This window comes from Nicotiana tabacum, chromosome 18 (genome assembly GCF_000715075.1).
Source record: "Nicotiana tabacum cultivar K326 chromosome 18, ASM71507v2, whole genome shotgun sequence".
NCBI classification, from domain to species: Eukaryota; Viridiplantae; Streptophyta; class Magnoliopsida; order Solanales; family Solanaceae; genus Nicotiana; species Nicotiana tabacum.
Window position 1 is genome coordinate 82,884,340 of NC_134097.1, and position 72,089 is coordinate 82,956,428.

Here is a 72,089-nt window from a genome sequence, read left to right on the forward strand (position 1 = left end):
CATAAATTCTATAACAACTTGGGATGAGTTAGTCAGACAATTCCATAACAAGTTCCACCCACCCAATAAGACTGCTCAACAAATTGATGAAATTTTGAGTTTTAAACAGAGACCAATGGAAACACTACATGAAACATGGGAGCGCTTTAAAGGGATGCTGGTTATATGCCCGCACCATGGTATTCCAGATCTGATGTTGGAGTAGCGGTTTTACATGGGATTATCAGATAGTGTGAAGAACATTGTTGATGCTTCAGCTGGTGGAGCATTTTTGAGCAAAACATGGAGAGAAGTCCAGAGTCTGCTTGACAAGATGACACAAAATTCGGGATGGACAACTAGGAATGAACCTATCACTCTCGTGGTTCACTCAGTGCCCTTAGATCCATCCACTTCTATGGCTGAAAATATGGCCACTTTATTGACACAGATGAGTATACTCAACAAAAAGGTGGAAGAGTCAGGGCAGAAGTAGCAGGTACACATCGTAGATACTACCAATGGGGGCTTGTGCGCATCTTGCATTAGTCAGCCAATCGGTAACTAATGGAATGCAGAATATGATCATCACCACTACTCTGAAGACATGAATTATGTGTCTAATTATGGAGGCCAGAGACAGGGTGGTCAGAATTGGGGCCAGCAAAATCAGCAATACAGGCCAGTCCATCCACAGTTCAACAATGGAAACATAGGAGGTATGAGACCCCCTAACAATATTGTACCTTAACCAAGGCCATAGGGATATAATAATCAGAATCAGCAGCAGGGGTATCACCCTTCTCAACAGCAGCATGGTGGAAAGCAGGAAGATGGGTTTGCTAGACTTGAGGCAATGATACAAGAGGTTATTGGGTCTAATGCAAAGATTAATGAGAGAGTGGATGCACATGATGCAGCAATCAAGAATATTGAAGTGCATGTGGGCCAAATTTCTATGTCTCTGAACAATCGTCCTCATGGGACACTACCCGCAGACACCCAAATAAATTCAAAAGATCAAGGCCCAAAGCAGTTGATGGCGGTAAGTCTACATAATGGCAGAGATCTGGATGTATAGCAAGAGAGGGCACGAGAAACTAGACAACCTGAGACACTTATACCAGTGCCCATTGAGCTGGATGAGTCAACAAAACTGACGGAGGTGCCAGTCCAGCCTGCCCAGGAAGAAAATAGCATTCAGAATGGACCAAGAAAAAAGCTAAGACAGTCCAGGAACCAGTAGTTGGTGTAGCAGCTGATACGGATCAATCCCAGTTGATTGGGAAGAAGAGACCTCCTGTACCTTTCCCTCAGAGGCTGGCTAAGTACCAAAAGGAGGAACAATACAAGAAGTTCTTCGAAATGCTGAAACAAATCCAGGTAAACATACCATTGATAGAAGCTTTGAAGGAGATGCTTGGGTATGCAAAAATGATGAAGGACTTGATGTCCCGAAAGTTTGATTTCCAAGACTTGGCCACAGTTACTCTTACTCAGACCTGTAGTGCAGTGGTGACGAGACCAATTGTAGAAAAGCTGTCTGACCCAGGGAGCTTTATAATTCCATGCACTATTGGTAATTTGCTTTTGCTAAAGCACTGTGTGATCTAGGGGCAATCATCAATCTTATGCCCCTGGTGATTTACAAGAGGATGGCCATTGGAAGAACTAGACCCACCTCTATGTTGTTATAGCTAGCTGACAGGACAGTGAAACGACCCTCTGGTATACTGGATGATGTGCTAATTCAGGTAGGGAAATTTGTGTTCCCTGCAGATTTTGTGATCTTAGACTGCAGAGTGGATGAAGAGATTCCCATAATTTTGGGAAGACCATTCTTGGCCACAGGGAGAGCTTTCATTGATTGAGAAATCGGGGAGCTCAAAATGAGATTGAACGATGAGGAGATAACATTTAATGTGCAGAAATCTATGAGGCGACCAAGTGAATTCGCCAATTGTTCTCTTATTGATACCGTGGATGTAATCGTAGAGACTGATGATGAGGTGCTAACCATTGAGGACCCCCTTGTTGCATGTTTGATGAATTTGGATGAGGTGAATGGAGAGGAATTGGCAGAATAGGTGTTGGCATTAGAGGGTAGAGGGTTCTGAGATAGAACTCTAGAATTTGAGCCATTGCACTTGGAAAATCGAGAGACTCCTCCAGCTAAGTCATCTATTGAAGAACAACCAAAGCTGGAGTTAAAGCCATTGCCCAACCATCTCAGGTATGAATTCCTTGGACCTAACTCCACATTACTTGTTATTATCTCATCTAGTTTGTTAGATGTGCAGGCGCATCAACTCTTGCAGGTACTTAAGGAGTGCAAGACTGTCATTGGGTGGACCATGGAAGACATAAAGGGGATCAACCCTACCTACTGTATGCACAAAATTCTACTGGAAGAGGGACACAAACCTTCCAGGGAACACCATAGAAGACTGAACCCTAACATGAAGGAAGTGGTGAAGAAGGAAGTAATAAAGTGGTTAGATGTGGGAATTATCTTCCCAATCTCTGACAGCAGTTGGGTTAGCCCAGTTTAGTGTGTACCTAAAAAGGGTAGCATGACGATAGTTAAGAATGATAACAATGAATTGATCTCTATAAGAACAGTCATGGGCTGGAGAATTTGCATGGATTATAAAAAGCTAAATCTAGCCACCCGGAAAGACCACTTCCCACTTCCATTCATTGATCAGATGTTAGACAGACTGGCAGGGAGGTCACACTTCTGTTTTGTAGATGGGTACTCAAGATACAACCAGATCTCCATTGCACCGGAGGACACAGAGAAGACCTCTTTCACTTGCCCTTATGGCATTTATGCCTTTCGGAGGATGCCCTTTGGCCTATGCAACACACCCGCCACATTCCAACGGTGCATGATGGCCATCTTCACTGACATGGTAGAGGATATAATGGAGGTATTCATGGATGACTTCTCAGTAGTGGAGAACTCATTTGATGAGTGCCTGATAAATTTGACTCGTGTGCTGAAACTGTGTATCGAGACTAACCTGGCTCTGAACTGGGAGAAGTGCCACTTCATGGTACAAGAAGGCATATTCTTGGGGCACCGGGTCTCAAGCAAAGGAATTGAGGTGGATCGTGCTAAAGTGGATGTAATAGAAAAGCTACCTCCTCCAACTTCATTCAAAGCAATCAGAAGCTTCCTTGGGCATGTCGGTTTCTACCGGAGATTCATAAAAGACTTCTCAAATATTGCCAACCCTCTCTGTAAGTTGTTAGAAAAAGATCACCCTTTCTTGTTTTCTAATGATTGTAGGGTAGCATTTGAGGAGCTGAAAAAGTGACTGGTCACAGCACCTATCATTGTTGCCCCCAACTGGGAGAAACCATTCGAACTCATGTGTGATGCCAATGACTATGCAGTGGGGGCAGTGCTGGGACAGCGGAAGGACAAGCTGATGCATCCAATCTACTATGCTAGTAGAACGCTGAGTTGATCCCAGCTAAACTATACTGTGACTGAGAAGGAGATGTTGGCTGTGGTGTTTGCTTTCGACAAGTTCAGATCATATCTGATTGGTTTTAAGGTAATTGTATACACTGATCATGCAGCTCTCAGGTACTTGATTGAGAAGAAGGAGTCTAAGCCGCGCTTGATTCGTTGGGTGTTGCTGCTGCAAGAATTCGACCTGGAAATTCGTGACCGTAAGGGCACAGAGAACCAAGTCGCTGACCATCTATCATGACTTGAGGGAGCTGAAAATGCAATTGAGGTTGAAGATATTCTGGAAACCTTTCCAGACGAGAAGCTGCTCGCTACTAATCTTGAGGAAGCTCCTTGGTATGCAGACTTTGCAAATTACCTGGCCTGCGGTATAGTTCCCTATGACCTTTCATCTGTACAAAAAAAAAGTTTTATCGTGACTGCCGCATGTATTATTGGGATGAGCCTTACCTGTTTAGAATTTGTGTTGACAATATGATCCGGAGGTGTGTCCCCGAGATAGAACAATCTTCTGTTTTGCATGCTTGTCACGCATCGGCTTATAGAGGACATTTAGGAGGGGTCAGGACAGCTGCGAAAGTGCTTGAGGCCGGATTCTTTTGGCCAACAGTGTTTAAAGATACGCACCAATGGGTGAAGGGCTGCAATGAATGTCAGCAGACCGGGAACATTTTCCGTCGCCATGAGATGCCCATGAACCCAATTCAAGAGGTGGAAGTGTTTGATGTCTGGGGGATTGACTTCATGGGTCCCTTCATCAGTTCCTATGGCAATAAGTACATACTTGTTGCTGTGGATTACGTGTCCAAATAGGTAGAAGCTGTAGCATTGCCCACTAATGATGCAAGAGTGGTGGTGGGGTTTTTGAAGAAGAACATATTCACCAGATTTGGGACACTAAGAGCGATTATCAGTGACGGAAGCACTCGCTTCTGTAATAGAGCTTTCGAGAAGTTGCATGCAAAGTATGATGTACGCTACAAAGTGGCTACACCTTATCACCCTCAAACTAGTGGGCAGGTTGAAGTGTCCAACAAAGAGATAAAGAGTGTGCTAACCAAGACTGTGAACGACACAAGATCTGATTGGGCAAAAAAGTTAGATGATGCACTCTAGGCCTATAGAATTGCTTTTAAAACATCGATTGGTATGTCACCATATAAGTTGGTGTTCGGGAAGGCCTACCATTTGCTAGTGGAACTTGAACATAGAGTGTGGTGGGCACTGAAACAGCTGAATCTAGACATCGAGGCTGCGGGCACAACGAGCATCACAGAATTGCTTGAGCTCGACGAGTTCAGACATCTTGCTTTTGAGAGCACAAGGTTATACAAAGAAAGAATAAAAAGGTTGCACGACAAGAACATTGTGGAGAGAAATTTCAATCCTGGAGATATGGTGTTGCTTTATAACTCACGATTAAGGCTATTTTCGGGTAAACCCAGGTCACGATGGTCTGGACCATTTAGAGTGGTCGAAGTTTTCCCTTCAGATGCTATCGAGATTGCCACAGAGAAAGACTCTAGTACATTTAGATTCAATGGGAAGAGATTGAAACCATATGTGGGCATGAGCGAACCAAAGGAAGTGTCTGAGCTACACCTGACTGAACCACAGAGGTCGAGCGAGCCTTAAATGCGCTCATCTGCGTCGTGTCGTGACGTTAAATCAGGCACTGCATAGGAGGCAACCCAAGAATGTGTTGTAAGTGTAATGCATAACTTCATGAAAAAAAAAGTAGCAGGAATACGCCCAGACCGCGGTCCCAGCGTAACCGCGGTCGGACCGCGGTCAAGGACCTCCTCTGAAAGAAGTCTAACGTGGTCCCAGCGTAACTACGGTAGGACCGCGGTCAAAAACCTCCTCTAAAAGAGGTTTACCGCGGTCACAGCGTAACCGCGGTATGACCGCGGTCAAATACCTCCTATGAAAGAGGTCTACCGCGGTCCCAGCGTAACCGCGGTCGGCCCGCGGCAGACCAGCGCGGGCCAGGTAAGTTGCAGAATTTTTTTCCCCTTTTTTAAACCTAACCCCCCACTATTCCCCCAAACCCTTCTTTTCTTCAAACCACCAGCAGCCCCCATCCCTTCTCTCTTCTCTTCTCTCTTTCACACCATCTCCTATCCCTCAAACCCCCATTGTTGCCCCTCTTTTCTTCTCCATCTCTCTCTCTCTCCACAACCTATCCCGTCCATTCATCCTCAAGGTATACTTCTCTATTCTCTTCTCTTTCTTTTACATAACTTAGTGTAATGAGTTGTCTAAATTAGTTTCAATTAAACCCTAGGTAGTGTTTTAGTGTAATTTTTTTATTTTTTTTCTTTCTTTTTCTCCATTATTTGCTTCTTTTGGCCATGATTGATGCTTAAATGGTTGGGTTTTCATTGTGCTTAACTTGGGGGTGATTTTTAGAATGATTGGAGGCCTAAACAAATTTTTTAGGGTGAAGCTTGGTGGGGGGCCTAAATGGCCGAAAATTGGGGTGTGTTGTAAAATTTTGGAGCACTTTGTGCCCTTCTTAGTTTGTGGTGGTGGTAGAATTTGACATGATTCACTTGTGGGAGATTGTGTGGGGTATTATATGGTAAAATTGTAGAATTAATAGTGGTGTGAGGTCAATAGTGGAGGTTGTCAACTTTGAGCACCTTACTAATTGGGTATACTGGCATTGATTGACATAAGGAAACTATTTGGTGCCATCGGGTGGCAAAGTCTGAGTACCCATTTGACTGGCCCATGTTAGGATGCATCTGATTGTTACCCTGAATTGTCTACAGGTAATATGGCTCGAAAAAGGCGAAAGAGCTCGGCAAGCACTTCCCAAATGCTAATATATGATGCCACCAGGTTCCAGTAACAGGAGGCAGAGGACGCGTTTCATGCTAAGGCCACCAAAAGCTTTGTCCCTGAGATTCCTGTTGACAGGGCTGCCCTACGTATGGAAAAAGAAGACATGTATGAGGAAATCAGATGGAGGGAGATGGAGTTCTTGTTTGATGAACCTGAGACGGCAAAACCAATAATAGTCCAGGAGTTCTACGCGAACTGCCCGAAACATTTGTGCCGGTTTGTGATTGTGCGGGGCAGGGTGGTAGATGCCTCAATTCTGAATATTTGCCAGGTCTTGCAGCTGCCATAGTTCACTGGTGACATTGATCATTACCACGACGCCCAAGGGGTCACTTCAGACAGTATGATTGAGACAATCTGTTCAGGGGGTCGACCAATCTGGCTATAGGAAAACATTACCCTTCACTCCAAGTCGTTCACACATGAGGCTAAGTGCTGGTTCACCATTATTTGCAGCTGGTTATTGCCCACATGCAACATGACAGATGTGAACCACCTACGGGCTCTATTGGTGTGGTGCTTCGTCACCAAGAAAGACTTTGATGTGGCGAGAATTATTGGAGATGAAATGATCCTTCGGTCACCTCTGCTATCTGAGGGGTTTTACTTCCCCTCACTTGTGACGAGGTTGTGTCTGCTGGATGGTGTCCCCACCAATCCTACAAATGGAGCTTTGACCGCTAAAGCGGCATTCAGAACTTCAAAGATCACAGTGGGCAGAGATGCACCCACAACCATTGAGCTTGATGATGAGGATGACGCCCCAGCACCCATGGCACCATCCAGGAGATCCTATGATGGAGCCAGATCCTCTCGGCGACCCCTTACTGGGGCAGGTTCTCTAGATCACAGTCCAGCCGACCCATGTTGCATTCTTTGGAGGAAGAGGTGGCAGATCTTCGCTCCTCGGTGGATGGCCTGTAGGTGCGTATGGATGCCATGTCTCAGCGGCAAGCCAGGTCTGAGAGCCGGATGATGGCTTGGTTCCGTGCTTTGGGGAGGGCTTGTCATGTGGATCCCAGCACAGTCTACGACTCCAAGTGATGCTAAGGGAAGTCTTCTTACCCTTCTGCACTTTATTTGTGTTATGCCATGGGGACATGGCATATTCCTTTTGTGTGGGGTGGGAGACTTGCTTTAGTGGTGTATTGTTAGTGTACATATACATTGAGTATGTTGTAGTTCTGTATCTTTGTTGTTGTGTATAATTGGTTGTACTCTCCTTAGAAGTAACTGACTTGGCCCAACGATAGACACTTGTCGACGGGTCTCTTGAGGGTCAAAGTCAAGTTTAAAATAAATAAATAAATAAATAAATGTAGGAGACTCTTCTTGAGGACGGACCACTTGGACAGTACTATTGATGGAAGTAGTCCATTTAGAATTTTTTAGTTTATTTTTCTTTTTAGGTAGTGTAGTAATTCCTCCTTGGTTTTTCTTTTGACCACGATTGTTTTCCAAGGGCTTTTCTTGAACCGGGTTAGGTAGATTTTTCTTTAATATTTTTAGGACCCTTATGACTCTATTGGACTAAGATGGGTGAGGGCAATAATGCAACCCGTAATGTACACACCTGCAAATAACTAAAACGAACTTGAGGGTGCGACGTCTAGGCTCGTTTGTAGACTCGTAATTTTATGCCTTAATTCTGCACACCTTGTCTTTCTTGAACGCTCACGTGAGTGTGTTGACAAACTAATGCGGAATAAGTTACATGCAAAGTGTGTGTGAGATAATACTTGTATTTTGTGCTTGCATGCGATACTTAGAACTTGCCCTATGTTTGCAAAGCGAAATAGAAGTTGTTTGGTCTTAGAGATGATTGAGGCATTTCCTTGTGTAGCATGTATAATTATGAATTCACCTGTACATATTGCCATAGTTAACCCCTTCGAGCCTGAAGCCTGTTCTTTGATAACCTTACAATAACGTACATCCCTGTGTTTGATTAGTTTGACTGTTTGAACCTGTACCTCCTAGAAGCACTTGAATCGTTAAAGAGCATATAAAAGTCAAAGTGTGGGGTAGTAATGGAGTGGGAAAAGGAAAATCAGGAAAATACTTGAATCGTGCAATGACTGTTAAAAAAAGAAAAAAAAAGGCCAGTTGCACCTAAAGAAAAGTGGGGGTAGCCTATGAAACAAGTGTGGAAGAAAGATTGGGTTGAACATGGAAATTGAAATAAAAGGAACGATTGTATTAAAAGTGCTTAGAGAGGTTAGTCACTATATACAAATATATCCTACCTGTCCCTTAGCATACATTATAACCAAATAAAGACCTCTTGATCATGGACTTAACAACTCGATTAGTAGAGTATTACACTAAGGGCAAGATTATGGTGTATCTGTGTGGCATGTGAATGTTCTTTGCTGAGAGTGAGTGGATTCATTCTATCTATGGTTCCTTGTTGCTTGATTTTATGTGTGTGGAACTTCTCTCAGAAATGTGATGTGAAGGCATGTGACTCAGGAAGAAAAAGCAAGTTTTCACCTCTGTTTAGAGTAACTAGAGTAATCACGAGTGTGGCATGGCATTATAGTCTTCATCTGAGGTGTGGTTGTTGCACTGCTTAGGTTGTTCTTTCATAATGGCGGGTGTGACATAAACTGGGTAATGCATCAAACGATTAGGCCTAGAAGTGTGGTTCAACTTGCTCGAGGACGAGCAAAGATTTAAGTGTGGGGTGTTGATAATAGGTGAATTGGACTATAATTAGGCCCTAAAGAACCACCTTCTTGTATAGTTTTATGGTAAAAAGTGATAACAAAATGCTCTGATTAGTACTTTTCATGCTTTGCAGGCTATATACAATAAAAGAAGTCTATGGAATACTTTTGGGATTAATTACGGAGAAAAAGAGGCCAATATTACAATATCCGCTAAGTGCATCACGCGAAGGTAGAAAAACCAGAACTGGAGATGGACTATCGCGGTCCCGGCGTAACCGCGGTTGGACCGCGGAAGAAGGCAATTGCAGATTCTGAGAGGCTAGTTGGCTACGGTCCTGGCGTAACTACGGTAGGACAGCGATAGGAAGCGAAAAATTGAGGGACTGAAGTGCAAAACACGGGAATTTTAGCCCAAAACCCTATATTAAATAATAGAACACGCCCAAGGGAGGCATGTAATGTTTTAGAGAGTACTTTGGCAAGAAAAATAAGTGTGAGAGATCACCCAAAACATCATATTTTCTTCTTCTCTTTATTTTTCTTGCAATTTTGATCATGAATATTTTCATAGTTTATTTACCCATTGTCATGAGTAGCTAAATCCTTTGTCTAGGGTTTTGATGGAACCTATTGAAGGATGAACTTCTTGATTATGTTAATATAGTTTGCCAGTTTAATCTCTATTTGTTCAACTACGTGTTTGTTGTAGTTAATTGACAGGATCATCAATTAGCTGTGCCTATTTAGTGTGCATAACTCGGGAGAGAGTGCATATTTAGGTGATTGTTGAACAACACCACTCCCAAAGTATAAGAGGGATCTATAACTGCGGGTTTAAAGGTGGGATTAGGGATAACAAAGTCTTGGGCGCAATCTAAAGTGAACTGTAATAAACAAAGCCAGCTAGCATATCTCGGGAGAGTGCGTCTAGTAAATTATCATGATTACTCGGGAGAGATTCATGGTAAAAAGAGTGTTCATGATTGATAGAGATGTGTTGGTAAATCTATATGAAACATAAACAGAAGGGATTCCATCAATAGGGGAAATCACTACCTTAGAACCTTCTCATTATTGTTCACAACTTAAGCATATTTAGTTTACAACTGTTTATTGACTTTCAATCTTAGTTATTTTATATACCATCAACTGTTATTCACAACGTTTGGGGAAGTTGATTCTAAAGAATTTAGTAAGTCCAACGAAAGGAATTGATAGGTTAATTCTCTGTGGATTCGACTCTGTCCATAAATACTCAGGTTATATTTGCAACGTCCGCATTGTCCTTTTATAAGGTATAGTTGGGCGTCATCACCACTTCCCTAAAAAACAAACACTACATGTTCTGTCTTTGTGATATTCATCAAGATATCATGTTCTTTGGATTTTTGAACTTCTTTTGAAAATCTGTGCTTTAGACGTGTTGTTTGATTGTCTATATACATGCGGACGTAAATGTGAGCCTTCTAACTGTTTGTCTCTATATGCTTGTCCTACATATTATTTGCCTGTCGCCTAGATTTTGACCTTTTAAAAGTCATAGGTTGTCTAGAACTGTCCAGACTTAGTGGTTATAAATTTCTCCAGGACCATAAGGAAGGGACGGGTAGCAGCACGCTTAGAGGTCGTTAATTAAACTCGCTTATAACCACTAAGGGGAAGGTAATGGGTAGTAAAAGGATATGATGACTGCGCGCTAATGTCATGTGTAGCCCCTCATTGAGGAGTGATTACCGGGCATTGCATGTGTATGATCCTGTAGGCTAATCAACCTAGGACTTTATTTTCCCCAATTCCTATGTGTTTAAATTTTATAAACTTCCTTTTCTTTATACATGTGCAAGTTGTTCAAACCTCTCCCTTGCTTCCATTACCTGAATCATACATGTATTTAGAAAGTCAAAACATGCTTTTATTTGCAAATACGTGTTAAAACTGTTTACTTGTTAAAATGACTAATTCACATAGTTTAAGTTCGGCCGGGACCCACTGTTATGGACCGCGAGGGGTGCCTAACATTGAACTTTTGTTCTCAAAGATCATTAATGAAGATTCTATCAAGATCCTTCCAAATTCTATGCCTATGTTTTCTGTGATACATCAAGTAAACATGGATCCCACAAACCCAGCATTAGACACATCACAGTGGTGCATAGAGCTGATAATGTCTAGTCTTTTATAAGTTCTATGTTGTCTGCCCCATCTTCTCATGTGGTTCCATTATAATATCAGAGTCACCTCAAATACACCACGGACATCAATAGTTGAGCTAATGTTGGTTAGGCAATCCTACAGGTCTTTCCTTACCGAAGAACAATTAACATAAATAGCTGTAATGTAGTTATACGGACAGAGGTGGATTTGTAGGTACAATTATGAGGCACGTGAACCCATGATTTTTCACAAAATTAAATATTTTATGTATATATTTTCTAAAATTGAAATAATATTAACTGTTAATATCCATGTTCCAAGAAGATTGATGATGCACTTGATTAAAGGTCGGATTATTTACCAAGAGGAATAAGGATCAATTCTCACTTAATATATTTTTCTCTTTTTTTAGTACTGCGCTTATGTACTAGATATCCTAGATCCTCTTCTGAACAGAGATGTCGGAAAAGCTTCTTTATCCACTATGCTTTTCAGATGTAATTCAGCAGAGTCATCTAGTTCTTCATTTCCTTCTTCTCCTTCTTTTATTATATTAGGTGCTGGATCAACAACCTTGTCACTACTTTCTGCTACCTCATCATCTGATGCACATTGAACTTCTACAAAATGAAAGTTTTTGTTGACCTGTCCATTTAAATCCACTACAAGCTTAATTCTCGCTTTCTTTTACACTCACACGTTTATTCGTTATTTTCTTGTCATGCTTATTCTCTTGCGTTTAACTAGCTACTTGTCAGCGGGAGCGACCAAGTGAGTTGCAATTTACACTATGGTCTGTTTGTCATTGCATTTTAATCGACCTAACTTTATGCTCATAAATTTTTTCAAAGATCTTGGAATACTAATGTGGATATGGGAAAACAAAATGAAAGTGTAATAAAATGTCGGACGTAGCATCTCGGTAAGGACTTAGGAGATATTGCTGTGAATTATTAATAGTGACACAAGTGTTGTAACTCTCCTTAATTGAGGTGCTTAATTGGTTAATATTTACGTTAGTCCTGGTTGTAATACTTTTAGATTACCAATCATATTGTGACACGTATGATGTTTTAGTTTAGATATATGCAGTTATTTTACCTACGGATTGGGATTTTTTAGTCAGTTGGAAAGATTATATCTGGTGAATTTTTCCTCTCTAGAATTTTCTGCTCAATTATTTTCTCTAATCATCTTATCAGAGCATGATTCACGAAGATCATTCTCTTTTGCGATTGAGTTCTGCTGTATATTCCTTCAATTCGGTTCGATCTCATTTTTTTTGTATTCTTTACGTATTCGATTCTTCACTTGTGATTTTGGAAATGAAGAATTCATACATTCAAGAAATTGCCATGGACTCTACAAGTTCTTTTGTACCTTCACGCATTTGATCATGCACTGGGAAATGTTTTAGTGAGATCCTAATAAGGAAAAGTGAGATCCTTAGCAACGTTGGATTTGAAAGTACAAGAGGGAGGGGTGAATTGTTGCCAATTAAAATCTTGATTGCCAATTAAAGAAGGCACAAGAATTTTTATATTGGTCAGTACCGATGTGGTACCAATGTTCAGTTCCCTTGGGTCACAAAGGTACTCTTAGATCTTTGATAAAGGATTACAAAAGTGATGGTTTTAGTTCGTTCACCATCAACGATATTCAGAAATAGTGATTTTTGTAATGTTGACATAACTCTCTTTTGTGTTCTAATTCTTCCTATCTTTTTGTGACACTTGTAGACTCAAGAATACAATATTTGTACTAAGAACTAGAAAGGCTTAGAAAACAGTATGTGTAGTTGCATAACTTTTTAAGTTCTTCTACTTCTTACTTTATAGCCTTTTTAAGTCTTCTGCTTCCTTGTCTTCTGGATTGTGTTGCAACAATTCTAGGAGTTCTTTCGTTGTGAGGCATATACACCTAAGAGAATGACCCAAGGGTTGCCTCATGAATCCAGCTTAAAATGGTAGCTAGATTCATCTTTATTCCTTATGAATTGCTTCCTCCAATCTTCCTCGATTTGAAACAATCTTGGCTGATTGCTTTCTTCATTCCAATCTTGGCGGATTGCTTCCTTCTTGAGCTTCTGCAGAATCTTCTAGATTTGATTGTTATTCGTGATTGATAGGATCTTGGTCAATACTGATTGATTCCCTTCTAATTAGGCTTGATTGATGTACTTTCTATGCAAAGAAAGGTTTAAGATATTTAGTCGTTGAGTAGATCATCTTTCCTATTAGCAATGTTGTTGCTTACCAGGATCTGCATACAGGAGTATATCATTAGTGAAAGCTTCTTTAGAATTATTGATCATTAATAAAATTCTAAACTTAAAAATCTCCCTCCTTTTGATGATGTCAAAATCTTAAAAAAAGTTTGACTAATTTATGGATTCTTCCCTTTTTCAAGTGTGCTCCCCCTGTTTTCAAGTTGGTTCTTGTGTGTTGTTCTTGAATACATGTACTTTCAAGCTGGTTCATGTGTGTTGTTCTTGAATACCTGTACTCTTTTTCTTTCTTCTCCTCCTTTGATATCAATAAAAAAGAACGAGAGAAGCAATGTGCAATAATAGTTCTAACTAGGCAAGAAAATATTATTTACAACTAAGCAGTTATAGAGAGCATAGTCTACTATCATGCTCATCCAAGACACAACTAAAAGAGATAGTCTTAAACCACTACATAAAACAAAAAGAGTAAAAAAATTGTCTTAAGCATTCCATTCATTCAATTTCTTCCAAGGAAGTACTTCAGGGTGTTGATCACTTTAGTGTAGAAGCTGTCATAAGAGGCATCAATATCTTTAGTGACTTTGCTCAGCTTCTCAGTGACATCCTAAATGACTTTGATTCCTTGCCTCCTTGTGGATTGGAGAGTGATTCTTAGTTTAGCCACGTCTGCTCCAGTTTCCTTGGTTACTTCCCTGATCTTATCTATCTGCTCTTGCATAGAGGTTACTAATTCCTTGATACCTGCAATATTTTGCTGCATCAGCAGCAACTGGTCTGAGGAGGAGGATATGTTGGCTTTAGATGTGATCCTCCCACTATTCTGAGTAGGTATGAACTCTAGTTCTTTGTCTTTCTTAAGCCAAGTTCCCTTAATCAAGGTATACCCCATCATGGAAAAGGCAGTCTTGTCATAGGTGCTGGAGATAGTCTTAGGAACATAGAAAGACAGATCCACTTTTATGACTGTGATGACCCGGCCAGTCATCTCATGAGTTACCACTCTATTTTCCCCATTTATGTATCTTATTGCTTTGTTCAGTTATATTTCATGTCATCGAGTTGATCGGTTCGAGTTCGGAGAGGTTTTGGCGAGGTTTGAGACACTTATTCTCTTTTGACGAAGCTTAAGTTGGAAACGTCAACCAAATGTTGACTTATGAATTATAGGACTCGTATATGAGCTCTGATGGTTTGGATAGCTTCGAGAGGTGATTTGAGACTTAGGAGCGTGATCGGAATGTGTTTTGCAAGTCTGGAGTAGATTTAGGCTTGAATTGGCAAAATTGGATTTTTGGAGTTTCCGGTTAATAGCTGAGATTTTGATATATGGGTCGGAATGGAATTCTGAGAGTTGCAGTAGTTTCGTTGGGTCATTTGGGATGTGTGCACAAAAATTTAAGGTCATTCGGACGCGTTTTGGTTGGGTTTTTGATCAAAAGCGTAAATTAGACGATTTTGGAAATTTGGGCTTAAATCCGATGTGTTTTGGTAGATTCAATGTTGTTTGAGGTGTTTTGAAGATTGGTATAAGTTTGAATAAGGTTATGGGATATGTTTGTGCTTTTGGTTGAGGTTCTGGGGGCCTCGGGGTGATTTCGGAGGGCTGGCGGAGAGTTTGGGAGTTTGAAGGAGCTGCAGATTTTGTTGTTTCTATTGTTACCGCTCCTGCGGTTTGGGGACTGCTGCTGCGACGCTGCAAATGCGGAAGAGTGGTCGCAGAAGCGGAAGGTCCTAGGAAAGGCAGGAACCGCAGAAGCGGTTGTGGGACCGCACCCGCGATGGCGCAGGTGCGGAATGTTCATCGCAGATGCAGAAGCTACGGATTTAAGTGAAAAGCCACAGAAGCGGCTCATTGACCACAAATGTGGTACCGCAGAAGCGGTATCTGGGCCACAGGTGAAGAATCCTTGGGCCAGAAGGTATATATTGTTTCCTTCGCGAAATTTTGCTAAGTTCTCCATTTTTTAAGACGGGAAGCGAGCTAGGGCAGTGATATCAAGGGAAAATCGAAGGGAATCAGTTGGGTAAGTTCCTAAGCTTCATTATTTGGGTTTATGATCATTTTTCCATAGTTGAATCATGGTAGTAGTGGAAATTAAGGAAGAAAATTGGGAATTAGGGCTTGAGATTAAGAGATCTTAAAATGGGAATTTGATGGGTCATTTGGACTCCGATTTCAGTATTCTTGGTATGTATAAACTCGTGGGACAATAAGGATTCCATTGTTATGATTTTTATTGAGTTTCAAGACGTGGTCCTGGGGGTCGGGTTTGGCCAATTTCGGGATTTTTGGTATAATTTGATTTATTTTGCATGGGCTTCGTCCCTTTGGCCTATTCTAGTGTTATAATTCTGATTTTGGGTAGATTCGGCGTGCGTTGAGGCCGAGGCGAGAGGAAAAGGCATCGCAGAGTAGTATTTTCATCCGGTTTGAGGTAAGTAACCTTTGTAAATCTGGAACTGAGGGTACAAAACTCCGGTATTTGAATTGTTTTGATAAATGCGGTGATGCACATGCTCTCCAAACCCTTCGGGGTAGGGGTAAGGTCTGCGTACATATTACCCTCCCTAGACCCCATTTGTGGGATTATACTGGGTCGTTGTTGTTGTTGTTGTTGTTGCACATGCTAGGTGACCGGCGTCTGGGCATACACCGGTAGGAATTGTGACTTGGTCCGTCCCATAGCGACTATTAAGCCGCATATTTGATTTGAAATCTTATAATATTTTGTATTTTAGACATTTACAATGTATTATGGGCTGTATTCCATGCTTGGGGCCTTGTGACGACCTGTTGAGACCCTTAGGGGCATTTCTACTATTTTCCTCACTCTATTTGTTTGAGAGCATATCCTCAGTCATGTTTTACCTGTTTATTGTTTAAAATTAGTTTTATCGCCCTACTTCTTAAATGTGAGGACTATTTGGACTGAGTTTCCCCTAAATTCTATTGTTATGCCCAAGTGGCTGTGAGGTTAATGACTAAGAGAGGTTGAGGACCTAATGGCGAGGATTATATATATATATATATATATATATATATATATATATATATATATATATATATATATATAGTGATGCACACCGCAACGATACTTATATGGATCGGGCTGCACACCACACCAATATATATTGGATCGGGTTGCGCGCCGCAATGATATGACGCTTGGGTTGTAGGAGCCCATCCAGAGTCTGTACACCCCCAGTGAGCGTAGTCGACTATAAACTATGGATCGAGTTACATGCCACAACGATTACTATGATTTCTATTACTATGAGATATTAGTGAGCCTGAGTGCTGAGAGTGGGTATTGAGTGACGAGAGTTGAGTCACGAGTGACTGAGAGGCTTCCCGAGAGGCCACATTCTGAGTGATACCTTGCCCGAGGGGCCCAGTTATGATATTTTTACTGATTTCACTCTTCTTTGAAAATAATCCTCTGTTGAAAATTGTTAACTAGATGATTTCAATTAATTCCAATTGAAACTGAAGATTTTATGACAAAACTGGTTTTAAACTGTGGAGTTTGTCGGAGATTGCAAGGTAGCTACCTGGCGTCTGCAGCCCTGCTTTCTTCCTCTATCCTTTTTTCCGCATTTTAGTCAGATTTGTATATTTAGAGGCTCTAGACTCGTGACACCAGATGTTTGGGCTGTGTTGGTTTACTGTTTTATTTTTTTCCGCACATTTTGTCTGTTTTATACATTTCTTATGAAAAATTGGGATTTAAATCCGTGTTAGAAGAATGGTTTTATAAAAGAAATTCGATGTGAATAATGGTTTTGGGTTGGCTTGCCAAATAACGTGATAGGCGTCATCATGACCGGGTATTTGGGGTCATGCCAATGACTTTCAAGATGTGAGAGATTAGTAAACCATAGGAAAGACTGCTCGTAGCAGATGAAACATCCCTGATACTTTCAAGCATGTACTGACGTATCCAAGCAAACTAATTGATAGTTTTAGCATTCACCAAACAATACAAAACAAATACATCTCTGAGTGACCAAGTACACAGAGAGCCAGTACGAGGTAGCAGAGTTGTTGCATTAATATGGGCTAAAACACGATGTTCAAAGTTCCAGTTCTTTGGTCCTATATCAGGTGGGTTTTCAGACAGCACACTCTTGGCCTCTTCAAAATATACTTCAAAATTATCTGGCCATGAATGTTGCACAAGGAAATTGTATCCAACAAACTTTGTAGCAATAATTTTCTCAAACTAATAAGAATCAAGGATAATACGAGTTCCAAAGACCGTGGATTCTAGATCGTCTTTATCATTCACAAATAAATTTGCATAAAACATTCGCATATGATCTTCATAGACCGCATCACCAACAGTAGCAAATAGAGAGACAAGTTTCCGAGTTTCAAAAATAGACAGAACATCACAGTGAGAGTTTTACATAGATTTTTAACGTACAGTGCAGCCAAAAGCAAACAATTTCCCTTTGAAGGTAACAAACCTAGCCTTCTCTTCAAGGCCATAGAAATTCATCTTGTCTTAAGGACCAAACTCTACACTTCCAGTTTTTTCCTTTTTCTAAGAGGATTGTTTGGGGATGGACTCCATTGGTCATTTTCCTGCCCTCTTTTGGGAGATGAGGATGTCTTCTTGATAGCCACTCAAATCTTTATATGTCAGTAAGCGATCTGTACTTTTGGAGGATTCGATATCAACAGGGTCATCTTTGGTTTTCTTCAACCGGTGGCTTCTTCTGGGCATGGAAGAGGACGGAGAGAGTTTGGTTTTAGCCATGAGCAGAAGAGGACATATGGATAGGAGTTTGTTTTCTTTGAGAGAATGGAAGATATACTCGAGGTAAGAGGGGTTAAAGAGGATTAAGAGAGGTCGACTCGATTCCCGAGAGATGTATGAAAAGCAACTGAAAATTTGCCTTCTACAAAATCTGTCGTCAGTTCATAATAAATGCATACGAAGACTAATTAAATACTTAGATTTTTTGGGCCAAAACAACGAGATATATGGAAATGAACTAATGCAATTATGGAAAACATTAAACAAAGTTATAAGGGAATTGTACAAATACCAATTTTGTTCTGAAGGAAACAAAATCTTTCTTCAAGTAAAGGCTTTGTAAAAATATCTGCTAACTGGTTTTTAGTATTTATAAATTCTAACACATTATTTCCTTAGCAACATGATCATGTATAAAATGATGCTTAATCTCAATATGCTTTGCCCTAGAATGATGCACATAGTTTTTTGATAAACAAATAGCACAAGTATTGTCACACATAATAGGAACAAAATTAAGGCATAAATCATAATTTAACAGTTGATGCATGATCCATAGTACTTGTGTGCAGCAGTTGCCTACTGCCAAATATTCTGCCTCTGTGGTGGATAGGACCATTCCGCTTTGTTTCTTGCTGTGCCAGGATATAAGGGATTTTCTAAGTAATTGGCACATTCCACTTGTGCTTTTTCTATCAAGTTTATCTCCTGGAAAATCTGCATCTGAAAAAGCCTTTGAGGTCAAAGCATTCTAAACTTTTATACCACAAACAATAGTCGGGTTGTCCCTATCAAATATCTGATCATACATTTAACAACAGTCAAGTGAGATTCTTTAGGATCCGACTGATATCTAGCACATCTGCAAACGCTAAACATAATATCTGGTCGACTAGCTGTGACATAGAGTAATGACCCAATCATTCCTCGATATATTGTTTCATCAACACTCTTACCGTTTATGTTTTCATCCAAAGTGGTTGATAGACTCATAGGTGTTCCTATGGCTTTTGCATTAGACATACCAAATTTTTTGATGAGTTCTTTCGTTTACTTTGTTTGACTAATAAAGATCCCTTTCTGTACTTTCTTGGTTTGAAGTCCAAGGAAGAAAGTTAGTTCTCCCATCATACTCATTTCAAATTCTCCTTTTATGATGTTTGAAAAATCCTTGCATAAAACTAGGTTAGTACTGCAAAAAATAATATCATCTACATAAATTTTTACGATTAAATTACCTAGAGAAGATCATTTGATAAAGAAAGTGGTATCAATATTACCTCTGTCGAACCCATGTTCAACCAAAAATGAACTTAACCTTTCATACCAAGCTCTGGGAGATTGCTTTTGGCCGTACAATGCTTTGGACAATTTGTAGACATGATGTGGAAAGGATTCATTTATAAATCTTGGAGGTTGCTTAACAAAGACTTCCTCAGAGATGAATCCATTTAAGAAGGCACTTTTCACATCCATCTGAAAAAGTCTGAAACATTTATGAGCAGCATAGGCTAATAGATAGCAAATTGATTCTAACCTGGCAACATGGTTGAAGGTCTCCTCATAATCAATTCCCTTCTATTGTGAATAATCTTGTGCGACTAGTATGGCTTTATTTCGTACTACTTGTCTAGATTCATTCAACTTATTTTTGAATACCCATTTTGTTCCAACAATTGATGCATTTGGTGGCTTAGGAATGAGTTCCCATACTTGGTTTTTCTCAAATTGATCAAGCTCTTCCTTTATTGCAGTTATCCATCTTTTGTCCCCAAGTGCCTCGTCCACCTTTTTTGGTTCAAACTGGGATATGGAACAATATTCGATGTCTTCTTGAGTGATATTCTAGTTTTCAGTCCTTCCTGTGGATCTCCAATGATATACTTATATGGATATCCAGGATCACTCTTCCATTCATTTGGGACAACTAATGCTAGCTCTTTTTTGATAGAATTAGTTGGATCGGTTGTAGTAGACTCCTGATTTTCTAAAAAATTCGTAGTTGACTGATCCTGCTGATCAGTCATTTCTTCATGAGTGATTTCACCTGTATTGATAAACTTTGGCATTATGTAAATTTCCTCATCTTCAAGAAGGTTTTCATTCCTTGAGTGAAGGTTAGTATCCACATAGACAACATGAATTGATTCTTCAATGCATAAGGCCTGTATTGATAAACTTTGGCATTATGTAAATTTCCTCATCTTCAAGAAGGTTTTCATTCCTTGAGTGAAGGTTAGTATCCACAAAGACAACATGAATTGATTCTTCAATGCATAAGGTTCTTTTATTTTAAACTCTATATGCTCTACTTGAGGGAGAATATCAAAGAAAAATACATCCGTCGCTCTTTAGATCAAACTTACCCAGATTGTCCGTTCCATTATTGTGAATGAAGCATTTGCATCCAAATGGGTGGAAATATTAATGTTGGGTTTCTTACCATTCCATAGCTCATATGGAGTCTTTTTAAGAATGGGCCGAATTAGACATCTGTTAATAATATGACATGATGTACTCACAACTTCTACCCAGAAGTGGTGGAGTAGAGAGTTTTCTACAATCATAGTTCTTGCAATGTTTTATTTTTACGTTCTGCCACTCCGTTCTATTGAGGTAATCTTGGTGAAGAGAAGTTCTGAGAGATTCCTTGATCATTGCAGAAGTTTATAAATGTCTTGCTTTCAAATTCTCCTCCATGGTCACTTCTGATAGTGGAAATTTAGTAACCTTTCTCACGTTGAACCTTCTTACAGAAAACTTCAAAATTCCATGGAGCTTTATCTTTATGACTTAGAAAAATAACCCAACTGAAATAAGAGAAATCATCTACAATAACAAAATCATATTTTCTACCACCAATGCTAGCAGTTCTAGTTGGACCAAACAAGTCCATATGCAAGAATTGAAGAGGTTTAGTATTAGAGACAATATTTTTTACTTTGAAAAAAGAACGAGTTTGTTTACCTAATTGACATGCATCACAAATATGATCTTTAGAAAAATATAGTTTTGGAAGACCAATGAAAGGTCATATTTGGAGAGTTTTTGAATAATATGCATGCTAGCATAGACAAGCTTTCTATGCCATACCATGGGATCACCAATCATAGATGCTAGACAAATTTGATTATCAAGATTATCTATATTACTGATAGTATAGACATTTCTGTCTCTATTACCAAAGAGAATAACTTTACCCGATTCGCCTTCTATAAACCAACTATGTTTCTTAAAACGAACCTCATAGTCATTGTCACATAGTTGACTGATACTGAAAAGATTGTAACCAAGTTCATCAACCATGTATACTTCATCAAAATCACATGTTGAGCTGAGGGGAACCTTTCCAACTCTAATTACGTTTCCCTTTGATTTATCTCCAAAGGTAATTGTTCCTCCATCTAGCTTGGTGACCATTTTTAATAACTGTTTATCACCAATCACATGTCTGGAACACGCGCTGTCAAGATACCATTTTCCTTTGGGATTCTTCTTGCGGTGTTCCTCACTAGTTCCTTCATCTGCCATAAGACCAAGTTCACCTGAGTCTTCTTCCTTATACGTTCATTTGTCTGCCATGAGCCCAAGTTCATCTGAGTCTTCATTGTTGTCTTCTTTTATGGCCATGAAACATATATTTGTAATGTCTTCATGGTCAGATTCATCTTCATCAATTCAGGCTCCAAAAGTTCCTGCTGAGTTTCTTCTTTAGTTTGAGGCATTCGGCTTGAATGTGTCCATGTTTCCCACATTCATAGCACCTTCCATCATTTTTATCATTATCATTATTCAACCTTTCTTTTCTAAAGTTTGTTTTACCTCTCTTGTTATTTCTGTTTTTCCTCATCATGCTTGTTAAAACTTGAGAAAGCATGGCTATGTTTTCATCATTTTCTCCTCCTTCTTCTTCCTCGTTATTTTTTGGTTCAGCCATAGTCTCTTTTAATACAACTGTTATCTTCTTTTCTTGTTGAATCTGCTTGTCCAAGTGAGTTTTCTCGAAGGTAATTAAATCACCTCTAAGTTCATCATAGGACATCTTGTCAAGATCTTGACATTCTAATGTGATGACCCGATAGGTCATCTTATATTTTTGAACCTAATTCTGCATTTCGAAGTTTTAAATATCTCATTTTATCCTTCCTCGATTTGTATGCGCAGTCAAAGCGTGTTTCCAGAAAGCTTTTATGTTAAAACTAATAATAATATGAAATTTTAGCTTTGAAATCTATTTGAGTTGACTTCGGTCAACGTTTTGAGAAAACGGATACGGAATCATATTTTGATGTCTCGGTGGGTTCATATCGTTATTTGAGAATTGGGCATGTGTCCGGAATAGAATTCGAAAGTCCCTAACCCGAGTTATCGGACTTTGTTGAAATTTGAAAGTTAAAGGCTTAGTGAATTTGAAATGTTTACCAATAGTTGAATTTTTTAGATATCGGGGTCCGTATTTTTGTTTCGAAACCCAGTATAGTTCCAATACCATATTTATGACTTGTTTATGAAATTTGGTGAGAAACGAAGTTTGTTTGGCGTGATTTGGATGTCTAGTTGTGAAAAAAAAGTTTCAAAGTTTTCTTGAAAATTTCAATTGATTTGGTACTCAATTTGTAGTTCTTGGTGTTATTTTTGTGATTGGATCGTGCGAGCAAGTTCGTATGATATTTTTTAGACTTGTGTGCATGGTTGGTTTAGAGCCCCGAGGGCTTGGGTGAGTTTCAAATACACTACAGAGTGTAATTGGACATAGAAATGTTGTTGGTATTTTTAGTTCTGGTGCAGGCCTCTGATCTCGCATTTGCGAGATCAGGTATCGCATTTGCAACCTCTGATGGGTTAGCATTTGCGAGCTACTCATCGCATTTGCGAAGAGTAGCTGGGCCACATGATGTTCACATTTGCGAAAAATTCTTTGCATTTGCAAAATGGGATAGGTGGAGGCAGTGATCGCAAATGCGATCAAATGGTCGCATTTGCGTAGGATCAGTGTTCGCGATCATTTCATCGCAAATGCGATGAATGCAGAGATGTGAGTGTCTTCACAATTGCGTTGGATTCTTCGCATTTGCGACGCTTTCATTTGCAAACTCCAGGTGACAAATGCGACATCTGCAACTGATCAAAACTTGACTTAGACGGAATTTTGCTCATTCTTCAAAATTTTCAAAACAAGAAACCCTAGAGGCGATTTTTCAAAGAACCTTTCTTCCCCAAATCATTGGTAAATGATTCTAAACTAGTTTCTTTCAATCTTTCACTATATTTCCTAAGATTTCAACCTAAAATCTCGTATTTTCATAGTGGAAATTGGGTTTTTTTTTTGGGTAGAATTAGGGATTTTTATAAAATGGTGATTTAGACCTCAAACTGAGGTCAGATTCCAAAACAAATTACGTAAGCAGGCTCGGGGTGAATGGATAATCAAATTTTGGTCCGAATTTCGGTTTGGACCAAGCGAGCCCGGGTGTTGATTTTTGTTGATTTTTTCAATAATGACCTAAATTGAATTCCTTGTAATCGTGGTTAGTTCCTAAGGCCTAATTTGAATCATTTGGTTGGTAATTTGCTAGATTCTATTAGTTCTGAGGCTTGTTTGAAAGGCAAAGTCGTGGTTGAGTATTGAATTGGCCCTTTGGAGCGAGGTAAGTGTCGTGATTAACCTTGACTTGAGGGATTAGGATTTGTTTGTTTATTTGTTACATGTTTAGATATTGGGTACAACGTATATGTGAGATGACGAGTACATATGCGTGATTGTCGGGTTTAAGCTTGCGGTTGGGACTTGATTTCTTATAATTATTGATGTATTTGATCATGTTATCCTCGTTTAGACTAGTTATTGTTAAATTGATCATTCTTATCGTGTTTACGAATTTTTGGTTATAATTGAGTATTGATTTCAAAGTTGAGGTTGGTATTATGGAATCAAATGTAGAAGTAAGGCTTGTTCTTGTTATTTTATCTCCATGTTGTTAATTGTTCATTACTTTATAGGAAGGGAGAGTGTTAATACACGAAGGGTGATGTCGTGCCATATTGTGAGTGTTAATGCACAAAGGGTGATGTCGTGTCATGTTATGAGAGATAATGCACGAAGGGTGATGCCGTGCCATATCTATTGATTTATAGTGTGAGGTTAAGAGTAAAAGCACGAATGGTGATGTTGTGTAGTTTCATTGTTTCACCGTGAGTTTGAGAGTAAAAGCATGAAGGGTGATGTCGTTCACTTTTCATTACTGTTTTTAATTATTTTCACTGGTCAAAGGCATATTGATTGTTCTGGTTATCATTTCTCTTGAAATTCTCATATCTTGTATCCCCCCTTTAGCATGTCCCCCTCCCGATATTACTTGTCTAGCTCTTACCTGTTGTTATTTTATACATATACTATTAATTGCACAGGTTTATTATGTAGGTGTCTTGTCATAGCCTCATCACTACTTCGTCGAGGTTAAGATCGACACTTACGAGTACATGGGGTCGTTCATACTCATACTACACTATGCATTTCTAGTGCAGATTTTGGTACCAGCCCTAGTTGATCGTTAGGTTAGCAGCTGAACTTGCTTGTCGAAGACCCAAGGTAGATCTGCTGGCCTCAGCAGACCTTGGAGTCCGTTCCTAGTTTCTTTATTATACTGTTTTCTTTCTTTCAGAATAGTTGTATTTTCTTTTAGACTTTATTTGTAGAAACTTTTAGAAGCTCATGAATCGTGACACCATATCCGAATTGTATCAGTGATTATGGGTTTTATGTTATTCCGCAAACTCAGTTTTAGCTTTTGTTTAGCTTAACTATTTCTGTTGTTAAAATTGATTTAAGTTGACTCAAGAATCCTCTAACGTTGACTTGCCTAGCAAATGAAATGTTAGGCGCCATCACGGTCCCGATGGTAAGAATTCCGGGTCGTGACATCTAAAGCAATAACTTTGGGTTGCCAAATCGTGGGAAGACTTTTTAGGATTTTTCTTACGCTTTTTATTGGTCTACCAAATGACTTTAAGTCTCCAAGGATTTTGCTGAACCTTGTAAATATTTCCTCTACTGATTCTACATACTTCATTTGAAATAATTCATAGTCCCGAACAAGGAGATTGATCCTTGTTTCTTTCACTTTGTTGATTCTTTCACATGTGACCTCTAATTTATCCCACATTTCCTTGGTAGTTTCACGGCTTGATATCTTTTCATTTTCTTCTCCACTGATAGAATTGTATAGCTGATTTTTTGCTTTGGCATTCACTATTATGATGGTTGATTGCTCATCATTGTAGTCATCTAAGTCAAGTGGACCAGTTGATACTATGACTTGACCATTTTCATCTTTCTTTGGCGTAATTGGAAGATTTTCCTTTTTTGATCGCGCGCCAAACTTTAATAGCATATGGCATAGTGTATGTTTCCATACGTACTTTCTAGTGAGAAAAATGTTTCCCGCTAAAATATGGAGGTCGTACCTGAGAGGTTCCTTCTTGAAATAGTACTCCAACAACTGTGTTTGATCCCATGATCTTTTCCTCACTAGTTGTTAAGCAAATTTTGTGAGCCTTGCTTTGATACCAATTGAAAGTACAAGGGAGGGGAAGAGTGAATCGTAGCCAATTAAAATCTTGGTTGACTACGTGTGAGTTTAGTCGACTAGGTTTTGTATATTGAACAAATTCAGTAGGAATGAAATAAACTAATACAAAGGTAAAAAAAGGCACACCAATTTTTATACCGGTTTAGTACCGGTGTGGTACCTACGTCCAGTTCTCTTGGGTCACAAGGGTTATCTTAGATCTTTAATAAAGGATTACAAAAGTGATGGTTTTAGTTCGTTCACCATCAACGATATTCAGCAACAGTGATTTTTGTAATGTTGACACAACTCTCTTCTGTGTTCTGATTTTTGTAATTATAACCATTAAATCTGTAATGACAGTAATCCCGACGCCTCTTATCCACCCACCTCGCCTCCGTTACGTTTATCAGTTTCAAAAGGTTACAAAACCCATTGCACTCTCTAATACAAGCAGCCGACTATCTCTCTAAAATTATGGCATTCTCTATTGTTGGGAATCGATTTCATCACATTCGAACTACAGCAAGCATCGGCATTGTGAAGATTTTGTTCATATAAACTTCATTTTTTTCAGTTTTGAATTCAAAGCAGTGGCATAATAATAACAATTATTAATGAATAATTATAAAAGTAAATTTCATTTAGCCTTTGACAACCATTAAAAAAACTTTGAAGCTTTAAATTTGAAAAATAATTTTTGTAAAATTATTATTTGTTTTGATTTAAGTGTTATTGCAAATGATTGAGAATATCCTTTGTAGTTTACATCTCAAATTTGATGGTGTTCGGTGAAGATTAGAGTTGGTTTTGGCTGAAATATCATATTGAAACTCAAAGAGGAAGAAGAACGCAAAATATACAAAATATACACAAACAACATAAAAGTACATATAACGATATAATTTGTATGCAAATTGTATGAAAGTTGTATGACGCATATTGTAACTGGCGATGAACCTACGTTGAAAGACGTATCACAATTATAGTGGCGGACACAGAATTTTGTGCAAGCGGGTTCAATCTTAGAAGTACATAACCTTAGTCGTAAAATATAGTTGTCAAGTGGGTTAAATAAAATTTTTATGTAAAATTTACACAACTTTAATCGTAATTTATACATATACACAGTATTATTTTTTGATGAATCGGGTTCAGTTGAACTCGCTTTCCACTAGGGGCATCCGCCTCTGCACAAGTGTATGACAATTTATATAAAAGTTGTATAATTGTAATGACACAAAAGGTCATCACATGATTTACAAGTCAATTCTGTATTTTGAGACCCTAAAAACCTCTTTTTATCTCATCTTGATTTGCGTGTATGGTCCGAGTGTATATCTGGAACGCTTTTATGTGAAAATTTGATAAAAATGCTAATTTTGCCTTTAAAATTAAATTTAGGTTGACTTCGGTCAATATTTTAGGTAAACGGACCCGGACACATGATTTGACGGTTCCGAAGGGTTCGCAGGAAAATATGGGGCTTAGGTGTATGCCCGGAATCGAATTCCGAGGTCCCAAGCCCGAGAAATGAATTTTTGAAGGAAATTGTTTAACTGAAATTATAAGAGTTTTTGGAAATTTAAATGTGTTTGAATTTGATGGTATCGGGCCCATACTTTGGTTCCGGTGCCCGGCACAGGTCTTATATAGTATTTAAGTTATGCCTGTAAAATTTGGTAAGAAATGAAATTCATGTGACGTGAATCGGGCCCTCGGTTGTGAAATTTTAAACTTAAGAGCTCTTGAAATTTTTCTTTGATTTTGATGCTAAACTTGAAGTTCTAGGTGTTATTTTAGCAATTTGATCGCACGAGTAAGTCCATATGATATTTTTAGGTTAGTGTGCATGTTTAGTTTGGAGCCCCGAGGGCTCAGGTGCATTTCGGGTAGGGTTCGGGATGTTTTGGACTTAGAATTTCTGTTGTCATAGCTGTAGCAGGTGCACAGTGATTTTTTCTTCGCGTTCGCGTGGCTTCACTTGCGAACGCATAAGGCAAATTTCCTCAGGGGTAACTTTGTTCTTCGCGAATGCGGAGCTCAGGACGGGAACGCGAAGCTTTGGTGGGTTACCCTTCGCGAACACGTTTTGGCCCACGCAAATGCATAGAGTTAGTGAGCCTGGGGGAGGGAGCTAGACTTGTTCTATGTGAACGCGGCCCTTTGACCGCGAACGCGAAGACCTGAGGAGCTAAAGTTCCGCGAACGCGGTCCATCCAACGCAAACGTGAAGGCCATTTGGGCCTGACCTATAGCGGCACGCCTATCGCGAACACGATGAAGGCATGTCTAGTCTTTTTAAAACACATTTAAAAACGGGCAGAACCCATTTTCTTCATATTTTCGAACTACCAAGACCTAGAGGCGATTTTCTTCACACAAATTCATAACCGATGTGTCGGTAATCAATTCTAAACTCTACTCTTTCAATTACCCAACATGTTTCATCACTTTTAAACCAAAAATCAAGAATATTCATGATAGAAATTGGGAATGTGGGTAGAGTTAGGGCTTTTTAAATAATTGGAATTTAGACCTTGTTTTGACGTCGGATTTCAAAACTAATTGCATATTTGGGATCGTGGGTGAATGGGTGATCGGGTTTTGGTCCGAACCTCGAGTTTTGACCAAGCGGGCCCAGGGTCGATTTTTGACTTTTTTGAAAAAATGATAGAAAACCAATAATTTAGCATTGGGGTTGAATTCTTTATCATTTATTGATATTGTTAAATTGATTTGGGTTAGATACAAGTAAATTGGAGGCAAAATCTAAAGGGAAAGTGGTGCTTGAGACTTGAGTTTGGCCATGGAAGTTGAGGTAAGTGTTTGGCCTAACCTTAGCTTGAGGGAATAGGTGTTATACCTTAATTGTTCTGTGTTAGTGTCGAGTACGACGTATAGGTGAGGTGACGAGTATTTATACATTGGTGTCAAGCATGCTCATGAGTCTTATATTCGGACTTGTTGTGGTTTTACTATGTATTGATCATGCTTAACTTGATGGTTAGCAATTGTGGTACAAGATTTATGATGAATTCTTAGTAATTGGCCATTGAAAAGTATAGGCTCAGGTTGAGGCCTATTTTGTGAATTAACTGTGGAAACTAGATTGGTTGTAGTTGATTCCCTTGCCGGGATATTTTTTTTGTTATGCTATTGTTTCTCTTGCCGGTATGTTATTACTTGTGATATTATTTCCCTTGCCGGGATATTGTTGTTATATCATTGTTCCCTTGGCGGGATTCTTTTGTGGTTGGTGTTGATTTGTATATTGGGATCGGATTGCACGCCGCAACAATATTATATGGGATCGGGTTGCACGCCTCAACAAGGAGTAATAAGGGAGGACGGGTGAGGTCAGGTTGCACGCCGCAACACTATTATATGATTTGGATTAGGTTACATGCTGCAATGGTATTATATGATTTGGATCGGGTTGCACGCCGCAATAGTATTATATGATTTGGATCGGGTTGCACGCCGCAATAATAAAGAATAAAAGTGGATATTGATTCGTTACTGTTTTCCTTATTCTTACTTATACGAAATTTAAGATGTTCTTTATGCTTTTCTACTGAAATTCTGTTGGTATTTGATATTCCCCGTAGCATGTTCCCACTTTCCATCTTTAACTGCTAGTTTCCGTTATTATTATTTGCTGTATATTCTTTAATTGCACAGGTTTATTTGGTAGTCTTGCCCTAGCCTCATCACTACTTCGCCGAGTTTAGGCTCGACACTTACCAGCACATGGGATCGATTGTGCTGATACTACACTCTGCACTGTGTGCAGATCTCGGTACAGGAGCTTTTGTTCCATAGAGAGATTGTTGCCTTCAGTCCAACGGAGACCCGAAGTAGTCCTGCTGACGTCCGCAGGACTTGGCGTCCCCTTCTATCCTTTCCATTCTGTTTTTATTTATTTCAGAGACAGACTTGTATTTTCTATTCAGACCACTGTTTGTAGTATTCATAGATGGTCCGTGACATTGTGACACCAGTTCTGGGTAGAGTTGTATCTTGGATTTTCGTACTAGTATTTAGTTAAATTATCAGATTTCGTCTTCCGCATTTCTTTTACTATTATTATTATTATTATTATTCCGCTGTTGATCACATGTTAATTTGAAATTGTTTAAAGGTTAAGGAAAAAGGGTAATAAAAATCTATATCACTCGGCTTGCCTAGATTTCACGAGTAGGCTCCTTTACGACTCCCGAGGGTGGGAAATCTGGGTCGTGACAAGTTGGTATCAGAGATCTAGGTTACTTAGGTCTCACAATTCATGGACAAGCTTGGTAGAGTTTGAGGGATCGGTACGGAGACGTTTGTGCTTATCCCTAGAGGCTATAGAGTTAGGAAAAGTTTCACTTCTATTCATCTTTGTGGTGCGGTTGGGTTTCTCAATTCTAATTGAACTTCTACTCTCTTCTTTCACAGATGGCGAGAACACGTGCTTCGTCATCCGCTGAAGACGAAGTAGAGGTCGTGCTAGGGGCCGAGGCAGGGGAAAGAGCTCAGCCCAGAGCAGCAGCACTAGTGGCGGAGCCTCAGGTAGAGTTTGATGATGAGGTTCCGACCCAGATAGTTCCGGTAGGCCCAGCTCAGGTCTCAGAGGGGTTCATTGCTACCCCAATACTCCAGGATGCTCTAGTCCATCTAGTGGGCCTTATGGAGAGTGTAACCTAGGAAGGCTTACTTCTTGTAGCACCAGCCATCTCTAAGGCTGGGGGAGGAGCACAGACTCCCACTACCCGCACTGCAGAACAGATGGCTCCCCAGTTTCAGACTCTAGCAACTTAGCCAGTTGGAGCAATTCAGCCGGGTGTAGTAGCTTAGACCGGTGATAAAGCAGTTATGTCTGCCGATGCTTTGTGAAGATTGGACAGGTTCACCAAGCTGTTCACTACTACTTATGGTGGTACATCTTCGGAGGATACCCAGGATTATTTAGACAGTTGTCATGAGGTTCTTCAGCACATGGGGATATTGGAGACCAATGGGGTCGACTTTGCTGCTTTTCACCTATCAGGTTCCGCCAAGACTTGGTGGAGGGATTGTTGTTTGCCTAGGCCAGTTGGGTCGCCTACCTTGACTTGGGATTAGTTCTCTCAGCTATTTCTGGAGAAGTTTCTTCCTATCACTCAGAGGGAGGACTATCAGAGGCAGTTTGAGCATCTCCAGCAGGGTTCTATCACCGTCACTAGACCAAATTCATTGCTTTGGGCCGTCATGCTCTTATTATACTTGCCACCGAGAGAGAGACAGAGAAGGTGAGGAGGTTCATTTAGGGACTCACTCAGCCGATTCGATTGCAGATGGCTAATGAGACTGGGAGCGAGATTTCTTTCCAGGATGCGGCCAATGTGTCCATGAGAGTTGAGATGGTTCTATCGTAGGGGAGTGGTTAGGGGTCTGACAAGAGGCCCCATAATTCAGGTAGGTTCAACGGTGCCTCATATGGAGGCAAGGATTCTTTTGGTAGGGGCCATCCTTCCAGGCTATTTCATTCAACACTTTAGACTTCTCATGGTGCTCCAGGTGGTTGTGGCTCTTATGTGTAGTATTCTGATTAGCAATCCTACAGTGCACCATCAGCTCCTATCAGAGCACCTCCTCTTCAGAGCTATTCTCATGGTCAGCAAGCACGCAAGGGTCAATCTTAGTTTCCTCAACCACAGCACTCAGGTGAATACTTTGAGTGCGGTAAGTATGGTCATATCTGAAGGGCTTGTCCGAGATTAGTGGGTGTTCAGTCGTAGCAGCAGGGTTCTCGCGCCATAGTTAAGGCACCGGGTGTTCCACCGCCCGCTCAGCCAGCTAGAGGTGGGGGTAGAGGTTCTAGAGGTGGAGGTAGAGGTATTAGAGGTGAAGTTCAGTCCCTAGAGGTGGAGGCCAGCTAGCAGGAGGCTGTCCCAGGGACGTAGCTCAGATTGGTGGGGCCCAGCCCTGATGTTATGCTCTTCCAGCCAGGCCCGAGGCTGAGGCCTCCGATGCAGTTATCACAAGTATTATTCTGGTCTGTAGTAGAGATGCTTCAGTTCTATTTGATCCAGGGTATACATACTCCTATGTGTCATCTTATTTTGCCCCATATTTGGTCATGCCTAGTGATTCTTTGAGTGCTCTTGCATATGTGTCTACACCGGTGGGTGATTCTATTGTGGTGGTTCATGTCCATCGTTCATGTATACTTATGATTGGGGGTTTTGAGACCCGAGTAGATCTGTTACTTTTGGATATTGTTGATTTTAATGTCATATTAGAGGTTATCACCTTACCACGCTATCTTGGACTGTCATGCCAAGGCTGTGACCATAGCCTTACCGGGTTTACCTCGTTTAGAGTAGAGGGGGACTCCTGGTTATTCCACCCGTAAGGTTATCTCATATATATGAAGGCTCGACGTATGGTTGAGAAGGGATATTTAGCCTATGTGGCGTATGTTCGTAATTCTAGTGTCGAGGTTCCTTCTATGGATTATGTACCTGTTATTCGTAAGTTTCTAGAGGTATTTCCTGCAGACCTATTGGCCGACAAAGATATTAACTTTTGTATTGATTTGGAACCGAGTACTCAGCCCATTTCTATTCCACTGTATCGTATGGCCCCGCCAGAGTTGAAAGAATTGAAAGAACAGTTGCAAGACTTGCTTGATAAGGGCTTCATTAAACCTAGTGTCTCGCCTTGGGGTGCGCCGATATTGTTTGTTAAGAAGAAGGACGGATCGGTGAGGATGTGTATAGATTATCGGAAGTTGAACAAAGTCACCATCAAGAACAAGTATCCATTGTCGAGGATTGATAATTTTTTTGATCAGCTTCGGGGTGCCAAGGTATTTTCAAAGATTGATTTGAGATCGGACTACCATCAGTTAAGGATTAGGGCATTCGATGTCCCTAAGACAGCTTTTCGCACTTTGTACGGGTATTATGAGTTATTAGTAATGTCATTCGGGTTGACAAATGCCCCATCAGCTTTCATGGATTTGATGAACCGAGTGTTCAAGCCTTATTTGGATTCCTTTGTGATTGTCTTCATTGATGATATTTTTATCTATTCCCGCAGCCGGGAGGAGCATGAGCAGCATCTTCGAGTCGTTCTTTAGACTCTGAGGGATAGTCAGTTGTATGCTAAGTTTTCAAAGTGTGAGTTTTGGTTGAGTTTGGTTGCATTCTAGGGTCATGTTGTATCAGCATAGGGTATTCAGGTGGATCCTAAGAAGATTGCGGTAGTCAAGGACTAGCCTAGACCCACATCAGCTATAGAGATCCGGAGTTTCTTGGGTTTGGCGGGTTATTAATGTCGGTTTGTGTAGGGGTTTTCATCTATTGCAGCCCCGATGACCAGGTTGACCCAGAAGGCTGCCTAGTTCAGGTGGTCTGACGAGTGTGAGGCGAGCTTTCAGAAGCTCAAGACAGCTTTGACTACAGCGCCAGTGTTGGTTTTGCCCACAAGTTCAGGGCTATATACAGTATATTGTGATACATCTCGTATTAGACTTGGTGCGATGTTGATGCAGAATGGAAAGGTTATTGCATATGCTTCATGTCAGTTGAAGATCAACGAGAAGAATTATCCAATTCATGATTTGGAGTTAGTAGCCATTGTTCACGCACTGAAGATTTGGAGGCATTATTTTTATGGCATGTTGTGTGAGGTGTTCACGGATCACAAGAGTTTACCATACATGTAAGGAGATAAATTTGAGGCAGAGGAGGTGGTTGGAGCTATTGAAGGACTATGATATCACCATCGTGTATCATCCGGGGAAAGCCTATGTAGTGGTCGATGCTTTGAGTAGGAAGTCAACCAGTATGGGCAGCCTTGCATATATTCCGATCGGGGAGAGACCGCTTGCTTTAGATGTTCAGGCTTTAGCCAATCAGTTCGTGAGGTTGGATGTTTCTGAGCCCAGCCGTGTTCTAGCTTGCACGGTCGCTCGTTCTTTATTATTTGAGCGTATCCAAGATCGATACTATGATGATCCTCATTTGCTTGTCCTTAGAGACATGGTGTGGCACGGGGGTGCCAAGCAGGTTACAGTTGGAGATGATGGAGTTTTGAAGATGAAAGGTTGTATTTGTGTGCCTAATGTGGATGGACTGCGTGAGTTAATTCTAGAGGAGGCCCATAATTCCCGGTATTCTATCCATCCGGGCGCCGCTAAGATGTATCAGGACTTGCGGCAGCATTATTGGTGGAGGAGAATGAAGAAGGACATTTTTGCCTATATAGCTCAGTGTTTGAATTGTCAACAGGTAAAGTACGAGCATCAGAGACCTGGTGGTTTGTTTCAGAAGATTGAGATTCCTGAGTGGAAGTGGGAGCGTATCACTATGGACTTCGTTGTTGGACTCCCCCGGACTCAGAGGAAGTTCGATGTAGTGTGGGTTATTGTGGATAGGCTGACCAAGTCAGCGCATTTCATTCATGTGGCGGTGTCCTATTCCTCGGAGCGGTTTGCCGAGATCTATATCCGGGAGATTGTTCATCTTCATGGTGTGCCTGTGTCTATCATTTCTAACCAGGGTACGTAGTTTACTTTGGACTTCTGGAGAGCAGTACAACGTGAGTTAGGTACACGGGTCGAGTTGAGCACAACATTTCATCCTCAGACGAACGGACAATCCTAGCGTACTATTCAGATTTTGGAGGATATGCTTTGAGCATGTGTTATTGACTTTGGAGGTTCTTGGAATCAGTTCTTGCCATTAGCATAGTTTGCCTAAAACAACAACTACCAGTCGAGCATTCAGATGGCTCCTTATGGGGCATTATATGGTAGGTGGTGTCGGTTGCCAGTTGGGTGGTTTGAGGCGGGAGAGGCTCGGTTGTTGGTTACAGATTTAGTTCAGGATGCCTTGGATAAGGTTAAGATCATTCAATATAGGCTTCGTATAGCTCAGTCCAGGCAGAAGAGTTATGCCGACCGTAAGATTCGTGATGTGGCATTCATGGTCAGAGAGAGGGTGTTGCTCCGGGTGTCTCCCATGAAGGATGTGATGAGATTTGGGAAGAAGGGCAAGCTAAGCCCTAGGTTCATTAGTCCTTTTGAGATTCTGGATCGAGTGAGAGAGGTGGCTTACAGACTTACATTGCCACCAAGTTTATCAGCTGTGTACCCAGTGTTTCATGTGTCCATGCTTCGGAAGTATCACGGCGATCCATCCCACGTGTTAGACTTTAGTACTGTCTAATTGGACAAGGATTTGGCCTATGAGGTGGAGTTGGTGGCCATTCAAGACTAACAGGTTAGTTAGTTGAGATCGAAGAGTTACCTTCTGTTCGTGTTCAGTGGAGAGGTTAGCCTGCCGAGGCAGCTACCTAGGAGTCCGAGTCCGATATGCGGAGCTGATATCCCCATCTTTTCCCCGACTTAGGTGCTTCTTTTCTATGTCCATTCGAGGACGAACAATTGTTTTAAAGGTGGAGGATGTGATGACCCAAAAGATTATCAATTGATTTAAAAGTCAATTCGGTGTTCCGAGGCCCTAAAAATCTCCTTTTATCTTACCTTGATTTTCATGTGCGGTCCGGGCGTATATCCGGAACTCTTTTATGTGAAAATTTGATAAAATGCTAATTTTGCCTTTAAAATTGAATTTAAGTTGACTTCGGTCAATATTTTGGGTAAACGGACCCGGACCCGTGATTTCACGGTCCCGGAGGGTCCGTAGGAAAATATGGGACTTGGACGTAAGCCCGGAATCGAATTCCGATGTCCCAAGCCAGAGAAATGAATTTTTGAACGAAATTGTTTAACTAAAATTGTAAGAGATTTTGGAAATTTAAATGTGTTTGAATTTGATGGTATCGGGCCCGTATTTTGGTTCCAGAGCTCGGCACAGATCTTATATGGTATTTACGTTGTGTCTATAAAATTTGGTAAGAAACGGAATTCATATGACGTGAATCGGACCCTCGGTTGTGAAATTTGAAATTTTTCTTTAATTTTGATGCTAAACTTGAAGTTCTAGGTGTTATTTTGGTAATTTGATAGCACGAGTAAGTCCGTATGATATTTTTAGGTTAGTGTGCATGTTTGGTTTGGAGTACCGAGGGCTCAGGTGAGTTTCGAGTGGGGTTCGGGATGTTTTGGACTTAGAATTTCTGTTGTCATAGCTGTTGCAGGTGCACAATGATTTTGTTCTTCGCGTTCGCGTGACTTCACTGCGAACACGTAAGGCAAATTTCCTCAAGGGTTACTTTGTTCTTCGCGAAGGCGGAGCTCAGGACGCGAACGCGAAACTTTGGTGGGTTACCCTTCGGGAACGCGTTCTGGCCCACGCAAATGCATAGAGTTAGTGGTCCTGGGGGAGGGAGCTCGATTTTCTATGCGAACGCGGCCCTTTGACTACGAACGCGAAGGCTTGAGGAGTTAAAGATCAGTGAACGTAGGCCATCCAATGCGAACGCGAAGGTCATTTGGGCCTGACCCATCACGAACACGGCAGGCCCATCGCGAACGCGATGAAGGCCTGCCCAGTCTTTAAACATATTTAAAAGCGGGCAGAACACATTTTCTTCAAATTTTCGAACTACCAAGACCTAGAGGTGATTTTCTTTACCTAAATTCATCCTCAAAGTGTCGGTAATCAATTCTAAACTCTACTTTTTCAATTACCTAACGTTTTTCATCACTTTTAAACCAAAAATCAAGAATTTTCATGATAGAAATTGAAAATTTGGGTAGATTTAGGGATTTTTGAATAATTGAAATTTAGACCTCATTTTGGAGTCGGATTTCGAAACTAATTGTATATTCGGGCTCGTGACTGAATGGTGATCAGGCTTTGGTCCGAACCTCGAGTTTTGACCCAGCAGACCCGGGGTCGATTTTTGACTTTTTGGGAAAAACGATAGTAAACCTATAATTTAGCATTTATTGATGTTGTTAAATTAATTTGGGTTATATACAAGTAAATTGGAGGCAAAATCTAAAGGAAAAGCGATGCTTGAGGTTTGAGTTTGGCCGTGGAAGTTGATCTAAGTGTTTGGCGTAAGCTTAGCTTGAGGGAATAGGTGTTGTGTCTTAATTGTTGTGTGTTAGTGTCGAGTACGACGTATAGGTGAGGTGACGAGTCTCTATACGTTGGTGTCAAGCATGCCCGTGAGTTTTATATTCGGACTTGTTGTGATTTTACTATGTATTGATCATGCTTAACTTGATGGTTAGCAATTGTGGTACAAGATTTATGATGAATTCTTAGTAATTGGCCATTGTAAAGTATTGGCTCATGTTGAGGCCTATTTTGTGAATTAACTGTGAAAACTGGATTGGTTGTAGTTGATTCCCTTGCCAGTATATTTTTTTTGTTAGCATATTGTTTCCCTTGCCGGGATGTTATTGCTTGTGATATTATTTTCCTTGCCGGGATATTGTTGTTATATACTCCCTCCGTTTCATATTGTTTGAGGTAGTTTGACTCGGCACGGAGTTTAAGAAAAAAGAAGAAGTCTTTTAAAACTTGTGGTCTTAAAAGATTAAGGGGTAAAAGGTTTGTGAGGTCATACCATTTGTGTGACTATAAAAGCTTCTCACTAAGGGCAAAAAGGGTAAAATGAAGAGTTTAAAGTTGAATTATTTCCAAATTAGAAATGTGTGATTTATTTTGGAACAGACTAAAAAGGAAAGTATCTCAAACAATATGAAACAGAGGGAGTAATTGTTCCCTTACCGGGATTCTTTTGTGATTGGTGTTGATTTGTATATTGGGATCGGGTTGCGCGTCTCAACAATATTATATGGGATCGGGTTGCATGCTGCAACAAGGAGTAATAAGGAAGGACAGGTGGAGTCGGGTTGCACGCCGCAACAATATTATATGATTTGGATTGGGTTGCACGCCACAACAATATTATATAATTTGGATCGGATTGCGCACCACAACAATAAAGAATAAAAGTGGATATTGATTCGTTACTGTTTTTCTTATTCTTGTTGATACGAAATTTAATATGTTTTTTATGCTTTTCTACTGAAATTCTGTTGGTACTTGATATTCCCCCAGCATGTTCCCCCTTCCCATCTTTAATTGCTAGTTTCCGTTATTATTATTTGTCGTATATGTTTAAATTGCACAGGTTTATTTGGTAGTCTTGTCCTAGCCTCGTCACTACTTCGCCGAGGATAGGCTCAATACTTATCAGCACATGGGATCGATTGTGCTGATACTATACTCTGCACTGTTTGCAGATCTTGGTACTGGAACTTTTGGACCATAGCGAGGTTGCTGCCTTCATTCCAGCGGAGACCCGAGGTAATCTTGCAGATGTCCACAGATCTTGGCGTCCCCTTCTATCCTTTCTATTCTATTTTTATTTATTTGAGAGGCAGACTTGTATTTTCTATTCAGACCACTATTTGTAGTATTCGTAGATGGTCTGTAACATTGTGACACCAGTGCTGGATAGAGTTGCATCTTGGATTTTCGTACTAGTATTTAGTTAAATTATCAAATTTCGTCTTCCGCATTTCTTTTATTATTATTCCGTTGTTGATCACATATTAATTTGAAATTGTTAAAAGGTTAAGGAAAAAGGGTAATAAAAATTCATATCACTCGGCTTGCCTAGCTTTCACAAGTAGGCGCCATCACGACTCCCGATTGTGGAAAATCCGGGTCGTGACAATAATGAATTGTATGAAAGTATGTATCATGATTTATATGAAAGTTATACGATATTGTATCAAAATTTTATGAACTTGTAATGAACACATGTTGCATCTGTTTCTATATTGTATAAAATTACTTTTTTCAGCTCGATTGAATTTGTCTACTGCTTTTGAATTTATTTATGTTGCAATATTTTAAAACTATATCAGGTTTTTTTTTTTTTTACGATGCTCGCATCAAATTGATTATTATTTTTGGATATAGTTTCGTTCCAGCTTAAAAGCATTGAGATGAACTTCAATGGTCGTTAGTGACAAAATATATATAGCTTAGCTTGTGAGAGAGAATTATAACAATTTATAGCTTAGCTTGTTAATCGTGAATATTAATGCAAAATACAGTTTGCTTTTATGATTAGCAAGTTATAACTGAATTTGTGGATTTTTGATAATATACAGTTATCATCAATGGTAGATTTCTGAAAAATTGTGAGTTAAAAGGGGACCCTTGTCATTTTGTAACGTAGATGAATATTCAATACATTACAACATTCTCTGCTTTTCTTGTCCAAAGGTATTCAATAATTACTCTACAGATCTATTGCTTGTTCATTGATTGTTCACTTATTGTTATTCATTTATTGCCCATTATTAACCGCAAAAGGCTATCTTCGAGGCCTTTGATATCATTATTTCTTCATCAATCGTTCATTGCTAACTGCCCTAACTGGACCTCGAGGCCCTCTGTTCCAGCCAGCTCGAGGCCCAGTCTTGCGACAACATTGGTTTAATTTGCATATCTTATTCTCTTTATTTATACTTAGCATCTATTGCCTAACAACTAGTATTGAAATAAATCACATATTTTTAGAACCACAAAATCAAATATAATTGTTAATACCATTTTCAAAGTAAACACCAATTTGATTGAGTTAGCCATTAAGTTGGGTTCAATCAAATGAGCTCATCCATATGGTCCAAGCCTAAGGGTCAGTTAGCCTTATTAGAAGATTACCCTAAGGGTCAGTTAGCCTTATTAGAAGATTACCCCAAACTCTAGTTCGTACCTATATAAAAGATCACATTCACTTTGATAGCAACATGTACAAGTCATAACTAGAAGAAGTAAAAAACTTCAAGAATTCTCTACGGGCTAAAGGTGTTCAAGCATTCAAGATTAAAAAGCAAGATTATCAAGGTTTGTTGTGGAAGATAACTGCTCCTTTAATTTCCTCCTTAATCAAAGGTCTTGATTTGTGAGTCTTGAGTATAGACTTGCTTTTAATAGGAATTTTCCCCCTCCCCCTCCCCCTCCCTCCACCACTACCTCACCACCACCAAAAGCGGTGCTTTTCAAAAAAATTAAACGACATAGAGTGAAAAACTATTTAAAAAGTTTAAAAAAATCAAATCAAATATCAAGCCCTTGAAGCAATTGTTGAATTAATAGAAGAATCAAAGGTTATTTCCTCTAAGCTACGAGAAATTACAGATTGTACTACAAATTATACTTAAAATTTACATTTCTACAATTTCTTCTTGTCTTTGATTGCGGAGACACGAAAATTTTTGTTATACAATTTGCTTCGTGAAACGTACACTTAATCAGTTCACCTGCAATACACGTACGTCAACATAGAACTCAAAGTAGCTGTAGCAAAAATTATTCGTAGTTTAACATAGATTCTACATGATAAAACCATGTGAAGATGATGAGTCAATTGGACGCTGTAGCCTTTACATTCAGCAAACCCACTCCACCTTTAATAAGACGAATTACGCTATCATAATCCTCTAATGATGAAGATGAAGATGAAGATGAAGATGAGTCTGCAACTATGAGTTTATCTCCTAAAGCATGAGAAAACTTCAAAGTTCCAATACTTTTGCTCTGATCTAAATCATTTCCGAGCACTGGAAAAGTACATATTCCTTTATAACGAGGAGCTAGAGAAAGGTCCAGCTCACCAACATACTTATCATGTGAGAAAGTCCTTTTGCAGAAAAGCTCAATTTTGCAATACATATGCCCTTGTATGATGTCTTTCTCAGGCACAATGAAGCAAAGCGTCGTATTCCACTTAGGATTTGTGTCGTTCATAGTATCTACTTCGGTGCACTTGGTCGTTCCTGCTACTGAAACCTTTGCATAAACTTTCATTCTACCAAATTCACGAACATCTGGGAGGTCACTAGCAGAATGGACTGTAAAATTAAAATATCTGGCCTCCATATGACTGCTTCTTTTTAATGATCTTAATGTTGCATGAAAAATTAACTGACCTTAATAATTTAGGGCGCTTATGTTAAACTCCACGCCCACAAGATCTGGATTCTAGAGAAATGATAATATGTTGAATAGTCAATGTGGAAAATTAATGTATGTGGATGAAGGAGCGGAGCCAGCCAATCGGGTACGGGTTCGGCTGAACTAGTCGCTTTGGTCCAATCTATGTATTGTTTTAATAAAATTTATTGAATATGTAAAAATTATTAATTTAGAATTCAGTAAATTAAATTAACTAGAACCTCCAACCCATAAGTGTTAGATTAAACCGAGGGGAGAGAACAACGAATTGTGTACCTTATTGATGCACGGGAAACCGTTGAACTCACCACCAAAAGAATTGCCCCAAATTGTATTCTAAATTTCCAGAAAATAGAGTTTTTGTTCACAAACTAAATGCCTAAAATTCACTATGTTCTTCCTTTTCAATTTTTTTTTGCCTTTTAGAATCTCTGTATTGAAGAGAAGTATATAGAGATGGGGAGATGGGGAGAACTACCGATGATGTAACGACCCGACCGACCGTTTTGAGCTTTTGCACTTTGCTCGCCAGTCCTCAGGCATGACTTGCCACATGTGATGTATTATGACTTATGTAAATCGTTGGTCTTGGTTTCAGGGTAATCGAAATGAATTTGGAAGAACAGTTCTCAGTTTGAAGCTTGAAATTTGAAATGTTTGACCAAGATTTGACTTGTTTGTATATGATCTCGGATCGGAATTTTTATGATTTGGTTAGCTCCGCTAGGTGATTTGGGACTCAGGAGCATGATTGAAATGCATTTTGGAGGTCCGTGGAAGGTTTAGGCTTGAATTGGCGAAATCGAGATTTTGGTGTTTTTCGGTTGATAGGTGAGATTTTGATATAGGGGTTGGAATGGAATTTTGGAAGTTGCAGTAGCTCCGTTGTGTTATTTGTGACGTGTGTGCAAAATTTCAGGTCATTCGGACGAGGTTTGGTAGACTTTTCGATCGAAAGCAGAATTTGAAAGTTCTTGAAATTCTTAGGCTTGAATCCGATGAGATTCGATGTTTTAATGTTGTTTTGAGCGTTCTGAAGGTTGGAACAAGTTTGAATGGTGTTATGGGATATGTTGGCATGCTTTGTTGAGGTGCCAAGGGCCTCGGGTGAGTTTCGGGTGGTCAATTGGACCATTTCATGTTGTGAAAAAATGTAGAATTTCAGCTGTTGGTGTTGCACGTTTTTGACCTTCGCATTCGCGATGCATGTTCCGCGATCGCGAAAGTGTGAGGTCGATGGTCTTCGCGTTTGTGTTTTCTCTGTCGCGTTCGCAATGTTGTGATGTTTTGATTCTCCGCATTCGCGAGGGCTAGGTCGCGTTCGCATAGAGGAAGAGGATTAGCTGGGTCCCCCAATGCATTTGTTCTACGCATTCGCGTAGTAGAGGTCACGATCGCGAAGTGTTGAGTGTGTTGTGCATCGCGTACGCAAGAGGGGTCTCGCGTTCACGTAGAAGGAATTCCGGTCCGTGAAGCAGTGTGCTTCGTGAACACGAGGGATGTGTCATGTTCGCGATGAAGGAAAATCTGGGCAAACAATTTATATTTTTAAATCGAGGGTTTAAGTCCAATTTTATAAAAATCATTGGAGAGCACGGGAGAAGGTGCAATTTGAGGAGATTTTCAGTGGAGCTATTGGGGTAAGTATTCTTCACTCATATTTGGTTTAATTCTATGATTTGGTCTTGAATTTCATCATTTAATTTGAGAAATTAGAGTGAAAATTGGGGGAAAATGGAAGAAAAGTTTGAGATTTCTTTTGGGGATTTGTATGAGCAATTAAGGTAGGATTTTGATGAAACTAATATGGGTAGACTCGTGAGTGGATGAGGATTCTATTGATGTGATTTTTATTGGATTCCGAGACGTGGGCCCGGGGGCCGAGTTTGAGCAACTTCGGGATTTTTGATGTAAATTGGATATTTTCGAGTGGGTTTCGTTCCCTTAGCATATTTTAATGACTATGGACTAATTTTGGCTATTTGGAGCATCCGGAGGTCGATTCGTGCGGGCAAAGGCATCGCGGGCTAGACTTTGGACTGAATCGAGGTGAGTAATGATTGTAAATGTTGTCCCGAGGGTATGAAACCCCGGATTGCACATCGTTGTGCTATATTGAGGTGACGCACACGCTAGCTGACGAGCGTGGGGTCGTGCACTGTTGGGGATTGTGACTTAGTCCATCCCGAATGACTATTTTACTGCGTATTTGGTTGAAAACTATTTGCTATCATCATGTTTTGGGTTGAATGCCATATTTGGGCCTCGTGCCAACTATTTGAATCCTTCGGGGATTTTTATTGATATTTCCTCACTGTTTTGACTTCAAACTTGTACTCAGTCATGCTATATTCTACTATTTTCAAAACTCATCCATGTTTACTCTACTTTAGCACTTGAAATGATATTCTAAATAATATTTTGGGCTGAGCATCCTGTTTTACTGTTTCCCGAATGACTTATGTAATTTTTGACTGAGTAAGGCCGAGGGCCCGTGTTGTGAGGATACTTTTGGGTCGGGTTGCACGCCGCAGCGGTGATACACTAATTTTGATTATGAGGCCGAGGACCTGAGATATGTAGGCCACGAGGTGGCTTGTTGATAAGAGGTCGAGGGCCTAGAGATGATGCCACGAGATGACTTGATATTGCGTTTGGGTCGTAAGGGGCCCCTCCAGGAGTCTGCACACCCCCAGTGAGCGCGGGTACCCATTGTGATGTGAGATATAGCCCGAGAGGCTGGTATTGTTCTGAAATATTGCCCGAGGGGCGGATTTGTTGACATTGTGCCCGAGAGGCGAACCTTTATGTGTTGATCTTTCTTATTGGCCTATCATTTACCTGTTTAATTGTGTATTTGTGTCGAGGGGCAGATTTTCTATGCTTATCTGTTCTAATTGCTTTACATTCAATTGCTTAACTGTTAAAAAGTCATTTTTAAAGGAGTTTAAACTGAGCTAAGGTGCTTTAAGAGATTTCACAGCTTCATTGCTTTCTCACTAGTTTTGTACTACTCGATACGACATGTTGATATACTTTACGTGTTTTCTTACTGCTCAACTTTCATTTACCTTTATTACTCACTGAGTTGGAGTACTCACTTTACTCCTTGCACCTTGTGTGCAAATTCAGGTATTTCTACACCCAGTAGCAGGTATTGGTTGAGTAGAGACATAGTCATTGGTGTTTAGCGAGGTAGCTGCCCGACGTCCGCAACACTACTTTACTCCCTTTTGATTTCATTAGACTATATTTAGTATATTTCCAGAATTCCGTTGTATTTTAGACCTTAGTAGATGCTCGTGACTTGTGACACCCTGATGTCAGGCTATATCTATTACGGTACTGTTCTTTTAAATTTACATCATGCAATATTTTATTAATTAAAAAGGCTTAAATTGATCTATTAAAATTATTGATATGGATTTGGGGATTGTGTCGACTGGCCTTGTCTTCACGAGAGGCGCCATCACGACCGGGTCTGGTTTGGGGTCGTGACAAGATTGTATCAGATCCTAGGTTATATAGGTCTCACGAGTCATGAGCAGGTTTAGTAGAGTCTCGTGGATCGGTACGGAGATGTTTGTATTTATCCTCGGGAGGCTGCAAAACCTTTAGGAAAAACTTCACATTCTTGAATTCTTATCGTGCGTCCTTGATTCAGCTTGAAAAGTAACTCTTTGAATTCCTTCCACACGTTCGTATGTGTGCATGAGCGCTCGATATCAGATGTGCATCGATGGCTTGTGGTTCCCTGATCGAGGGGCGAGATGTGATCTCTGTATGTTGATGTTGGGCCAGTCTGGAGGACTCGAGGCCGGATCTTTACCTATAGCTTGAGCACTGAGGTGCTGATTGTGTGAGCACGTGCTTTTGAACTTATATGTTCGGTAGTGTCCCTATTAGTGGAAGTGATGGCTGGGTAGCAACGTGATGAGTATGTTATGTCTGCGAGGTGTATTCATATGATTTGGAAACGGTGAGAAGGGTCTGCTGGAGGATAGAAGACTATTAGGTATTTGATTTTCATCTTGATTCGAGGTATAGCCTTGAGTTATGGGTGTGTGAAGAATCTTTTCATGTCTCCTAGTTGGGAGTGAAGTAAATTTCACGTTGCGGTATGAGTTCAGACTTAGGAAGACTAAGTGACTGCGTAATGTTTATGGCGGTGGAAGGTATGCAGAAATGTTTGTTGGAGGCAAAACAGGTGGGTTATCTCCTGCGGACTGTTCTAAGGTTATGTGATCCTTATGTTGTCGGTTAGAAGATCTCATTTACAAGTGAAATATATGTGTTGAAATTTAAATTTGGGTCGCTTAAGAGAGTGGGATTGACTGTGGTGAGGATTAATACGGGATTTGTAGAAGATTTAAAGTACTAGATGATCTGTGTTTCACAAGCTTACGAAGGATTGAGTTTAATCTCACTATGGTATTATGGTAGTAATAGATTATACGCATTATGAGTTATTGTGTCATTTGATCTATGGCTTTGGGCCAAGTGGGGGAGTCTGCTATTGATTAGTTGATTGCACATTTATGTGCTATGTTGGTTCTAGTTTGAGGCGAATGGGTGAATCAGTTATGGCTTACGGAGATTGAGACCGAGGATGGCTCGAGTAGAGGAAAATTTTAGGCGAAGGTTATGTCATGCTTCATAAGTGTATGAGAATCGCGGAATGTCTTGAGAATCGCGGAATGTCTTGGTAAGGGTATGCGGTGCATAGAATAGATAGTTGAGTGTTGAGTGTGTTGTGCATCGCGTTCGCGAGAGGGGTCTCGCGTTTGCGTAGAAGGAATTCCGGTCTATGAAGCAGTGTGCTTTGCGAACGCGAGGGATGTGCCGCGTTCGCGATGAAGGAAAATCTGGGCAGACAGTTTATATTTTTAAATCGAGGGTTTAAGTCCAATTTCATAAAAACCATTGGAGAGATCGGGAGAAGGTGGAATTTGAGGAGATTTTCAGTGGAGCTATTGGGGTAAGTATTCTTCACTCATATTTAGTTTAATTCCATGATTTGGTCTTGAATTGCATCATTTAATTTGAGAAATTAGAGTAAAAATTGGGGGGAAATGGAAGAAAAGTTTGAGATTTCGTTTGGGGATTTGAATGGGCAATTGAGGTTTGATTTTTATGAAATTGATATGGGTAGACTCGTGAGTGGATGAGACTTCTATTGATATGATTTTTATCAGATTTTGAGACGTGGGCCCGGGGGCCGAATTTGAGCAATTTCAGGACTTTTGATGTAAATTGGATATTTTTGAGTGAGCTTCGTTCCCTTAGCATATTTTAATGACTATGGACTGATTATGGCTAGGATTGGAGCATCCGGAGATCGATTCGTGCGGGCAAAGGCATCGCGGGCTAGAGTTTGGACCGAATCGAGGTGAGTAATGATTGTAAATGTTGTCCTAAGGGGATGAAACCCCGGATTGCACATCGTTGTGCTATATTGAGGTGATGCACACGCTAGATGATGAGCGTGGGGTCGTGCACTGTTGGGGATTGTGACTTAGTCCATCCCAAATGACTATTTTACTGCGTATTTGGTTGAAAACTATTTGTTGTCATCATGTTTTAAGCTGAATGCCATATTTGGGTCTCGTGTCAACTATTTGAATCCTTCGGGGATTTTTATTGATATTTCCTCATTGTTTTGACTTTAAACTTGTACTCAGTCATGGTTTATTCTATTATTTTCAAAACTCAGCCATGTTTACTCTGCTTTAACACTTGAAATGATATTCTAAATAATATTTTGGGCTGAGCATCCTGTTTTACTGTTTCCCGAGTGGCTTATGTGATTTTTGACTGAGTAAGGCCGAGAGTCTGTGTTGTGAGGATACTTTTGGATCGGGATGCACGCCGCAGCGGTGATACACTGATTTTTAGTATGAGACCGAGGGCCTGAGATATGTACGCCACGATGTTGCTTGTTGATATGAGGTCGAGGGCCTAGAGATGATGCCACGAGATGGCTTTATATTGTGCTTGGGCCGAAAGCGGCCCCTCCAAGAGTCCGCACACCCCTAGTGAGCTCGGGTACCCATTGTGATGTGAGATATAGCCCAGGGGGCTGGTATTATTCTGAGATATTGCCCGAGGGGCGGATTTGTTGACATTGTTCCCGAGGGGCTAACCTTTATGTGTTGACCTTTCTTATTGGCCTGTCATTTACCTTTTTAATTGTGTATTTGTGTCGAGGGGTAGATTTTCTGTGCTTATCTGTTCTAATTTCTTTGCATTCAATTGCTTAACTGTTAAAAAGTCATTCTTAAAGGAGTTTAAACTGAGCTAAGGTGCTTTAAGAGATTTCACAGCTTCATTGCTTTCTTACTGGTTTTGTACTACTCGATACGGCATGTTGATGTACTTTACGTGTTTTCTTACTACTAAGCTTTCATTTACCTTTATTACTCACTGAGTTAGAGTAATCACTTTACTCCCTGCACCTTGTGTGCAGATTTAGGTATTTCTACACCCGGTAGCGGGTATTGGTTGAGCAGAGACAGAGTCATTGGAGTTTAGCAAGGTAGCTACCCAACGTCCGCAGCACTGCTTTACACCCTCTTGATTTCATTAGACTATATTTAGTGTATTTCTAGAATTCCGTTGTATTTTAGACCTTAGTAGATTCTCATGACTTGTGACACCCCTATGTCGGGCTGTATCTATTACGGCACTGCTCTTTTAAATTTACATCATGCAATATCTGACTAATTAAAAAGGCTTAAATTGATCTATTAAAATTATTGATATGGATTTGGGTTTTGTGTCGGCTGGCCTTGTCTTTACGAGATGCGCCATCACGACCGGGTCCGGTTTGGGGTCGTGACAGATGAAAACCATCACTCCACATTCTTACGTCTCTCAAAAGAAAACGTACAGTAGTTTTAGGAGTAATAAACCTACGTGTAACCTCCTTAGGTTTTATCTCTTTTTAAAATGGGTTGGGTCAGTCCATATGGGTGACCCACGACCCAAACCTTATATCCAACATCACCCACTTCGCACAAGTGGACTAGTTCCAAACTAGTAACTACCGTGAAAGCAACACACATAATTCATACCGACAAATAGTTCGTGCGACCTGCGAGCATTAAGAGCCATAATATTCTTAATCCCTTTAAGGTTGTTTAACAGCTCTATGTAGAAATCCAATCACATGCGGAAGGGATTTATTACTAACATGAGGATCTTGTTACTCGCAATACCCTAAACATCACCCGCTACTCCAGTAGCTAGTTATTTAATCCCTCATCCTCGAAAGAGGTGAACTCGAGTTCATGTTTAACTTTATATTCATAATTACATTTGATACCCTCATGGTAAGTGTAATGGTCGACCTATGAATACAAGTTAAATTTGCAAAAAAATATATATTTATTTGTCTTCCCTTTCTACTCGAATCTTTCCATTCCAAATCAACTGCTTTCCTAGACATGCATTGCATTTCCGAATCACTCATGGCTATTAGTAACATGCTAAAGTAGCAACAATGATTGGCACTTCAAGAAACAGTAAAAGGTCAAAGGGTATTCCAATAAGAGTTAATGTAACTTCTTTGGGATCTCACACAATGAAGAAGCATGGATTCAATATTTCACTATCCCATTGGTCGATAGCACACGTGGTATGAAACACATGTTACGATGTTCTCACCTTATATTGGCGCGTGTGTCTTATTCTTTTAATCATTCAACACCATACAGATCTTGGTCTAGACACCTCCAAATGTCTAACCCGAGCTTCTCACGTCAATAATCCTCAAACCATCTTCTTAGAGAAATTTGCATCTGGCTTACAAAACAAGTCATAATCGAATATTAAAATTCATAAGTCTTATTAGTTATCAAGATCGACCTTTACAAGCAAATATAACCTCACATTATCCAAGGTTCTATAAGGTCTTATCTCTTCACGATTCTTAACGTAAGAGGTGATTGCTCGTGTGAGAGAGCCAATCTCGCGACTTGGTCGACACACTTTATCAATAAAATATTCATCACACGCATACGAGATATAAGCACGAATTCAAGAGTCAAATATTGATGAGCATATTATAATACTAAAGTCATTTTACAATACATAAAAATGTTCATGTCCTTCGCAAACCTAGAGCCATAACATGTTTCTCAAACAGGTCTCTAGATATCGCCTTTGTAAAAGGATCAGCTATCATGCTTCGCGTAGGAATGTACTGTAAATTTATCTCTCCACTTGCTACCATGTCTCTTACAAAGTTATACTTGATGTCAATATGTTTGGTCTTGCTCTGATACCTTGGATCTTTTGTATATGCAATAGTCGCTTGACTATCACAATATAGAGTCATGGCACCCTAAGAGTTCTTTGCAATATCCAAATGCTCAAAGAACCTCTTTAACCAAATAGCTTCTTGTACTGCAGACGCATAAGCTACGAACTCAGCTTCCATCGTTGAAAGGGCTGTACATGTTTGTTTCTTACTTTTCCATGATATAGCACCATCATTAAGTAAGAAGGCATAACCAGATGTTGATTTTCTATCATTCTGATCACCATCCCAATCAGCATATGTGTATCCTCTCAACTACAAATCATTTCCACTATAACATAGTGAATAATTTGCAGTTCTCTTCAGGTATCTGAAAATTCTCTTCACAGCTTTCCAATGATCTCTTCTAGGATTGGATTCATACCTGCTAACCAGACCTACGGCAAAACAAATGTCTGGGTGAGTACATATCATAGCGTACATCAAGCTCCCGACAACACTTGAATATGGAACTCGAGACATGTCTTCCTTTTCATTTTCAGTCCTGGGACACATTTCAAGGCTTAAAGTTTCACCTGGGCACTCTCCTTAGGCATCAAGGCTCCTAATTTCAGTCATATATCATATTGAAGCTCCACTATACGTTCACTGCAAGGATTAAGGCCTGGATGATCCGTAAAAATACCACTAGAAGGCCTTCCCTTTCCGCCGGAGCTTCATGGGCGTTGCCCCGTTCCCCAATCAGATGTTTGGATGTGAGATATACTCCGCGAGGAGCCAAACGGCGTCCGGAGTCTCTTAAGAAAGGACAAAGACTAATTAATATCATGTTTACACCTATCGGATTTAAAAAAGTCCTTCATAAGATTGAAAGATCCAAACCTTCTTATTCGGAGCGGAAAGGGACGTGGCCAAAACATATAAGTTTCTTGATATAGACTCAATAACTTTTTGGGATGATCTCTTTGGATCTTAACTCCAAGGATATAGTCTACCTCGGCTATATGTTTCATGTCAAATGATTTTGAAAGCCATGACTTGATAGTTTTTAAATACTCTAAATTATTTCCGGCCAATAAAATATCATCCACATAAAGAGAAAGAATTACAAACATCCCATTAGACTTCTTCACATAAATGCAATAGTTTTCATTGATCATGGTGAAATCATATGAGATCATTTCCTTGTGAAATCTCAAATACCATTGCCTTGAAGATTTCTTCAGACCATAAATAGATCTTTTTAATTTACAGACCTTCTTTTCTTGTCCTTTAACAATGAAGCCTACAGGTTGTTCCATGTAGATTTCTTCATTTAGTTCTCCATTGAAAAAATCTATGTCCATTTGATGTAATTCCAAATCCAAACGTGCAACAATAGCTAAAAGTAAGCGAATTGAGGTAAACTTCACAACTGGTGAAAATGTTTCCTCATAATCTATTACAGCTTCTTGAGTAAAGCCTTTTGCCACCAATCGTGCCTTGTATCTTTCTATTGATCCATCCGCTTTGTGTTTAACTTTGAGAACCCATTTGTTTCCAATGGCTCTATGCCCAGGCGGAAGATCAACTAGATCCCAGACTTTGTTGGTTTTCATGGACTCTAATTCTTCTTTCATTGCTTTCATCCACTCATCTTTTCCAGGGCTCGATAAAGCCTAAGTCACAGACTTTGGCTCATCCATTTCTGTGGGAGATACCAAGAAAATATAATCTTCAATTTCATAAGTACATTTGGGTATATTTTTCCTGGCACTCTTTCATAGTTGAAATTCGGGTTCGTCAGAAGGATTTCGGGATTGAAAGTTCCCACTCCCACTTCCACTCGGATCAAGAATAAGATCTTGATCAATTTGATTATCAACTGTGTCAGAAGACACTTGCTGACTGTCTGAGTTCAACATTTCATAAAGAGGCTCTCCATTCTTTACCTAGCCCTTCTTTGGAAAATCATTTTCCAAAAAAGTGACATCTCGCGATTCAATCTCACTAACACTTCCATCCTCTAATTCACCAATGAATACATACCTTTTGGAGTGTTCTGAATATCTTATAAAGATACATTTCTTGCCTTTTGGACCTAATTTACCAAACTTGCTAAAAGAATCTTTTATATATGCAGCACAACCCCAAGGTCATAAATCCTTTAAGTTTGGTTTATGACCAATCCATAGCTCATAAGGAGTGGAAGAAACTGATTTAGAAGGCATTTTGTTCAATATATAAGTTGTAGTCAATAACGCATCTCCCCAAAAGGAGATAGGTAAATTTGCATGCGCCATCATGGACCTTATCATGTCCAGTAGTATTTTATTCCTCCTTTTTGCTACACCATTTTGTTGAGGTATGTATGGAATAGTTAACTGTCATGTGATTCCTTTTTCATTGCACAATCCTTCAAATTCTTTTGAAAGATATTCACGCCCTCTATAGGTTCTTAAGGTCTTAATCCTTTTGTCTAATTGATTCTCAACTTCATTAATATATTTCTTAAAGCATTCAAGTGCTTCAGATTTATGAGAGATCAGATAGACATAACCAAAGTGTGTGAAATCATCAATGAACGTAATGAAATATAAAGCACCAAACCTAGCCCTCACATTCATTGTACCACAGATATTAGAATGGATTAATTGCAATGGAAAATGAGCTCTCTTAGCCTTTCCAAATGGTTTACGTGTAATCTTTCCGGCAAGACAATTTTCACAAATTGGCATTTCAATTTTAGAGAAAGAACCTAGATGTCCTTCCTTAGCCAATCTATTCATTCGATCCTGCCCTATGTGACCTAATCTTGCATGCCATGTAATAACTTCAACATCATTGTTACTAGAATAACATGCCATAACACAACGGTCAACATGATAGCTATACGTAGAAGGATTACAATATAACACAATAAAACCATCATAACGATGTCCAAAACCATAAAAAACATTGTCTTGAGTAATTCTAAGACCACTACGACTAAAGTTCAAATTGAAATCTAAATCTAGAAGAACAGACACAGATACTAAGTTTCGTCGAATCTCTGGAACATATAGGATGTCATGCAACATCAAAGATTGGCCACCACGCATGTCCATTCTGCAAGTGCCTATCCCTTTGACTTCAAGCTTAGCACTATTTCCCACATATACATGCTTTGATCCAGGTGGAACTCGATGAAACTCTATAAACGCTTATCTATCATAGCTCACATGGTCGGTGGCCCCTGAGTCTACAATCCACACACGATAAGATTCAGGTAGCAAAACAGTGGTAGAAACATATATAGCACTCAGAGATGCGCTTTGAAATTCTACCTTTTTCGGCTTAGTGCACTCACGAGCAAAATGCCCTGGGACTTGGCAATTTTAACACTTCATCTTGCTCTTGTCTTTTTTCTTGTAGAACCGTTTTCCTTTCTTGGAATTTGGCTTGTTTCTTTTATTGGAGGGTCCTTCTCCGGTCTCCTTACTCTTTCCGTCATTTTTTCAGTTTCTCTTGCGCTTGAAGCTTGATCTCTTTGTGCCACTTGATTTTGCCACAAAGGCATTAGGTATAGCTTTAGCAGCACCAAGTCGCTCGTCTTCAAGATCCACGTGACGGGCAACATTAGGAAAAGTTTTGATGCTATCATTGTGGTCAAGTTAACCTTCAAATGTTCCCAATTATTAGGAAGAGACCGAATCACAGTCTGAACCTGCTGCTCATCAGAGAGAACATGGCCAACACTTTTAAGTTGAGAAATCATATTTGACATCACCCTTAGATGTTGATTGACACCGTTATCATAACGCTTTTTGTACGTGTCAAACTTGATTGTCAGTTGTCGAAGGTGAGTCACAGTCATACCCCCATGTGCCTCTCTTAAATGTGCCCACATGGCTTGAGCGGTAGGATATTGGTCACATTCGTGGATGAGATCATCAGCAACTGAACTTACAATAATTCCACGTGCAGTGGAATCTTTCTTTTTCCAAACATTGTAAGTTTCCAGATCCCTCCTATGTTGGGCAGTGTTACCCTCCTCTGGGTGACTCATAACATGGTTAATACTTTCAAGAGCATCTTGCTCTTCGAGTACATACCACATCTTACGACTCCAAATATCGTAATTTTTACCATTTAGTTTGTCACCCTTGTTCAAGTCAGCAATGATACTTTTTGATGTCATGTCTGTAATTAGAGACAATATTACAAGTTTAACTCATCAATATATAGTTCAGTTAATTTATACATGTGATTACACACTCAAGAAAATTAATTATACTATTAATTCTACATTTAGTATAGAATCGAACGGTCACTACGTTTCCATTCATCATCTATATCTAAATATTTTTAATTAATATTAAGATCACTTCTTAGTGTGTACATATTTTAAGTCTCAATCCATTACAAAAGGATATAATAAACAATGTATGTAACTAGTGAGACAAAAAATATAAATAAATTTCATTAAAATAAAACACATAATAACAATTTACATGTTTGCTAGGACATTCATATACCAATCGAACACTAACTCTTGCTCATATACGCTAAAAGGTGCACTAGGCCAGACATCATGATAAATCTCAGTTAAAATTTCACCCCAAGGCTCTCGAAGAGAGTCCACTAAAACAGCTAATGCTTTCCAATCAGTAATTTCTACGTAATTAGCCAATTCAACTCTTTTTATCTTAAAGAGGTGTACATGTTTAGGAACGAAAACATCAGGGCCCATTTTAAATTCCTTAAACTCCCTAAATTTCTTTTCTCTTTCCTTTCGTTCAGCCCTTCGATCCCTTAACTTATTTTGTCTCGCCCTTGGGACATTCCTGATGACTTCAGGCTCTGAGTCTAAATCATTATAGAAATAAGTCCTGCGGCGACGTACCCTTCTACGTTGTGCTCTTCCTTGACTTCGAGAACTCCCACTTGGAGTAATTCGAACTTGTCCTTCTTCAGCCATATCTGAAATAGGACCAAGGAAACACTTAGAACGGCTACAACCATTCAATGTGACAACACATATCACAATTACTAGTAGAAGGATATTAATTTAAGGGATTAAGACTAACCGAAATTTTCTATTTAATAAAACAAGAGTTATCTACTGTCAACAAATGTATATTAATTATAAAACAAATCTAGAAATAACCTTATTTTGATTCTGTGTTTTCCAACGTTGAACAAGATTTTTTGAGAAATTACAATATCCAATATACAGAAAGTATATCTAGTCAAGATTGTACAAGTGTTTAAGATTGTACCAGTGACCTACGCTCACAGTCCTTAAACATATTTAAATGGAATGGTTTGTCTGGATTCAATCTCTTCAGTTTTAGGAATGTATATGCTAATCTTAGTTGGTCACGTGAAGTAAATCGGTCAACTTCATTGAACCAGAGGCAAGAAAATAAATTTGACATTGGTGTATGTGCTCTGACAATAAAAGAACCTTCAGGCACATAGCTCTTGGAGAGAATAACCAATCTTTATGCATTCTTATTTCTTGAATAAATTTCTTTCTTATAATGCCAAAAGAATAAATATAGGCACAACTACTGTTCTTCTAAAAAATATATCAACTCAATTTTACAAAGGATTCAAATACTCATTACGTGGGATTGTAATTTTTTTTTTTTTTTTTTGAGTACGTGAAGCAATGAGACAACAGAAAAACATAATTCTTGTTTCTCCGCAAGCACTGATTTAAAAGATCTTGTGCATTGCAATTGAATCCTATATGCCTGTCCTTTGTCAAAAAGTTGGCCAAATCTGAAGCATCTAAAGAGAAATTTGCAAACACTTTGAAGCTGTAGTGTTAGAAATTTAAAAAAAAGTATCACTCGGTCAAATAAAACACCAACAAACTACAAAACATTATTACTGGACAACAAATCCATTAAAGTTTATAGAGGAAGGATATAAACATATCATCTTTCACATATGTTGCTGCAAATAGTACTTTAGCAGAGCAACAACGGTGGCTCTGATGCCATTGTTAGATTAAACCGAGGGGAGAGAACAACGAATTGTGTACCTTATTGATGCAACGGATACCGTTGAACTCGCCACCAAAAGAATTGCTCCAAATCGTATTCTGAATTTCCAAGAAACAGAGTTTTTGTTCACAAACTAAATGCCTAAAGTTTACTGTGTTCTTCCTTTTCAATTTTTTTTGTCTTTTAGAATCTCTGTATTGAAGAGAAGTATATAGAGAAGAGAAGATGGGGAGAACTATCGATGAAAACCACCACTTCATGTTCTCACGTCTCTCAAAAGAAAACGTGCGGTAGTTTTAGGAGTAATAAAACCTATGTGTAACCTCTTTAGGTTTTATCCCTTTTTAAAACGGGTCAGGTCAGTCCACATGGGCTACCCACGACCCAAACCTTATATTCAACAATAAGTTTTAAATCCTGGCTCCGCCTCTGTGATGATGCTAGTTGACGAATCAACGTTATAAATCTTGGCAGTAGTTGTACAATACCTAATATATGGCCGAAAAATAGTAGTTGTAAATTTGTATACTCCATTTTTTGTTTTTTTCCCTTTTCATCCAGTCGTACTATCGTCCTCCTCTTCATGTGATGTAGGGTCTACATGAATTGAGTCTTGGCTCAAGTACAGGACCAGAAGACTCATAAACCTTACGAAGTCGTCATATGCTCCAAAAGAATAAATGTCTCTTTGAACTATTTTTAGTATTGTTAAAGAATAAATGAGAAGGTTCTAAGGTAGTGATTTCCCCTATTGATAGAATCTCTTCTGCTTATGTTTCATATAGATTTACCAACACATCTCTATCAATCATGAACACTCTTTTTACCGTGAATCTCTCACAAGTAATCACGATAATTTACTAGACGGACTCTCCCGAGATATGCTAGCTGGCTTTGTTTATTACTGTTCACTTTAGATTGCGCCCAAGACTTCATTATCCCTAATCCCACCTTTAAACCCGCAGTTATAGATCCCTCTTATACTTTGGGAGTGGTGTTGTTCAGCAATCACCTAAATATGCACTCTCTCCCGAGTTATGCATACTAAATAGGCACAGCTAATTGAGGATCCTGTCAATTAACTACAACAAACACGTAGTTGAATAAATAGAGATTAAACTGGCAAACTATATTAACATAATCAAGAAGTTCATCATTCAATAGGTTCCATCAAAACCCTAGACAAAGGATTTAGCTACTCATGACAATGGGTAAATAAACTATGAAAATATTCATGATCAAAATTGCAAGAAAAATAAAGAGAAGAAGAAAATATGATGTTTTGGGTGATCTCTCACACTTGTTTTTCTTGCCAAAGTACTCTCTAAAACATTACATGCCTCCCTTGGGCGAGTTCTATTGTTTAATATAGGGTTTTGGGCTAAAAATCCCGTGTTTTGCACTTCAGTCCCTCAATTTTCCGCGTCTTATCGCGGTCCTACCGTGGTTACGCCAGGACCGCGGCCAACTAGCCTCTCAGAATCCGCAACAGCCTTCTGTCGCGGTCCGACCGCGTTTACGCCGGGACCGTGGCAGTCCATCTCCAATTCTGGTTTTTCTACCTTTGCGTGGTGCACTTAGCGGATATTGTAAGATTGGCCTCTTTTTCTCCGTAATTGATCCCAAAAGTACTCCATAGACTTCTTTTATTGTATATAGCCTGGAAAGCATGAAAAAAACTAATAAGAGCATTTTGTTATCACTTTTTACCATAAAAACTATACAAGAAGGTGGTTCTTTATGGCCTAATTATTGTCCTAAGATCCTAGCCAGCTTGCCTCCTAATTGTTGGACTTTAAGCCATTGAGCTTTAAAGTAGAAGAAGTGTGAATTGGAAATGGAGGAAAATAAAATGGAGGGAAAATGAAAATTTGAAGAAATGAACTTTTGTCTTGCACTTTGTCCCTCATTGGTGAGGGACAATCACATTTGTGTGCTTATATATAGATTCACTTCTTAAAGCTCTTAAAAGGAGTTGAAGAGAATGAACCCTCGCGCCGTCGTCGTCGCTCGGCTCGGCTTCGGCTTCGGCTTCGGCTTCGGCTTCGGCTTCGGCTTCGGCTTCGGCTTCGGATTTGTCAAATGATCGATAAGATTATTTTTTGGACAAAATTTATTTAATTATTTAATAATTAATTAAATGCCAAATCACTGCTGAAAGTTCAGAGGGCCTCGCTGGCCGCAGTTCTGCCGTGACCGCGGTAGAATCGCGGCAGTCAGATTCAGAGAGCCTCTCTGGCCGCGGTTCTGCCGCGATCACGGTAGAACCGCGGCAGGCCGCGTATTTTCTGAAAAGGAACATTTCCAGACACCTCTTCTGATATTTGCTTATAAATTCTGAGGCAAGGCTGCATCTTCTACATATGAAAAAAATACTCCAGAACTTCTTTCTTTCTTAATATACTGCATCCTAATTCGCAGTCTCTCTCTCTCTCTCAAATTCGTAAGTGTGATTTTGCTCCGTTCTTTGAGTTCGTTGGTATCCTGCAGTTTGTATTGTCACTGTTGCAGGAAGGTTTATTCCTCTTTATCCTGGGAGGATTTAATCCATTACCTTGGCAATGTGTGAGGAGGTTAAAATTCCTTAAGGACACAAAAGAAAATTGTGGACTCGGAAGAATTCTGATTCTTTATTATTATTTTTTCTAGATTTCTTTATTCTTCTAACAGTTTTGTTTTCTGATTTTTGTTTTAACACAGTAACGCTCACAAGCTTAAGGAATTTTATTACTAACATTTCTGTGTTGATTATTAAACTGTTTTCTATATACTTTGTTGGAGACTAAAGCCTTGTTGCTTTCTACTCCTATAATTGTTTCTGTCCTGTTTAAAGTACATAAAAACTTTGCCGGAATAATAAACGTACGGGTTTGAAGTATATAAAAACTTCACCATTGTTACGTGTTGTATGGTTGGTTTGGTATTCAGTTTGAAGAAATCAAAAACTTCACTGATTTAACAAGTTCTGTATTGTTTTCAACTTTACAGAAATATGACGAATGAAAACCAAACTAATGGAAGTGTTGTGGGAACGGTTGCTACTGTTACGAGTGTTGCTGCCTCGTCAAGCCGTTCAATCCTGCTCATGCTATGGCACCGGTTGAAAAACCCGGAAAGTTTTCTGGTATTGACTTCAAATGCTGGGAAATGAAGATGCTCTTCTATCTTACTGCGTTGAGTTTGCAACGTTTCATCAAGGAGGATCCTCCGGTCATGGCTGAAAATACTCCGGATGATGAACGACTTGTTGTAATTGAAGCATGGAAATATTCTGATTTCTTGTGCAAAAACTACATATTGAGTTGTTTGGAAGATGGCTTGTACAATGTCTATAGTGTCATGGAAACTTCAAAAGCATTATGGAATGCGCTTGAGAAAAAGTACAAGACTGAGGATGTCGGACTTAAGAAGTTCGTGGCTGCAAGGTTTTTGGATTTCAAGATGATTGACACTAGGTCAGTCATAACTCAAGTCCAAGAATTACAAGTCATTGTGCATGAGCTCCTTGCTGAAGGTATGACCTGAATCAATAATTTTATTAATAAGATTTATCTTATTATTAATTATGAATTTGTTATTGAATGTATGTTCATAAATGAGGCCTTTCAAGTCGCTGCTTTCATTGAAAAGTTACCTCCGTTGTGGAAGGATTTTAAGAACTATCTTAAACACAAGCGGAAGGAGATGACACTAGAAGACTTGATTGTTCGTTTGAGGATAGAAGAAAACAACAAAAATGCTGAAAAGAAGTCACGTGGAAACTCGACAATAATAGGGGCAAACGTTGTTGAGAGGAGCCACAAAATAAGAAGAGGAAAAAGGCTTCCGGACCAAAGAATTACCCAAGAAAAAAAAAGTTCAAGGATAATCGCCACAACTGTGGAAGATCTGGGCATAAGGCCGTGGATTGTCGTGCGCTCAAGAATGATAAGAAGAAAAAGAATCAAGCTAACATGGTTGAAGATGAAATGGAGGACCTATGTGCCATGTTGTCTGAATGCAATTTGGTAGGAAATCCAAAAGAATGGTGGATAGATTCTGGAGCCACCCGCCATGTTTGTGCTAACAAGGAGTTATATTCTTCTTATGCCCCCGCAGGACCCAACGAGACAATCTTCATGGGAAATTCATCTATGGCCAAAATTGAAGGAGTTGTCAAGATTGCGTTGAAGATGACGTCGGGAAAAATAGTGACTCTACCAAGTGGGGTCCTAATTTCATGGCACGACCCTAGTTCGCCCTCCGTGAACTATCGTGATGGCACCTAGTCTCTACGACTAGGTAAGCCTAACAAATGCGGAACATAACGAAAATTGCGGAAGAAATAATCAAAAACCAAAATAACTAAATGGAAACAATAGTTATAATGCCGCTCGGCATATACAACACAACATTCTCAAAACCAAGTACACTATCCCAAAACCCGAAAACTCACGGAGCCACAAGCCTTTGGAATATCTAACAGTCTAACTCCAGAATATCTAACAAGAAAGAAAATACAGAAGGGCAATGTTTAACAGCTAGAATAGAAAGGGACTTCTCGGTCTACGGACGCGGTCCTCCATGTTCCAGAAATTCGCAAGAATCTTGTGTCTACCTCACTTCTTGTCAAGAATGGATTCAAATGCATTTTTGTTTCTAATAGTGTTGTACTTAGTAAGAACGATGTATATGTAGGAAAATGTTACCTAAATGAGGTTTTTAAGCTAAATGTAATAGCAGTTCCTATCAATAAAATGAATGTTTCTTCTTACTTACTTGAGTCAAACACTTTATGGCATTCGCGTTTAGGTCACGTAAACTTCAAAACATTGCGGAAGATGATAAATCTAGAAGTATTGCCAAAATTTGATTGCATTAATTCCAAATGTCAAATATGTGTGGAATCAAAGTATGTTAAGCATCCTTATAAGTTCGTTGAAAGGAATTCAAGTCCTTTAGACTTAATTCACACAGATATTTGCGACATGAAGTCAACACCATCTCGCGGTGGGAAAAAGTATTTTATTACTTTTATTGACAATAGCATGAGATACTGCTATGTTTATTTACTTAATAGTAAAGATGAGGTAATTGATGCTTTCAAGAAATACAAGAGTGAAGTTGAAACGCAACTAAACAAAAAGATCAAAATGATAAGAAGTGATAGGGGTGGCGAATATGAATCTCCTTTTGAAAATTTTTTTTTGGAAAATGGCATTATTCACCAAACAACTGCCCCTTACTCTCCACAATCTAATGGAATTGCGAAGAGGAAGAATCGAACGTTGAAGGAGATGATGAATGCATTGCTAATAAGTTCTGGCTTACCACAGAACTTGTGGGGGGAAGCTATACTTACAGCTAACCGGATAATCAACCGTGTACCTCATAGTAAAACACAGTCCATTCCTTATGAAAAGTGGAAAGGAAGGAAGCCTAGCTTGAAATACTTCAAAGTGTGGGGTTTTTTAGCTAAGGTACAAGTTCCTAAACCTAAAAGGCATAAGATAGGTCCAAAACGGTTGATTGTGTGTTTATTGGATATGTAACCAATAGCAAGGCATATCGTTTTCTTGTTCTTAAATCAGAAAATCCTGAGATTCACATTAATACGATAATAGAATCAGATAATGCTGAGTTCTTTGAAACTATTTATCCGTATAAAAAGGAAAGTAAAGTGACCTGCCAAAAGTCAAAACGACCTCGGGAGGAAATAACAGATGGTATGCCTAATGAAGAAAATCCAAGAAGAAGTAAACGTCAAAGGATATCTACTTCATTCGGTCCAGATTTTCTGACTTTTCTGTTAGAAAATGAGCCTCGTACCTTCAAGGAAGCAATGTCTTCCTCAGAAGCACAATATTGGAAAGAAGCTGTCAATAGTGAAATAGAATCCATATTGAGCAACCATACCTGGGAATTGGTTGATCTTACTCTAGGTAACAAAACGTTGGGTTCTAAATGGATTTTCAAGAAGAAAATGAAGGAAGATGGTACTATTGACAAATACAAGGCAAGACTTGTTGTCAAAGGATTTAGACAACGAGAAGGTCTTGACTATTTTGACACATACTCGCCGGTAACAAGAATTACATCCATTCGGATGCTAATAGCGTTAGCCGCCTTGTATGGTCTTCAAATCCATCAAATGGATGTAAAAACAGCATTCTTAAATGGTGATCTTGAGGAAGAAATTTACATGAACCAACCTGAAGGGTTTGTGGTTCCGGGAAAATAAAAGAAGGTGTGTAGACTTGTCAAGTCCCTTTATGGATTAAACAAGCACCCAAGCAATGGCATGCGAAATTTGACCAAACAATGTTGTCAAATGGTTTTAAGATTAATGAATGTGATAAATGTGTTTACATTAAGAACGTTCCAAATCATATAGTCATTGTTTGCTTATATGTTGATGATATGCTAATAATGAGAAAAGACATTGCCGACATTCAAGCTACAAAACGTATGCTTGCTAGTAAGTTTGATATGAAAGACTTAGGAGTTGCCGATGTAATTCTAGGAATTAAAATCCAGAGGACTCCTCAAGGTCTAGCTTTGTCTCAGTCACATTACGTGAAAATGGTACTGGAAAAATTCAAACACATGGAATTTAGAAGTGCAAGAACTCCAATTGACTTAAACCATCATCTTATAAAGAATAAAGGTGAAAGTACGTCTCAATTGGAGTATGCTCGTGTGTTGGGAAGCTTAATGTACATCATGAACTGTACACGACTTGATATAGCTTGTGCAATAAGTAAACTTAGTCGATTCACAAGTAATCCCAACAAACATCACTGGGTGGCAATGAAACGAGTTATGGGATACTTGGAGTATACCCAAGACTACGCTTTGCATTACAATAAATATCCTGCGGTTATTGAAGGATATAGTAATGCTAATTGGATAACCGGCTCATCAGAAACAATGTCCACAAGTGGATATGTGTTTACTGTTGGTGGAGGAGCAGTATCTTGGAAGTCTTCCAAACAGACATGTATCGCTCGCTCTACAATGGAATCAGAGTTTATAGCATTGGATAAAGTCGATGAAGAAGCTGAATGGCTTCGGAATTTTTTAGAAGACATTCCGTTCTGGCCAAAACCTTTGGCTCCTATTTGCATACATTGTGATAGTGAGGCTGCCATAGGACGGGCAGGGAGCGTTATGTACAACGGAAAGTCTCGTCATATACGACAAAGACATAACACCGTTAGACAACTACTTTCTAGTGGAATTATCACCATTGATTATGTAAGATCAAAGGATAATGTGGCGGATCCGCTTACAAATGGCTTATCTAGAGAGGGAGTTGAGAAATCATCTAAGGGAATGGGACTATGGCCGAGGACAAGTCAACATGGCGGTAACTCTACCTAGAATTTTGGATATTCCGAGATCTAGGTTCAAGGAGCTCAAACAAAGTTGTGATTGACCGGTTCAACATTGTCAAAATAAAATCTCTGGTCCATTCTCGTGATGAAGACAATGTTCAGTAACAAGGATAGAACTTTACACGTTCTTTAATGATTACCAAAGTTTGATGAGGTATCTATCAAATAGTGTCAATCTAAAGGATTACACGTTTAGGAATCACCTATGTAAGTGTGAAGTGGAAGCCGCTTCAATGAGAATTCTGTAAGGCCAATTCTCTACGCACTTATGAAACCAGGCGGTGTTCATGGCTAAAACGAACACAACAATGAGAACCAAAAGACGGTTCAGGGTTGGTTGTGTGTCATATGGTTATCTACGTATACACTAAAGTTCGATGGTTCAAAGATATCAAATCTACCGATTGACCAAGTATATCCGACATATGTTCACTACGGAAAGTTCAAAGGGAAACCTACTTATCCAGATGCAATTAATCCTTACTTGCAAAATCACATAGCTTTCATCTATGAACTTTCTTGATACAGCCATTCCCATTCATGTGGGGGATTGTTGGACTTTAAGCCATTGGGCTTTAAAGTAGAAGAAGTGCGAATTGGAAATGGAGGGAAATAAAATGGAGGGAAAATGAAAATTTGAAGAAGTAAACTTTTGTATTGAACTTTGTCCCTCATTGGTGAGGGACAATCACATTTGAGTGCTTATATATAGATTCACTTCTTAAAGCTCTTAAAAGGAGTTGAAGAGAATGAACCCTCGCGACGTCGTCGTCGCTCGGCTTCGGATTCGGCTTCGGATTCGGATTTGTCAAATGATCGATAAGATTATTTTTTGGACAAAATTTATTTAATTATTTAATAATTAATTAAATGTCAAATCACTGCTGAAAATACGCCAGAACACTTCTGAAAGTTCAGAGGGCCTCGCTGGTCGCGGTTCTGCCGCGACCGCGGTAGAATCGCGGCAGTCAGATAGAGCCTCTCTGGCCGCGGTTCTGCCGCGATCGCGGTAGAACCGCGGCAGGTCGCGTATTTTCTGAAAAGGCACCTTTCGAGACACCTCTTCTGATATTTGCCTATAAATTCTGAGGCAAGGCTGCATCTTCTACATACGAAAAATTACTCCAGAACTTTTTTCTTTCTTAATACATTGCATCCTAATTCGTAGTCTCTCTCTCTCAAATTCGTAAGTGTGATTTTGCTCTGTTCTTTGAGTTCGTTGGTATCCTGCAGTTTGTATTGTCACTGTTGCAGGAAGGTTTATTCCGCTTTATCCTGGGAGGATTTAATCCATTACCTTGACAACGTGTGAGGGGGTTAAAATCCTTAAGGACACACAAGAAAATTGTGGACTCGGAATAATTCTGATTCTTTATTATTATTTTTCTAGATTTCTTTATTCTTCTAACAATTTTGTTTTCTGATTTTTGTTTTAACACAGTAACGCTTACACTAATATTACAACTTGTTAAACCTGGATAATTTCACATGTAAACAGAACTGGTTTGAAAGTTGTTGACGAATCAGCGTTATAAATTTTGGCAGTATTTGTACAATACCTAATATATGGCCGAAAAATAATAGTTGTAATTACTGCAATTTGTATACTCCATTTTATTTGTTTTTTTCCATCCACATCCAGTCGTACTATCGTCCTCCTCTTCATGTGCTGTAGGGTCTACATGAATTGAGACTTGGCTCAAGTACAGGACCAGAAGACTCATAAACCTTACGAAGTCGTCATATGCTTATGCTCCAAAAGAATAAATGTCTCTTTGAACTATTTTTAGCATTGTTAATTTAGGCTACTGTTTTTAATAGTTGAAGCTTTTTAGTTTACGTCTGTTTAACAACTTTTTTGAGCTTACGTCTCTTCACTATTTTTTAACGTTGTTTAGGCTAAGTGTGGCTATTCAAATTTAAAGGGTATTGAAAGATGAAGCTACAATTGATGCAAAATAGTCTGTCCCTGTATTTTGTCTTAGTTGCACTAGTATTCTGATACTAACAGCTCTCACTTAAAATATGTTTTCTTATTATAAAACTTGGCTACAAAATACATAATTAATCCAAAACTACGATGCCATAACCATCACGACACCAAAAATTCAGCAGACTACAGTTATCTTGCATTTTCAGACTCTTTTAATAAGTGAAAACTACTGTTACCTACCCATTGGATTCCACCCTTAATATATAAAGTTAGTATTCGTTTGCTTAATTATCTTCTCAACACATTCCCTCACGTGTGGACCGGATTCTTTTTCATAGGTCAAACGCGTAGATTTTTTTTAATATGTAGTGTGTCAGTGAGATTCGAACCCAAAATCTTTGTCTACTCTGATCTCATGTTTAAACGTGTAATCATCTTATCAAAAAATTATTTAAGCGGTTAGAGAGAGCACACTTTTACTTAATTATATTCTTAATAAACACACATGGTCTAATAAATGGATGTCCAAAAGTAACCTTATTCTTTATTATAAAGACTAGATAGATAATTATCAAATCCTAGTTGGATTAACATTGAAGCTTTTACTGAAGTACCTACCTAGAATTCATTCCAATCATCGTCCTTTTCAGTTATGGTTAAATAATTCCCCCTCCTACACAAACATATCAAGGTTTGAGATCGTATGAATGAGTCACCTTTCATTTTGTAACATTTGAATTATGTTGGTCTAACCCAGCAATCATAATGACTATATTCATCGACCACGTACGTATTGTCTAATAACGCAAAACAGTAGAACCAATCTATCTTAGGTAACATTTTCATATTAAAAGACAAATTTAAATCTTGGGTAGACTAGCAAAAATGAAGAATTAGTTTTGCCAATTGAGTTTTTTGGCTAAATTTTTTTACGAGATCGAAAATAGTCATGGAACTTTAATTTTTGCGACTATTATTAGGTACTAGCCACAATTTTTATGTTGGTAGCTAAGAATCCATAGTTGTATATGTGATGATAGGCTATAATTGTGTATTTTAGTCGCTTATTACACTCTAAGTTACTGTACTTTAATTGAGTTTGAGTTTTAATCGCTAGTGTTTTGCACTAAATATGTGTTTTATGCCTTGTAGGAGTGATTCCGATCTATGTAGGCGTTATGGAATGAATTCAAGTGATTTGGAGCTTTGAAGTCTGAGTAAAAGCCCAAGACATTAAGCCGGGATCATGTTCGGAGGTCGTGTACCAAGTCCGGATGTTAAGAGAGGACGAAATAAGTTCACTCTGAGAAAAATAACACTGCCGCGCCACATAGGATGCCGCAAGGCGCAGCGCAACAGTTAAAATGCTGCCTGATGCGAAAAGTTGAGGTTGCTGATAAACTCCATTAGCGCGGCGCAGGGTGCGGCGCGGCTGTACAAATTTCACAGAGCCGGAGTCCTATTTTGTGCAGGAGAAGGTGTTTTTGTCTGGGCCCGACCCTACTTGGTATATATACATGGAAAAACGTTATTTTGGATATCGAACAGAGTTTTGACAGATCTTAGACCTAGGGACACACTTTAGGCATAAGAAGAACACACCACGCTTGGATGAGGCTTCTAACTATTTTTTCTTCTCTTCTCTTCCTTTAATTTCATAGTTTATTGGTTCTAGAGTTTTTGGGTGCTACATGAACGTTGTAGTTTGAAGCTAAGATTGTTCTTATTATTTTATCATATTGGTGTATTTATTCAATCTTGCGCTTAATTATTTGATTGCTTGATCACCAATTGAATACTATCTACGAATCTAGGATTGAACTCGGAAGAGGGAATTCTAGATTGCATATAAGATTGAGTAGAGCAAGATCTTAACTCTTAGGGAGGGCGCATTTGCGGTTAGTATAGGAATATACCTAATCGCCTTGCTTGGTTACTATACGGGAATTATTAATGCGTTCTTTTTAATTCTAATTCCATAGGAATATAGGCGTTAGATTAGCTTGAATAGGCGAGTTGTACTTCGGGAGAAGGCTACGAGCAATATTAACCCTGTCAACCAATAAACCAAATAAATTAATTAGACGATTTAAGTGGAAAACCCAACGGGATTGTTAGCTAACCCATAGCTCTAGAATATTCACTCACATCAAATTCGTTTCTATAATTCACCAACTTATTTTCTTTAATCTCTTAATTTGTTACTTTAGATTAATTTTAGTAAAATATTCATATGGTAGGATTCGCTTGAATATATTGATTGTTTGGTTTAATTTAGTTGATAGTTAATCACAAGTCTCTGTGGGTACGATATCTGGACTTACAATCCTATATTACTTGTCGACCACATATACTTGCGCGTGCGTTTGGGAGCAACAAATTTTTGGCGCCGTTGCCGGGGACTTAGAAATTAACTAGTCTACTAGGTTAGATTTTTACTTTTTTTCTATTCAAGTTTCTTTTTATTTTTATCTTAGTTTAATATTTTATTATCTTTGTTGACATGGCTTCTTGGAATGAGAATTGGCCGAATATTGGTTATTCATATTATGATGATCCTTGTCCATATTGTGGAGGACCTCACTGGTGGAAAAATTGTCAGAATGTTCCCGGGAGTGAGTTGTGCGCACAATCTCAATTATTTGAGTGGAATATTTGTAATATATGTGGTGGTCAAGATGGACATTGGGATGGTTTTCCTAATTCTTGTTATCCTTCTCAAAGTTTTTATTATAATGTTTATGAGTTTGATAAGAGCATGGAAGTGGAGGATATGGAAAGCATGGCTCGTATTATGGACATGATGAAACAAGTAATCGAGCAACATGAGATGATGATAAGGCAAGTAGCCGAGCAACAAGATGAAAATTGAAAGGCTATACAAAGAATTATTGCAGCAATCATGAGAATGAAGGCCGAGGCGGAGGAAGTGGCTGAAGAGAGCGAGTTCCCACCAGAAAATAATTTTGAAGAAGCAGATATATTGAGCGAATATTGGCTAGAGGAACAAGCTCAACTGATAAAATCTCATGAGTTTTTCCGTGATGGTCTTTCAAATATAACAGAATAACTGATAGAAGGAAGAGCTGAGCTCAGGCAAGAAATAGACCAATTTGGCTTAGATATTGATGACATTCATGATCAATTGAATAAAAAGGTTGAGGCGTCTGATGCCCTACAACCAATTTTTGTGGATACTGTCCAGCTTGAGGAGCAGAAAGAGGAACTCCAATTATTCGACTAAAATATTATTAATGATGCCAAGGTTGACGAAGAGTGCAAAATTGAGGATGTCAAAAATAATGCAATTTTGGAGTTGGAGTATATTGGACCTCATTATAAACACTTTTCAATATTGTGTTTGGTTGGTGACATGGGAATTAATCCATTCGAGCATATGAAGGAGCCAATAGATGAGGAATAAAGTGTTTATATTCTGAAATTTGCGATGCCAAGGAGACAAAACAACATCCCTCACTTAAAAGCCAAGAAGTGCAAGATGCGATATTATTTATTTGGTTCTTTTGTATTCGCACCACCATCCCACGAACATGACAGAAAAATTGATGCAAAATTGGGGACGCAATTCATATCTTTAAAGTGGAAGGAAAAGTGGTGAAAGTGATGGTGTCGTGCCGCGACGTTAAATCAAGCGCTTGTTGGGAGGCAACCCAATTCTATTTTTTTCTTTTTATTTTATTTTATTGTGTTGATTTTTTTGTAGTATTATTTTTGTGTTTTGTAGGAGTACGAGCATGGAGTCAAAGCCAATAGGCATGTGCAAAAGAGAGCATGTGGTTGAAACTAAGTGTAAAATACCCACACAAGGAATCATACCTGGGAGAAGTCTGAGTATCCCGTGAGCTGCTAATACTTTGGCCTTTGGCCTACTAGGGAGTCTCTTTTACCCTCTTGTTATTTATAGTGTGCATTGAGGACATTGCACAATTTTAAGTGTGGGGTGAGGAGATTGTTTGAGTGAGTTTATGTGCTATTTTAGCTTTGTTGTAGTACTCATTCTTAGTGTAGTAGTTTTTGTCCAAAAAAATAGAAAAAATGGACTTTTTCCCGACGATGGATCTCCTAGACAGTTTTCTTGAGGGATATAAGTCTAAAGGAAAAAACAAAAAGATTTTCTTTATAGGTAGTGTAGTAATTCCCTCTTAGTTTTTCTTTGTGCCGCGGTTCTTTTTCAAGGGTTTTGTTTGAACCGGGTATAGTTAGTTTTTATTTTTTAGAAGTAGGAAAACTTGTGCTATGTTTTGAATTGAAGCAATATCTTTTAACTTTGTCATACCTTGAGAATAGTGAGTACTTTTGTTGTGACGCTTAAGTTTAATTTTTGACTCTTGTATAAGTACCTTAAATTATATGATCTTAACTTTGCTTAACTGCTTTGACTAGAGTGTCTTGATGAGTCCAATCCTGAGTGAGTTATGTGCCATGTGTGTGTAAAGTTTTGTGTTATTCTGTGCATTATTTTTGATGTCTAGAACTTGCTCCGTGTGTTTGCAAAGAGAAATAGTAGTTTTGTTCAATCTTGGAAGTGATATATGCATTTCTTTGTTGAGACATATAAATATTTTACCCTCTTAATTGTTATGTATGATAGTTAACCCCTTTGAGCCTGTACTCTTGTTTCTTTGGCAACCACATTAAAAGTCTTACCCATTCGTTTGAATTAACCATCTATTTGAACCTTTTCACCTCTCATGAGCATTTGAATTGTTATGAACTTTGTAAAAGTTAAAGTGTGGGGTGGTTGATTTGGCTTTTGAGTAGAACTAATGAAATAAGGAGAAAGGTGCACTGTTTTGAAAAAGTAAGAGCCACGTGAATTGGAAAAAAATTAGTTGTATTGTTGTGAAAAATAATTCTAGATGGTGGTGGCTAGTGATATATTTGTGCTTAAAGAAGTGGGGAGTTAATCTATATTGATGTGAAGGTGGAGTTATAGTTTGACATAAGTGTGGGGTTTTAAATGTTAAAGTGTATGTATTAAAGTGCTTAGGAGGTGTGGTTACTCTTATATCTAAATGTATCCTACCCGACCCGCAGCCTACATTACAACCAAATAAAGTCCTACTTTCTCCTAGACTGAATGAGCTCGATTAGTAGAGTAATACACTACGGGCAAGCCTATGGTGTATCTTTTGTGGCATATGAATGTTATTTCTGAGAGTGAGCGAATTATTTCTATCTTGAGTTCCTAATTGTTCTTAAATTTTAGTGTGTGGAACTACTCTCTTTTGTTGTGTGAGGGCACTTGATTCATGAAGGAAAGGTAATGTCAGTGACCTCTATATTAGAGTAAGTGGGTGAGTTGCGAATAACGCATGGTACTTGTGAGTCAAATCTTGAGGTGAAGATGTTACACTCTTGTGCTTAGTCTATTTTAAATATTCTTGGTGTGATGAATTAGGAGAATTGCTTAAAAAAGTTGTGTCTATATAAAGCGTAGTTTGATTGCTCGAGGACAAGCAATGGTTTAAGTGTGGGGTTTTGATGATTGGATATAATTGTGTATTTTAGTCGCTTATTACACTCTAAGTTACTGTACTTTAATTGAGTTTGAGCTTTAATCGCTAGTATTTTGCACTAAATATGTATTTTATGCCTTGTAGGAGTGATTCCGATCTATGAAGGCGTTATGGAATGAATTCAAGTGATTTGGAGCTTTGAAGTCTGAGTAAAAGCCCAAGATATTAAGTCGGGACCGTGTTCGGAGGTCGTGTACCAAGTCCGGATGTTAAAAGAGGACGTAATAAGTTCACTCTGAGAAAATTACACTGCCGAGCCGCATGGGACGCCACAAGGCGCGGCGCAGCAGTGTAAAATGCTGCCTGATGAAAAAAGTTGAGGCTGCTGATAAACTCCATTAGCGCGCCGCATGGCGCGGCGCAGGGTGCGGTGCGGTTGTACAAATTTCACAGAGCCGGAGTCCTATTTCGTGCAGGAGAAGGTGTTTTCGTCTTGGCCCGACTCTACTTGGTTTATATACACGGGAAAACATTAATTTGGATATCGAACAAACTTTTGACAGATCTTAGACCTAGGGACACACTTTAGACGTAAGAAGAACACATCACGCTTGGATGAGACTTCTAACTAGTTTTTCTTCTCTTCTCTTCCTTTAATTTCATAGTTTATTAGTTCTAGAGTTTTTGGGTGCTACATGAACGTTGTAGTTTGAAGCTTAGATTGTTCTTATTATTTTATCATATTGGTGTATTTATTTAATCTTGCGCTTAATTATTTGATTGCTTGATCACCAATTGAATACTATCTACGAATCTAGGATTGAACTCGGAAGAGGGAATTCTAGATTGCATATAAGATTGAGTAGAGCAAGATCTTAACTCTTAGGGAGGGCGGATTTGCGGTTAGGATAGGAATATACTTAATCGCCTTGCTTGGTTACTATACAGGAATTATTAATGCATTCTTGTTAATTCTAATTTCATAGGAATATAGGCGTTAGGTTAGTTAGAATAGGCGAGTTGTACTTCGGGTGAAGGCTACGAGCAATATTAACCCTGTCAACCAATAAACCGGATAAATTAATTAGATGATTTAAGTGAAAAACTTAACGGGATTGTTAGCTAATCCATAGCTCTAGAATATTCACTCACATCAAATTCGTTTCTATAATTCGCCAACTTATTTTCTTTAATCTCTTAATTTGTTACTTTAGATTAATTTTAGTAAAATATTCATACGGTAGGATTCGCTTGAATAGATTAATTGTTTGGTTTAATTTAGTTGATAGTTAATCACAAGTCCCTGTGGATACGATATCTGGACTTACAATCTTATATTACTTGTCGACCATGTATACTTGCGTGTGCGTTTGGGAGCAACAATATGCATAATGTTGTAGTAACTCATTGGTGCTGACAAAGTCTTCTGCATTTTAAGTTATATGCAATGATGATCGATGTTATAAACATTATTTATACATTCAAATCACTCTTAAGATAATCACATGTTTATTCTTGATAAGCATTAACAGGTAGTATATATGTTAAAAATATTACCAAGGGTGTCAACCGCAATTTCCAGTTTTAGGACCAGATATAACAAGACTTTTTTTATGAGTTAAATTGTACTACTCTATGTTTTTGAAATGTGAAGGTACATGTACAGTAGTTTCCTTTTCCTGCACATTTTTAGAAGATTGACATTGTTCAATTTTGTGTGTAACTTTGAGGTTAAGCTTTGTCCCTCTTGTTCTATTTTATATACAATTTTTTCTATATATTTAGGTCGAGGGTATCGAGCAGAGAAGGTTTTTATCCCTAAAATAAGTCTTTTTCCTTTGATCGACTCGAAGCAACCACGAGCTCTAATTTAAAGTAAGTCTAGAACCACTGAGATTAAGTTGTTTTCTATTTTCTCTCCAGGCTCCAGGCTTAAATTGGTTTGTCAACCACGTTTTCTCTCCTTCAAAACAATGCTCTGAACACGGAAGTGTACAATTCCGCCCCCTTCTCCCATGCTGAGTAACACCACCCAGGCTTATGCCTAATTTATAAATAAGAACATCACAAATAATGCTGAATTACTTATAGTTCAAATTGTGGGACGTGGCACCTTGGTAAGAACTAAGGTGATATTGCTGTGAATTAACAGGGACATAAATGTTGTTGTAGCTCTCCTTAATTTCAGGTTTTGTATTTAATTGGTTAATAATTATGTTAGTCCTAATTATAAAAGTTTTAAATTTTCAATCATATTGTGACACGTATAATGTTTTAGTTCAAATTAATGGTTATTTGACTTCCGTGTATATAATTAGTGGCGGAGCTACAATATAAAAATGTAATCAGGAGAACATCCCTTCTTTGAAGAATCAAAATTGTGTATATAGTCAAATAATATTTAATTATTATAATTTGAGCACGCATAAAACAAT

The 72,089-nt window shown here is 39.0% G+C and overlaps 1 protein-coding gene, 1 long non-coding RNA gene and 1 other non-coding gene across 3 annotated transcripts; all 3 read right to left on the reverse strand.

The window, feature by feature from the left end:
* Positions 1 to 76: 76 nt before the first annotated feature.
* LOC142173098 (small nucleolar RNA R71) lies at positions 77 to 183 on the reverse strand. Its single transcript, XR_012702528.1, has one exon. It is a non-coding gene; the product is annotated as a small nucleolar RNA R71 (small nucleolar RNA).
* A 39,856-nt stretch (positions 184 to 40,039) lies between these two features.
* On the reverse strand, positions 40,040 to 40,555 carry LOC107800670 (uncharacterized). The gene has a single exon (XM_016623894.1). It carries the CDS (start codon positions 40,553 to 40,555, stop codon positions 40,040 to 40,042), a length of 516 nt encoding a protein of 171 aa, XP_016479380.1.
* Positions 40,556 to 53,308: 12,753 nt separating this feature from the next.
* On the reverse strand, positions 53,309 to 55,326 carry LOC142172805 (uncharacterized). Its single transcript, XR_012701776.1, has 2 exons — positions 54,904 to 55,326; positions 53,309 to 53,831 (listed from the first exon to the last, which is right to left on the reverse strand). It is a non-coding gene; the product is annotated as an uncharacterized LOC142172805 (long non-coding RNA).
* Between the last annotated feature and the right edge of the window lie 16,763 nt (positions 55,327 to 72,089).

Excerpts from the sequence above, each read along its gene's own strand:
- LOC107800670 (XM_016623894.1), bottom strand. The coding sequence starts at position 40,555 with ATGGAGGCCAGATATTTTAATTTTACAGTCCATTCTGCTAGTGACCTC.